Genomic DNA, 72,089 nt, shown 5'->3' on the forward strand with positions numbered 1-72,089 from the left:
CATGATATCCAGTCTTACAAATTTACTGTCTCTGTCCAGATCATCCGCTCTCAAAAATCCACCATCTCTCTCCCCACATCCATCACTCCTGGCGGCTCACCTCCAACTGCGCAACGCTACGCACTGTTAACAGCCAACTGCCCAACACTACAATAGCAAACAACAATGCAAAACAGTCACAGACTGCACACAGCACAGCCAGTGATTTTCATACAGAGCGCTACGTGGCGTTACCATTGAGAAAACCTAAACAGCCTACTTACAAGTTCTGAGAGTGATTTCGGACTGCTGAGGGCGCTCTGTTCACCTGTTGGGAGTGGGTGACCGCCGACCTCACAGAGAAATATCTAGTGCTGCAGGGGGAATGTACAGTACTGTCTGTCATCGCGGTATATGTACGAATAATGTAAGAGGGCTGGTTTTGTATGGCACAGGATAGGAATTGTAGGTTTACTACATCGACATGGTACACAGTGATACATTGCTGGGCTGATCAGTTTCACACTCTAATATTCAAGCTCTTGTCCTCAGTGGGATAGCAGTGTAATTGAGCAAGAGTCTTTCCATATTTGACGATATGTAGGGCACTTTGCCAGATCTAGTTGTCGGTGCGATATGGCGATCAGTATAAAATAGAATTTTGGTGCTGAAAGTCTCATTTGCAGAAAGAAAAAAGAAAGGCAGATGGTGCTTCCACACCAGCGGCATCTTGGGGGTAAATTCGATAAGAGTCAATCATAATCCCCCATTCATTCACAAGACATCCTTTGTGCTGGGATATAGGAGTCTATACATAGTGCTGAGAACGCTTGTGTATGTTGAAAGCTGGAAGGGTAACATGTGATGGACTTGGCGCCTCATTAGGACAACGAGGAAGAACGAATTCGCATTTTCCTTGTTGTTATATCGATATTGATGATGATTACAGTATATGAACCCACATGGGTGACATCTTTCCAAGCATTATGTCCACAGGTGCGGTATACATTATCACACATAGTGCCGGATGCCTGTCCTTCATAACACTTGTTTGAGAGAATCTTGGCAGGATGCAGCACCTTCCAGAAGCGCTGATTGTAAGACTTCGTCAGATAATTTCCTAGGACTGAGGAGAATCGAGACATACAGCCAGTGGGATTGTAGGCAGACCATAATTTTTTCGCGCGCTGTACAGATATAAAAGATAACTGCACTGTTTGTGTAAAATGTGTATAAATTGCAGTGTAAAGTTATTGTCGCTTATGTTGTGGCACGACCAGAGGAGGTGAGTATGTGTCCTGTCGTGAGGGACGTATAGGTTCAACACATCGATAACCATGAGGGTATGAGAGAGAATTTTTACGTGGAAAATTATGTGCACTATAGATACTGAGATTCGTTCCAGAACACAGCCATCAAGAGGAGATGTACATAGATTGGTGTCAGACTGTAGCAGCAATCATAATATTTAATTGTAGTTACACTGGTAAATATGTTCCTGACTTCCAATATTCTTGTGAGTCTTTTATGTATTTGATGATCTGTAGACAACTTATGCAGGTTTAACTGGAAGTGCAGTTTAGCGATCAGTGCAAAATAATTTTACCACTGAATGTCCCGTCTGCAGAAAACATTGGCAGACAGTGATCTCACAGGACCCACACCGCAGCTACGCATAATCGCGCCAGCAACGGTAAACACACATGCGAGTGGTCCAAAGGATAACTTGGCGCTTATTTAGATACATATGTGAGTTCCGTAAAACAGTCGAAGAACTTTCACATGCCGTCGGCAGCTGAGTGAGAGTACTGGCTCGTGCTGGCTTGCGTGCGGTGGTGGCTCACAATGTCGACATGCTCTGCAAATAGGTGTTCGCTCCCGTCCAGTCTCGTCAGCAATGGTGCCTCGGTGAATGTGTATTTTGAGAGGAATTTCTCAGGTACCAAGTATGAAAGGGATGGCACTGCCTTATGCTTGAGGGGCCCAAACGGTCATCTGTGCATCACTTTGTGGGGGTTGCCGGTCCATCGTGACTTCTGGGAGTGTGTGCGGTAGGCTCCTGTGCGACCTAGTGGATAGGGGACAGCGTGTGGTGTGTGTGCTGTGCACGTTGTTTGCGTGTCTGTTGAGTTTTTTGCAAGAATGTCTGTAGGCTGTGCTATGTGTTGTTTGGACAGTTTACTAGTTGATTTCGTGCCTGCATATCACTGTACTGCATTATTTAGGAGGAGTTTGCGTGTCTGTATGTTGTGTAGTGAAATTATTTCCGTAATTTACGAGTTGTTGTAGTGCGTTATTAAGGAGTAGTTTACAGGTCTGTAGGCTGTGTGGCATGACCCCAAGCATGTCAGAGCATGTGATTTTTATCAGTGTGATAAATAAGCTGTCTTTCAAAATCCATCCCTAAATAAATTGTTCCAAAATAAATAAAGTACACTGCTTCCTATCTCCAGCAGCCCAGCGCCGGCTGAGTCCTCCCCGGCCATTTCCTAGGACGAGGTGGCGGTCAGATGAGTTAGGTGAGTGGAGGTAGCCCAATTGTCCTATCTTCCCACTAAAATTCAAACTTCCCGCCAAAATCAGCCATCCTGAGTGACGTCATGACCGCCATCTTGAATGACGTCATCGTGACAGATGTTTTGGGGCACCCTGAGGGGTAGACTGGTCTTGCCCCAATACTTCTGTGGAAGCTGGTGGTGGCTTCATAATTCTGTTGGCTGTGTTTACATGGAATGGACTGGGTCCTCTGCTCGAACTGAACCGATCATTGGCTAGAAATGGTTACGTTTGGTTACTTGTTCCCAAAGAATGATGGAATTTTTATGGATGACAATGCGCTGTGTGACTGGACCACAATTGTTTGCGACTGTTTTGAAGAACATCTGGACAATTCTTGCGAATTATTTGGCCATACTTATGGCCCGACATGAATCCTACCGAACATTTATAGGACATAATCGAGAGGTCAGTTCATGCACAATATCTTGCACTGGCAACACTTTCGCAGTTACGGGTGGCTGTACATGTAGCACGGTTCAGTATTTCTGCAGGAGACTTCCAGCGACTTGTAGAGTCCAAGCCACGTCACGTTATTGCACTACGCCGAGAAAAAGGAGTCTGACACGATATTAAAAGGTACCCCATGGCTTTCTTTCACCTCAGTGTACTATGTACAGCATGTTGCATCTACCCCTAGAGTTTTTTAGCTGTCCAGCTCCCAAACTAAACGTGATAGAAATGTGATTTAATTTGATTTGTACACTGCTGGGTTAAATACATGAACTACATGATCGAAAACAGTAACGTCTTATTTAAAAATTGTATCTCGTTTCTGTGACTGTCTGTAAAATAATCCAGTAGACTATGTTTATAGCCTCGCAGACAGTGTGACGGTCCTTATGTGACCTGTCTCAATAAACATCCTTGTCACCTAATATTTTGTAAGTTGCAGGGGCATACACTTTAACTAAAACACCCTGTATATTTCGATGGCTTCTCTATATACAAAGTCCTGTAGTCATGAATAACAATTCGTCGTTGCAGATATCATTTGTTTCGGAAAACTGTACTTCACGGTTTCCATATGATATGACTTTGTGCCCCGAACGTATGAAAGGTTTGCCAGCAACTAATTTAGGAAATAGCGTGTACGTTAGTTGGTTTTTTGTAATACGTATAACAATACGAGCTTCAGTTTCACTGCAACATAGTCGGAGACGTCATCCGAGCCTTAACATATGACGCAGTTAATGAATTAAGTATACAGCGATACCTCAAAAAAATTCAATATGGCTATGTAGTTATCGAAATGAACGTACAACTACAAGAATTATATGTCCTCGTCAACGATAAAATCTATTCTTTTCAAACCATAAGGAACGCAGGAACGGCAATGGGTGTTTTATTTCGCAATTTCCAGTTGTATAGAAGGATTTGAACTAAGAGAAAACAGGATAATTGAATTCTCAATGAGTTCATCTTACTCTGTTCTCCCTGAACAGAAAACTGCTGTTTTCGAACAGGGGCAGTGATTTGCTACTGAAAACTGACTTTGTACAACACTTGCAGTTTCAATGTCACATGGAAGAACCTGAAAAACACTGGCTCAAAAAAAGGTATTTATAAAAAGATCTATACAAGAATCACTCGGCTGAAGTTTAACCATCACTTTTTCAGAAAAATGTTTGTACAGAGTTGGTAGAAGAGACGCTGCCAGTTGTGAATGTGGAAGCGTGGACAACATTAATCATATTGTTTTTTGGTGTCAACTGAGGAAAACCAAGAGACAATTTCCTGAGGCAGCTGTACAGTTGGGTGTCATGACAACGGTTAGCCTTCTTCTAGCAATGGAAGATGCAAAAATATTCAAACCAATCCCACTATTTCCCAACGATGTGGGTATCTGAGTCTAGCTGAACGGACTATCTTCTCGAGAGACAGTTAGTTGAGTACAGTTTTACGAAAAACCCAACAGCGATAAGCAAGTGTACCTCGAAGGGTTCAACGGATGCAATTGTGACTCCCTTCGACAAGAACCTACGACTTCTGAATATGGAACGTGTCATTGTCTCAGTTGTCTGAATGTATAGATACAAGTGAAATGTAGGATTTTTTTCCTGTCTTAAAACAGTGATAATCACTAATTTGAATTTTAACCTAGGAGAGAAAAATTGTGATTGTCGATGGCTGTGTGCCTTAAAAATCAAAGCCCAAATAAATAAATTAAAATTACACACAGAAACCGTCAAAATACGGATTTGAGTATTTTCTGGTATCTATAACGTAGGAACACTTGTCCAGTAGTTAAAGGAGTAGGATCTCACGGTGCGATGGAACTTATAACTTTCCGAAGGTCTTTGTGGTCACGACGAAGTCCCTTTTTGAGATCGCATGGTGTTTACCCTGAAAACTATCAGAAACCACCCAATGCGTAGCCACGTTGACTGCGTTTTCTGGTAGAAACAGATTGTGGCAGGGGCGCGTACAAGCATCCTCGACAGTCATCAACGTGGTGAAAGGGATCTAGGCGACATGCGTATCTTCTAGGGAAGGGAATCGTGGAGTAATTATTGGGGCAGTCGTCTGAGATGTCGGGTCGCGCATCGTAGTCCTTAGTGTCCGAGTTCCCTTTTGGGATACCATGTAACCCCCTGGCAGCCCACTCTGTGGTTACCCCTAAAACTTTCTGATACTTCTCATCCCTAGTCCGTAAGTTTATAACGGAATGGACGTTCTCAGACAGCATAAGATGAGCGGTAGAAGTAACGCGCAAGTATCCTCGAGGATTACTCTTTCAGCATGGTAAGAGAAATCACACCAACACGAGCAGTAATGTATTCATGTTACCGATGACTGAGATGTCGGGAGAACTTAGGTGTAACTGGGCTAAATCCTGGCGGGCCTAAGAGAACCGGGATTCGACCGGGTTACAGTTCGACGAGGCGCTTACTTTACGGCTACCGATGCCAAGTTAAATGGATGCAATGGCGCAATGTGACTTGGGTGACTTGGCTAACGCCCCATCCACGCTGAGTCGCCGAGGATGCTGTCCACCGGTGTTTATTTGGCGATCGAAGGCAAAGTGTTCTCCTCCAAACGGAGTGTCCATTCCCTTTTTCTAGGAGCAGTTTTTCCTTGCACAAGTATCAACTGGCCATTGGTGACACTGGTAGTAGACATTTGCGGAGACCGAACATCTGCTCAGAGTGCAATGAAGGTGTGTAGATTACGGTGCTGATGTGAACACCGGGTGAGTTTTGTAACTGAGGCAATAATGGTACAGCTGTGTCTAAAGTGCAGAATTTTTTCACCGAAGTCACGACTGAGTTAAAGGCACTTTTGGAGGAGCGTTTACCTTTGCATGATGTCCAATCTGATTTACAAAAGTGATTTCATTTAAACTGCTGTTTTTTGCATGTCCATTACCAAATCTATCATTTCATGTGCAACCTCTCTGTACATGACTGTAGTTTGTCCATCACCTCTTGTTTCTCCGAGTTGTTCTAAAATGCATACTACATCAAGAATAGAGTGAAAGAAACCTGCAGTTTTCATTTCATATCAGGAAAGAAATAAACTAGAATTTTCTAAGAGATTTTCAAAATTATTTCTGCAGTCTACGATTGTAATGATTGGATATTCAAAAATTTGTATACTACACGCCAAACCCAGCATTTACTAGAGTTTCTCATTCTCCGTGCTTTTATAGTTTACTACAAAAATAGCAACGCTGTAATGTGCCATGGAAGTCACTAAACTGAAACGAGCCCTACACGATTAGGTTTCCTGCACAAGATTCCTGAGAAGGTACTAGCTCAGTAGGAATGCTTTAGCGACTGGCTACTATTTTATACACTGACAGACGGACTATGTGCACAGATGTTCCGAAGAAGAAAAACATTGTTTCAACACGCGTCAGGCAAAACAGTTACCTCAGATAAGTACTTACAGACAATCAAAACAAAAAGTCATAAAAATAAAAACACAAAGAAGTCGGTGCTGTACGGTAGTTAATTGGGTAAAGAACTTTATTCGGTGGACATTAGTGTATACCACTGAACCAGATATACAGTACTTATTCTACAGAGACGACAACATTTGTACAATAATTACATTATTCTGGGAGAATTTCTTGCAGTCTTAAAATCTGTTAGGACTTTACATACACAATTTTGAACATCATAAATAATTTTTGTGGTAATATATTTTCACATTTTCTAAGAAATTAACTGTAAGGTGTGGCGCACAGCAGCATGCTCCAGAATATTTGCAGACGGTTGTCTTACTTCCTCAGGTAGTTGGCGCTGAAACAAACACAAACTGCGTCAGTTTCATTCATACCAATATAAAGTTTTAATAACTCAAGATTGAGAACATTCATAATCATAATCATTGTAGAGAGCTGTTCAGTAAAGATTTAAAAAGAAGCTGTTTCTTTCTTTAAGTCAACTCAGATTCAATATTTTGAACGTTATTTCACTGAAAAGAGTAACTTATATCTAATTTTGAAATAACAACTGTATATATTCCTTCTATGTATGTACTGAGTACAGTTCTATCTTGATGAGAAGAAATGAAAGAAAAAAAATTGTCTGCCAGAATAGAACTTTTATTGTAATTTTGATAAACGATTCTTATATTTTTTTCGAATGTGGAAGACCATTTAACTGAATACCATCTAATACGTGAGCAAAATTATTTCAAAGTACTCCTACAATTGGAATTTGGTAGCTAAAAATGTAATAATTAGTTCGATTTTATTTAGAGAACTCGCTATACTTCACTGTAATACACCCTGAGCTAGTGTCTCTTCCACATCTGAGACATCCAGATTTATTAAACAGTCACTTACAGCTCTAAAAACAGTTGATTTATTCCACAGCAAAAAATACAGTCCATCCTAAAATAAGAACTTTGTATGCTGAAACGTCACAGAGTTGAAGTTGCAACATATGACACCCACACAACTAGAACATGAGAAAGTGTCAGCTTGTTTGGCAAAATAATTGCAGAGTTATTAAGAAAAAGAGCAGACTGACACGTTTTATTTCAAGTAAACTGAAAAAATACGCTCATCATATCGCTATGCTGAAAATGGTGGAAGTTAAATACGATCAACGTAAGAACCTTGCATCACGCGAGAAGATAAAAATCGTTGATCATTTTATGACACACGTAAATCGTACAGGCAATAATATAAATCATATGACCAACAGTTATTGAATTCGATGGTTCACGTCATGAAGAACTGTAGAAGAGGTAATAGAAATACCCTACCTCCAATGCATAACTGCCACAAAACACTAATATCAATATCTGGTTTCCAGCTAAGCCAAAGCCAACATTCAAATCGTGTTTTCCACGTAACACCGAAAGAAAAGTGGTAAGACTTATTTGACAAAATAAAAAGTGTTATAGATTTATTTAATGTGGAAGAATCCGTGTTCCTTTTAAATATAAAAATTAAAAAAATTCATCGACTATTTGAGCAAGATACAAAAAATATCCGGATAAATATCCTATAGAAGAGAGTCATTTTGTCCTCTTGCTTTACTGTCCACTTCGAGCTTTTTCTGCTTCTTAGACTTTGTTGTCGACGCAACATTAGAGCTCAATCTCACAATATTTCTCCATGTTCGTCAAACATATAGTTAGTTTCTTTCCCCGGAATTCCGAAACTCACGCTGGGATTTATAGGGATCTAAAATCCTCAAATTCATTAAAAAGAAATAGTATGTTCAGCCTCAAATTATGTTTAACTACGTTATTAAATTTAAACGTCCTGTTGTGGTCACTTACACGCATAGCTTAAAAAAACGGTGAGCTGTGTAGTTTAGAATTAAGAATAGTTAGTTCGAGTAATTCCTGTTTGACTTTATAGGGCTCCTGACGAATGCGTCTCGTCCTATTTGCTAATTATTTGCATTTGTTGAACGGAGACGAAAAACTGTTTTAGATCTGGATGTGCACTACCTCTTCGTTACATTACCGGGAATGTTTACTTGAATAGAAAGCGAAATAGGTTCGGTAAATATAACTATTCCCCTTTTTTATGAGCAATTACATTCACACTTAATTGCAGTGTTATGTCTTGAATCATACAAGCAAAAATTAGAGAGAACCAACATCGGTACTTTCCAGTATATTATACTGTACTGCTCACGGACGGTATTACAGAGGAATTAATGCTTATTTGTGACATCTTGTGTTAAATTTGATTTCTAGCTTGTCACATATATCTAACTCTTTGAACCGCCGGAGTGACTCTCGCATAGGATTGCTCGCTGCGACAATCTGATTCTTTCATTGTAGCTGAATTTCTACACATTTTTGTGACTCACTAATACCACCTGTTTATTTCTCTCAAATTCCTTTTAAGACATAACTCCTTGCACATCGGACATTTCTTCCATGCTTATTGTTACGAATACAAAAATTATTACAGTTGACTGAAGTTGTTTTACTATCTCACTCTACTAGTGTTTTTACATAATGTTGCGGAACTTTGTAGTCATACTCAGAAATTAAAAAAAAAAAAAAAATTCGCTCTGCTGCAGAAATTTTTCCTTACTTTCCTCAGATCGCAGCAATCAGTAAAGACGACGTAGGGCGCTAAGAAAGCTTACATCATACGTGAGTGTAATTCGCAACATTCTCTTGCAACAGTGCAATAAGAATAAGAACGAGGTTTTACAAAAATAAACCGAGTGCCACCCAGTAATGACATGCACGGCTTCCACTTACGGAATTCCTCTTTAAGGAGGAATCAACAGATCAACTGACAGTGATTATAGAAACAGATGAGTCGTACTTAGGAGTTTTCTCCGTAAAGCACAGAAGTGAGGAGAGAATTGAAAGACGGAACTCAGACTCGGATAGGAGAAGAATGGGAAAGGAGATTGGCGTAAGTTTTACAAAGGAACCATTCCGGCATTTGCTTCAAACAATTTCTGCAAATAACGGCAATTCTAAATCTGGACAGCTATAGGATGTTTGAAACTCGCTCTTCCCGAATGTTAACTCCGTTACCTTAAAAAAGGGACCTTCGATCTGTCACAAAAGTCAATGGATAGAGGAATCTGAGAGCTGAACGATCCAGAAACGATTGCTTGGAAAATCATGAGGAAACTAATGAAGCAGACACCTCACTGCACGCATTCACCACAACCAATCAAGCACGAGGACAAAGTGACTCATTTTAAGTTTTCTACACGAATGCAACAGAATTTGAAAGAATGGAAGAGTGTAGTTTTCGTGCGAAACGTGTCATTGGATGTAAATGGTACAGAAATCTGACACAATAAGCGATTCTGGCACGCAGAAAATCTACTCTGGACACTTATTAGTGGACAGTAATATAAGATGTGTCAATAGTTGAACTCTGTTGGGTTTACTTTCAGTGAGGTGCCTGAAAGTCTATGGAGGAATGGCAGTCGATTCTTCCTCAACAGCCGCAGCCGTAGTTTGATGTTGTTGGCTGGAGTGAATCGACGTTTTAACTCGTCCCATAGGTATTCCATTGGGTTCAGGCAGGGACTTTGAGCAGGTCAGTCAATTTCAGGAATCTTACTGTCCACAAACCACTTCCTCACAGATTCTACTTTATGACACTCTGCGTTGTTATGCTGATACAATCATCGTCTCCGAACTGTTCCTATACTGCACGCAGTACAAAACGCCGTAAAATGTGTTCATAGCCTTCCTCATTTAGCGTTTTCTTAAGTAGAATAATGAGACCACACTCTAACCATGAAAAACACCCCCATCCCGCAACAGCCTCTCCGGCGTACCTCACTGTTGGCGCTGAACATTACGGCAGATAGTGTTCTCCAGGATGTCAAATCAAAACACTTCCACTGGCCTGCCGCAGGATACAGCATGACTCAATAGTCCACATTACTTGTTTCCAGTCACTTACTGTCCAGTGACGTCGCTTTTTACATCACCTCAAGCATCGCTAGCATTGACTACATAAATGTGTGGCTTACTAGCAGCTGCTAGACCATTGTACTCATTCTTGTTAACTCCATACGCACGGTCATATTACTATTTTGAATGCTGAGAGAACTTTGGAACTCACGAGTGATTCATTACGCTGAGTTCTTGCGATTTTTTACAACCAACTTCCGCGGTTTTTGGTGGTCCCTGGTCTTGGTTTAGCTGTGGCTGTTCTCTCTCGTTTCCACTTCACAGTCACATCCCCAACAGTCGACTTGGGCAGCTTGAGAAGTTTTGAAATAGCCCTGCTAGGTTTGTTACTAAGGTGTCATCCAACGACTAATTCACGTTTGAAGTCACTCAGCGCTTCTGACCGACCCATTCTGCTGTTACTAAATCTCATCTGACAACACAGTATTTCCCGCTTCCTTTTATAATGGTGTGATAGTTAGTGGTCAATTTCACATTATATAGGGGTGTCCGGATACTTCACATCAGATAGCGTGTACTGAAAAATTGCCTCTAGCCAGAGCTAAAGACTGACAGTCTGGGCTTCATTTGGCAACAGGATAGCGCCCCAACCCAAGTCCACCTCGACTTCCATGAGTCATTAAACACGACAGTGGGAAACTTATGGATGGTTCGTGGTGGGACAATGAGTAGAGATTCCCGTAAAGGCTTCAGCGCTCAAGTTACTTGTGACTTCTTTACAAAGGCAAAGAAGATTCTTATTGTTTGTGGCACTTTTGCCAGTACACCTGCTAGAACTACGAACTCTCACTGCCTTCGAGCAGATTGATACAAATGTATTACGCACATTGAGAGACAAACATGATTACAGTTTCAGTGTCTGTATACTAGGCACGAGGGAACACGTGGAACACTTTTAACAAAAACTCCAAAAACACAGCTAAGATTCATTAGCAAACTGCTCCAATCAGTGTCAATAACTCGCTAGTGTCACTTCTGCCTGATAGTGTGTGTTAAGAGTCTTTCTCACTCATGTTTGATAATCTGCTGAACGGATAACGAAAGGCTGATATCGAAGTTTGTTGGTAGGGAGGAAATTAGGATTTAATGTTCCATCAATGAAGAGGTCATAAGTTTACTGTCTACGATCGACGCGCAAGTGTAAACCGTAAACAGAGAAATAGTCGTCGTAAGTTGCACACTGAATGTATATGGAGGTTGGACAAAGATGTGGAAACACCGCGAGAAATGCATGCTTCAACATAAACGCAGATGCTAGCCAAACCTGCAAGTTGTACTGCAATATTTGACCACGAATAGCACCTGTACACTGACCTCAACACGTTGTAAATGTAATTCGTGATCAAAAGACTATTCAGTTTTGTTGTGAGTGCATTATGTCGGGGCTAAGTGAATTCGAATGTGGGCAGACAGTTGGTACTCGTATGCTGACTGCTTCCGTAACAAAGGAAGCAGAAGCTTTAGGTGTATCAAGAGGCATCGTATCGGAGACTGACACCGTATACTGGGAAAGTGGAGAGACACCATCCGCTTAGTCTTAATACGAACGAAAGTGTGTGTTGAATAATTGTGACAGACGGTAATTGAAGATGATCGTGACGAAAAATAAGACGATAGCTGCAAAAGTCACCGCAGAACTGAACGTTGCACTCGCGAAACCTATCGGCACCAAAACAACACCACGGGAGCTCCAGAAGCAGGGAATTGCACGGCGAACTGGAATTCCAAAACCACTTATCAGTGAAGGAAATGCCCGTAAAAGGAACACGAGATACCGAAGCCATAAAGCCTGGAATATGGAACAATGAAGAAAGTAATTTGGTCTGATGAGTCTTGTTTTACTCTCTTTCCAGCTTCTGTCAGAGTTTACATCCCAAGAGTGAAACACGGCGGGGATTCGGTGAAGATTTGGGTAACCACATCATGGTATTCCAAGGGTCCCCATGGTTACTGTGTGACGCCGCATTAATCCCAAGGATTATGTGACCATTTTGGCTGGTCAGGAAGATCCCATAATACAATGTTTGTTGTCTAATGGTGCTTTTGCTGCTGCGTTCCAAAATGACACATTTGTTCACATAGCTCGCATCTCCAACACTGGTTTTGTGAGCGCTGAGATGAACTTCCACATCTCCCATTGGCACCACAGTCACCAGATATCAATATTATTGATCCTTTGTGGTCCACTTTGGACAGAAGGGTGCGTGATCACTGTCCACATCCTTACCTTAACTTGCTCCAGTTTTGTTGTAAGAATGGTACAAGATTCCCTCGAAAACTATACAGGAACTGTATTCATCCATTCGGAAACGACTGGATGGTGTTTGGAAAGCAGACGGTTTAACTACACTGAATTAGGTATGGTAGAATGTTGTGCTTTTGAGGATTCCAAATTACTGTCCATCTCCTGTACCAATAATGAAACCACGACAGCCCGCCGCGCGGAGTGGCCGCGCGGTTTGAGGCGCCATGTCACGGATTGCTCGGCCCCTCCCGCCGGACGTTCGAGTCCTCCCTCAGGTATTGGTGTGTGTTGTTCTTAACATAAGTTAGTTTACGTAGTATGTAAGTCTAGAGACCGATGACCTCAGCAGTTTGGTCCCTTAGGAAGTCACACACATTTGAACAAGACAGCCCACAAACAAAAGGGGACAGTTGTGTTGTGGCATTATGATGGCAGACTGAGTACTTCACACAGCACGGAACAATGGAATACTGCCCACATCTCTGCCCTAGCTCCGTGCAAGAGGCGCGGCCCAAGTGAGACGCCGGTTACACCCACTGTAGCTAAAAAAAATGGCTCTCAGCTACTGAGGTCATTAGTCCCCTGGGACTTAGAACTACTTAAACCTAACTAACCTACGGATATCACACACATCAATGCCCGAGGCAGGATTCGAACCTGCGACCGTAGCGGTCGCGCGGTTCCAGACTGTAGCGGCTAGAACCGCTCGGCCACTCCGGCCGGCCCACTATAGCTGTAGTCGGCTTTTGCAGTAGCGAGGTGCGCATGTCTGAGTCGCTGTCGGTACCCTCTGCAGGTGGGGATACTAAATTTAGAGGCGAAGCACAAGCTCGAGTTGGGGAGGGACAGTGAAGGAAATCGGTCGTATGTTTTTAAAGGATCCATTCCAGCATTTGCCTCGAAGTACTTAGGGAAACGACGAAACACTAAATCTGGACAGGAATTTGAACTGATAGGCGTTTTAACAAGTGCTCTCTTACCACTTGGGAACGAGCTCGGGCTCCTCGCAGGTGAGGCTGGACTCGTCGAAGACCTTGCCCTCGCCGCAGGAGATGAGGCGCGGGTAGCCGTTGACGCACGTGATGAGGCGCCCGCAGTCTCCGGGGATGGGGAAACGGGGGTACGGCCAGAACTTGGCCGCCACCGTGTTGGACGGCACCTTGGTCGGGCACTTGAAGCCCACGACAGCTGCAACAAACGAGTCGTAACTCAGTTACGTCTGCTGACACGTCAGGTGGCAGTATATCACTTAGTTCGTCTCGGTAACAGTCGCAAAACATATATATTGTTGCTGTAATAAGGCATTTAAGCTCTAGCTGATCTTCAAGTGAACTGTACTTTCAACCTAGTTTTGAAATATGCTACCCTGTTATATCTGAGACTTAAATTATGCTTATTAACAAAAACAAAACAAAAATCTAGAACCACACACAGTGACACATACAGCACTCAAAAATATCTTTATAAGAAAAACTAGAGAAAAGAATATCGTTGCACAAAGGGCAAGCTAATGGAAACCAAACTATTTAACAACCACGGATTAAAAAAAGAACTTCAAAATTCATCAAGATGATTATTTCCTCGCAAGATTTCTTTAAGAAGTCCTTTATATACACTGTAAGACGAAAACGAAGACGCACCACGAAGGAATTACCCGAATGGGACTGAAATTGCAGGGCCCTTCTACCAACTCAAGAGTTTGACAATCTAAGGTGGAAATCGCACATAATTTGACACGTCATCCCTTAGGTGGACATCCAGCAATTCTGTCAATGCCAAGCCGAATAACTGCTTGCGTAAGGGCCAGAGGTGGACCAACGCGTTACTGACTTGCTCAATATGTGAAGCTCTTTCTCTTGAATAAATCATCCAATTTTTCTGAAATTGTTGTAATTTATTTGTCTGAACATGGTCATCAAATCTACCGATTTCAGTCCCATTCGGATAATTCCATCGTGGTGCGTCATTCTTTTTGTCTTATGGTGTGAATCACTAGTTAACAATGAAATATTGTTGTCTGTTGTATTTGTGGATACTGATTTCAGGCACAGCACGTAAAATGTTCAGCTACATGCAGTTTGAATTGAAAATCTCTGTGAGGTATGTTACGCAAAATGTAGCTGCATAAGCATCATAATAACGTTAGTATTGTTTTGTGATGTTTCGCAGTGCTACTTGCTACAAAAAGTTGTTTTATTTCATAATCTATAAGGCAGCTACCCCGCTATGGGATGGTCCTGAAAAAAAAAAAAAAAAAAGAAAACAGCACTAGACCAGGAAAATCTGGCCAAGGAAAACGCCTTACATTGGAGGGAAAAACTTACTATTCGATTTCTTGATGGAAAAAAAATCCTGCCTCCACACAACGCTTGAAATTATGAAACAATGTATTAAAACATTATCGAAAGATGAGGACACTTCGAAGTAAATCGGATCTGACATTCGGAAACTAACGAAAGACGGAATATTTTAAGATAAAATTAAAGACATTGGTAGATCAGCTTGGATATACTTTAAATATGTTATCAACAAGATTCTGAGTAACAAAGATCTTTGTTATTCAGAGAGTAACCCAAAAGTCTGCTAACATTTGAAAATGCACTGATTCACGGATTAATATAGGCAGAGGGGTAAAAACTGATACACATGCCTAAAATGACAAGAGGTTTTATTGAAACCAAAAACGAGTGCAAAAACTGGCCAACAGATGGCGGTGGACAGCAAAACGTCAGTGACGGTTCATGAGAATCGTGTGTAAAATGAGCTGTAATGAGAGAAGAAGTTAGATAATCCAGCAGTTCCGACATGTTGAGGTACCAGAAAAGGCACTGTTAGTGAAGCTTTGTTATCAAAATGGAGAATCCGCTACTGCAGCTTTATGATCCTATCGGCCTAAGGGGGGTATTCGAACGGGTAAAGGTCCAGTGACAAGTGTCGCTCTGAAGAAAATGATCACGAAGTCCGGAGCTATGGGTTCTTCAGACGATCGGCCCCGTAACGGGTGACCAGACACAAGTGCTACTGCTTCTCGGAGAGTTCAGGAAGAAGTGGAGACTCTAGGGGGTTCATCTCCGCATGGTGAAATCAGCGCTCGTGAAGTCGCTCGTCTCACTGTCAATCGACGCTCTGCTGTTTGGAGAGCACTAAGGCGTAACCTCCAATGCTATCCGTACAAAATCCAGCGTCATAATGAACTGTTATCCACCGATTTTGTGACGCGGAGAGCATTTGCAGTGTGGGCAGTTCAGAGAATGGGGGAATATGACGATTAGTTGTCTAACGTGTTGTAGACCGACAGTGCCCATTTCACAATCCGAGGGTGTGCCAACACCTACAACTGCAGAATTTGGGCTACCGAAAATCCTAGAACTGTCGTGGAAACTCCATTGGATAACGAGAAAGTCTCGGTGTGGCCTGATTTACCACGTAAGCCGGACCCTTTTTCTTAGAGGAAATGCGGGGTGTTGATTTTGAGACTGCCAGCATGACGGGTGCGAGGTACGTCGATATGTTACAGAATCGCATCATCCCTAGCCTAGCTGATAAACACCTGCTGGAAGGTATGACTTTTGTGCTGGATGGCGTTCTACCCCATATTGCTAGATGTGTGGAATAGCTCTTGCGATCAACGTTTGGTGAGGATCTCTTGCTGAGTCGCCACTTCCGTTATGCTTGGCCTCCCAGATCTCCAGAACTGTATTCGTGTGCTTATTGGTCATGGGGTTACCTGAAGCTGCATGTCTACCGCGATCGTTCGATCTCATCAGGGATGCTAAAGACTACATCTGACGTCAGTTTCTCACCATACCTACCGATACGCTGTACAATGCTGTTCACAACATTATCCCTCGACGACAAGTGTTGTTGATGATTAACAGCCGACATTTTGAGCATTTGTTATAACGAACATTGTCTTTGCTAAAAATCAATTGTTATGGTAATTATTGATTTTGTATCATATACGAAGCGCGATCTGTTAGTCATTTTGAGCACTTTCTTCGTTTCAGTAAAACCCCAAGTCATTTTAAGCATGTGGGTCAGTTTTTACGTCTCTACCTACATTATTCCGTGAAGTACTGAATTTTCCATGTTGAAGGACTTTGGCTCAGTCTGCACATCAGTTGCAAAGCACATGTTGGATGCTGGCCGATTTATGGTAACAACCAGTATTTATGTTTATAGTGAAAATTGATTAATTTAGGGTCAATGGGCAATTGAAAGGGAATCTGTCAAGATGACAGTGACTGAAATACTACTCATATTGTCACAAGGCAGAACCTAACATTACACTACGAATATAAAGATGTAACTTCTATGTATCCCATCTGAAGATGAGCCTGAAAAGGTTAGCGAAACTGTTTGTGGGAATAAACTGAACTAAACTCCGTCCGAACAGGCCATGAAGGCCCAACGGTACTGACAGGCCGCCGTGTCATCCTCAGCCCAGAGGCGTCACTGGATGCGGATATGGAGGGGCATGTGGTCTGCACACCGCTCTCCTGGCCGTAGGTCAGTTTACGAGACCGTAGCCGCTACTTCTCAGTCAAGTAGCTCCTCGGTTTGTGGGAATGAGCAAATACGAGGGTCACTCACTAATTAAAGAGACAAACTGGTCTCGAGAAAAAGCGTTTATTTTTACAAAACAATACTTTTTCCACTTTTGAACATAATCCCGTTGGAGAATTATGCACTTGTTCCAACAGCCTACAAGCTTTCTTATTCCGGCTGCAAAGAACTCTTTATCTTGATGCTTGAACCAATTTCCCACAAACTGTTGCACGTCCTCGTTGTCCTAGAACCTCTTCCCACGTAATGCCTCCTGCACCAAACAACTGGAAATCACTAGGCGCTAAATCAGGACTGTGAGGGGAATGACGCAGTTTCCCAGCCCATCTTGTCGTTGGTTTCACGGGTTAGTTGAGCAATATGAGGACTTGCGTTGTCTTGCTGCAGAATCACACCTCTCCTCTAAAATACACGACGTCTCTCTCTCATGGCTGGCTTCACCTTTTTAAAAATCAGATCCGAGTAGTACATGCTGTTCATTGTACACTGCTCTTCGAGATAATCACAAAAAACTCGACCTTCAGCATCCCAAAACACCGTCAACATGACTTTTCCTGCTGGTGCTTGGGTTTTGAATTTTTTCTTGACAGGACAGTTGTCTTTTTTTATTCTGGCTCATAACAGTGAACCCAAGTTTCATCACAAGTCAAAATTTTGTTGAAGTGCTCACCTTCTCTTTAATAACGTTCCTTTAGCTCTGTGCACTCTCTCAACCTTGTTTGCCTGTGTAGCCGCGTCAACTACTTTGGGACCCATCTTGCACATGTTTTGGGGTACTTGTTACAGATAATGTTATGAACTGTACAGATAATGTTATGAACTGTACAAGTACTAACTTGACCTTATTAACTATCATTTTCTCAGTCACATGGAGGTCGGCACGGATAATGTCATCAATTCGACCTTCAAGTGAGGGTGTTGAAACTGCAACTGGTTGGCCAGAACGGTGCTCGTCAGTCGCTGAGTCGCGACCATTTTTGAACTGCTCAAACCAGTTGTAAAAATTTTCACGATTCTCACAACTTTCACCATAAACTTTAGACAATCTACAGTATACATTCACTGGTTTCTCGTCTTCAGCAAGTAAAAAATTAATAACAGAACGTTGTTCAACTGGTGTGGACGTTTCAAGCTGATTGGCCATCTTGAAATGTATTTTTGAGGCTATAAACATAACAATGTTGATACATCAGCTGATCAGGGCTCATCCCAGTAATGCCAACTTAAAGCTATAAAAGTACCAAACTTGCCCTGCTAACAGTTTTTTTCCCCAGGCCAATTTGTCTCCTTAATTGACCCTCGTATATTAAAAAGTGACTGGTCACAGTTTTCTGTGTTAATAGGTTACTGTTGTCAGCATTTGGATCAGAAGAGGTGCAGGAGACTAAAAGAATGAGTGGAAGGTGTCTAACGTACCTTCAGGGTTGCACTGGTCGAGCAGCAGGTCGGGCCAGTTGCAGCTGTGGGTCTTGTCGTCGTAGACGAGGCCGGGCTCGCACGGCGTCTGGTGCGGCACGCCGAAGGCGCATTTGACGTAGGTGGTGCTGCACTGCGCGCTGTCGGGGTAGATTCCGAACTGGTACAGGCAGCCGGGCGTGCTGATCGGTGTGAGGTCGGCCTTGCGCGTGCCGCAGTCGACGGCCCAGTTGTAATTGCAGTGGTTGTGCGCGGCGCCCTTGCCGTCGTACAGCAGCCCGTTCTCGCACTGCTCCAGCGTCACGGTGCCGTTGGTGCAGAGGAAGAAGTGGTCGCACAGGTCGGGGTGCGGGTACGTCTGCACGCCCAGTGGCTCCGGGCACGCGGGCACGTGCAGCAGCACGCCCGCCTCCGCTGCAACAGGCAAAGAGCTTACAGTTCCACCTCCTGTCGACATCGCGTCGTGTTCGAGGCAAAGCTCTAGCTCTATTTCTCATCGAGTCGATGGAATCAGGACTTAGGTCTCCTTGCAGGAATAACCACACCGCACAAAATTTAGTCAGCCCCAGGAAATATCACGCCACTATAGTGTAACACACCCTCTAGGCTTGATAATGCTCCCAGTCTGCTGAGGAAGAGAGTTCAAAAGTTTCTTCAGGTATGCCATATCGAGCTGAAGCAACTCTTTGATGATTAGATCCCGTAGAGCTACCAAACTGTGGGGTTGTTGATTGTTACGTTTCATCCGCAGTTGCAAATAACGCTGGATATTTTACACTGATCAGCCAGAACATTATGACCACCTACCTAATAGCCGGTGTGTCCATCTTTGGCACGGATAACAGCGCAGACACGTCGTGGCATGGAAGAAATGAGGCATTGGTAGATCGCTGGAGGGAGTTGGCGCCACACCTGCCCACATAAGTCACCTAATTCCCGTAAATTTCGGGGAGGGGGGCGATGGGCTCTGACGCCAAGTTCAGTCACATCCAAAATGTATTCGACAGAATTCAGATCTGGCGAGTTGGGAGGACAACACATCAATTGGAACTCGCCATTGTGTTCCTCGAACCACTCCCTCACTCTTCTAGCCTTCTGACGTGACGCAGTATCTTGTTCAAAAATATCACTTCCATCGGGAAACATGATCATCATGAAGGGGTGTATGTGGTCTGCAACCACTCCTTGGCCGTCATTGTGCCTTACACGGGCTCCACTGGACCCATGAATGCCAACGTGAATATTCCCCAGAGCATAACGCCAGCTTGTCTTCGTTCCACAGTACAGGTGTGAAGGAGCTGTTGCCCTGGAAGACGACGCATTCGCGCCCTCTCGTCGGTATCATGAAGAATATATCGGGATTCATCAGATCATACAACGCTCATCCACTGCGCCAACGTCCAGTGCCGATCGTCACGTGCCCATTTTACTCGTAGTTGCCGATATCGTAGTGCTAACATCCGTGCATGCATGGGTCGTCGGCTGCGGAGGCCCATCGTTCGGAGTATTCGGAGCAATGTGCGTTCAGACACATTTGTACTCTTTGCAGCATTAAAATCTGATGTTAGAATTGCCACAGTTAGCCGCCTGTCCTGTTTTACCGGTCTGCCTAGCCTACAACGTTCGACATCTGTAATGAGGGGTGTCTGCGAAACCCTACGACGTCTGGTCGTGGTTTCATCTTGGTTTCGCCACGTGTTGAAGACACTCATCACAGCACTCCTCGAAACCCGACTAGTCGTGCAGTTTACGAAATGCTCGTGCCGAGCATTCGGGCCATCACAATATGCTCTCGGTCAAACTCAGATACATCGCGCACCTTCCCCATTCTACACGCTAACTGATACTACATGCAACTTGCGTGCTGTGCCTGACAAGCAGTCCTTCCTCGCCAGTTGACGCTGCTGTCGCCCGAACGGGTTTATATCGACAATAGTTCGTCGGTCATTATGTTCTGGCTGTCCAGTGTATGTTGTAGTACGGATTCACATTGGATGATTTGGCGGCCTGCAGAGGTGGTGCCTGAGTGTTCGTCCAACCCGAAACGTATGTATGCAGCCCTGTGAACATAACAGTTATCATCTTGGAAGACGGAAGCGTCTACCAATCATGAAAAATACAGGAGAAAGGGCTAAACGTGCGGCACCGAGAGTATTGAAATAAATGCCCAGGTTGTGTTCACCACATCCTAAACGAGTGGGCTGAAGTCATGGCACAAAAAACAGCCCCCAAACATCACAGAACCCTTTCAGGCCTGAACTACACCCTCCACTGGCTGCGCGTCTCATTTGGCCGTATGTGGAACCAACGTCGAGTATCATTTGAGAAGAGGCAATATCGCGATTCGTCGGCCCACACGACACGCCTCCACTTAGATACTGTCTAGTTTCTATGGTTTTTGTCCCAACGAAAGTATGCAGCTTTATGCACCACGGTGAGCAATGCGAGGCACCAGACTCCAGATGACTTTCTTATGCAGTTTCCTTTGCAATGTTTGCTCTGAAACTGGTTGAGATGGATCTTCATTAACTGAAAGCAGCAATTCCTGTCCGGTTGGAAACTGACTGTCATTGACAGGGCATGGAAATTTGGATATATGTGATAAGTTGTATGGGACCAAATTGCTGAGGTCATAGATCCCTAAGATTACTTAAGCTAACTTAAACTAACTTAAACTAACTTACACTAAGACAACAAACACACCCATGCCCGAGGGAGGACTAGAACCTCCGACGGGGGGAGCGGCGCGTAGTGACTGATGTTAGTAGAACACACTATTACATGACTATACTCCAATGCAAGGTTACGTTGTGGAGTGATACCCGTACACTTGCGAAAAATTTCGAACGATAGCAGCCACAAAAATTTGACATCATGATAGTCAGCATACTTACGTTGTAGACTACATATCTTTAAACCACTAAACTATTAGCGTACGACGGACTTAAAGAACGCCTTCACGAATTTCATACTCTGCTTCCCTGCAGGGGTGATCTCCCTTGCGCGTTACTCTGAGTTTTATTTAGACGCTGAGAAAATGCTACACTTAAGAATGTTACACGTATTGCGAATACTTGTCGTGTTTCTCTCCGCCAAGATCATAAAAAAAGCTAGAAATGTCAGTGTCACCATAATTCTCTCACGCAGAATACCTTCATTCACAGAATTAATGATGTTTACAGAACCGCGATGGGAAGTTGCTCTGTATCACTAATTGGTGTTTTAATACTGAGTAATGGATGTGTTATACAGTAATATGCCTCAGTACTCAAACATTGGAAGTGTATTTCCAGAGAATATTTATTCATCATTGTGCGAAATTTACAGGAGTTGGACAAAAAATGGAAACAGCGTGAAAAATGCATGCTTTAACACAAATATATATGCTAGCCAAGCCTGCAGGTTGGACTGTCGTGTTTGACCACGAGCGGCACCTGTGCCATGTCCTGAATACGTCGTAAGTATCAGTCATGGTCAGAACAATGTTCTGTGTAGTTGTGAAAGCATAAGTGAATTCGAAAGTGGGCGAATTGTTGGTGCTCGTATGATAGGTGGTACCGCAACCACGGTAGCCGAAGCGGGAGGTACTTCAAGGGGCAACGATCGACGACTTATACTGCACACAGGGAAATCGGAAAAACATCACTAGCTATGTCACCCCACGAACGAAAGTGTGTGTTGAGTGATCGTGACAGACGATCAATGAAGAGGATTGTGAAAACTAAGTGGACAACAGCTGCAAATGGAAATGCAGAATTTAATATCGCACCCGCGAACCTTGTCAGCACAAAAAAGACATAAAGCGAACTCCAGAAGCACGGAACTGCAAGGCGAACTGGAATTTCAAAACCATTTATTAGTGAGGCAAATGCCCCTAACAAGAAAACGTGGTGCCAAAGCCATAAAACCTGTAACATGGAGCAATGGAAGAAAGTCATTTGGCAGGATGAGGCTTGTTTTACACTGCTTCCAATATCTGGCAGAGTTTACGCCCCAAGGGTGAAACATACCGGGGATTCGGTGATGATTTGGACAGCCATATTGCGGTATTCGGTGGGCCACATGGTTACTCTGCTAGGTCGTATTACTGTAAATATTTATGTGACCATTTTGGCTGATCAGCTCGACCCCATAATGCAATGATTGTTCCGCAATGGTGATGCTGCGTTCCAAGATGATAGGCCCCCTGTTAACACATCTCACATCGTCCACAACTTGTTTTATGAGCACGACGACGAATTGCCGCATCTACCGGGCCACCACCGTCACTTGAGCCTTTGTGGTCTACTTGCTAGAGAAGGGTGCTTGATCGCAATCGTTACTTGAATTTGCCACTATTTTGCAGGAAGAATGGTATAAGATTCCCTTGAAAACCATACAGTACCTGTATTTGTGCATTACGAGACGACTGGAAGCTGTTTTTAATACCAACGGATTTTTCTACACCGTATTAGTGTTGTGTTTTGGTTCAAATGGCTCTGAGCACTATGGGACTTAACATCTGAGGTCATCAGTCCCCTAGAACTTAGAACTACTTAAACCTAACTAACCTAACGACATCACATTCATCCATGCCCGAGGCAGGATTCGAACCTGCAACCGTATCGGTCACGCGGTTCCGGACTGAAGTGCCTAGAACCGCTCGGCCACAGCGGCCGGCGCGTTTTTGGTGTTTCCATATTTTTGTCCATCCCTTCTACATACTATTGCACAACTAACATTTTCGAAGTTTGAATAACTTTACGTCGTGCAACAGCTTTCGTGTAATTTCTCTAGATGAAATCTCCTCTTGAATAATCTGCACTTATGAAGCGTCACTACCGTTCTAATCGAGTGGATTCGAAGAACATCATCCCTGATGTCATCTATAGCGGGATGGTTGACACAGACAGCCATAGAAAGTAGTACGCTGCAGTCTGCCAAAGCACGACAGAGTAGAGTAGTGGGTGTGCAGAGATGATCAGTTACGCGAATATTTAATGAGCCATCTTTAGCTCGATTGATTTGAACCGAAATTTTTGTAGCTTCTCCCATCCAGGAAGTGGCGAGGACATTAATAGCATGAAAAACTGTGGCGGTTAGCTTCGGTTTTTAGCATGTAGAAGGTAGCTAAGCGCTTTCTATACGGTGAACTCTCGACGACTGCGCAAGCGACGTCTCGCTTAAACACTGTCACTTTCTTCACGTTGCGAAATGAACAGTGACTTGGCCTGAGAGTTTGCCCACTGACTGCCATATATTTAGTCCCTGGCGAAAGAAAACAAGTGTTCTGCTAGTCACACTGTGTTATAAGGAAGTCAGCGTATCGCGATGCCGGCCGCGGTGGTCTAGCGGTTCAGGCGCTCAGTCCGGAACCGCGGGACTGCTACGGTCGCAGGTTCGAATCCTGCCTCGGGCATGGATGTGTGTGATGTCGTTAGGTTAGTTAGGTTTAAGTAGTTCTAAGTTCTAGGGGACTGATGACCACAGATGTTAAGTCCCATAGTGCTCAGAGCCATTTGAACCCCGTATCGCGATGCCCGTGGATAACGTAGATTTTGATGGTCACTGCCGCGAAACGCTATAAGGAAGAGCTTAGAAGAAGCTAATGTGTGAAGAAATACTCTTTCATTCAGTTTATTATTTACTCTTGTCATCATTTTTACAGTTTTCTCAAAGTCGTGGAGAGAGCCCACTTACGCTTACGCAGCTTTATGTTTCAGGGATACTAGTGATTTTTCCTTTCGTAGGAAGTTATTTAACATTTGTTGTGGTGCTATGTGTATGTAGATAGTCGTCGGAGCACGTATTAGAATACAAACGTGAATACCAATTGAAACATTCATTGTACTGTACTCTGGTGGAGTGATGTTCACTTGCCCATCCGAATTTAGATTCCTAGGATTTCTCTAAGCTACATCACATGAATGACAGTATGATTCTTCCAAGAGGACGACCGCTCATTTACTCTATCGTCCTTGTTCATCTAAGTTATGGTCTATTTTTAAAGAAGTCGACTTCGGGACATTTAACTATACTCTTGCATCCTATTTTCCTTACGAAGCTTTTGATAACTGACTGCAGCCACGTTAGAGGAATTCAGTTTCCTGGAACAAGACTTGAATCCGTGTCTTTGGTTTCGCAGTTACATCTACATCTATAGTCCGCAAACCCCCTCACGTTATTTGGGGTATCACTATGATCGCCCTCCTTTCCATTCGAGAATTTTTCACGGGGACAGCGACTGTTGTAAAGCCTTCTTACCAGCTCGAATTTCTCTCATTTTCCCGTCACGGTAATTTTGCGCATTGTGTATGTTACTTAACTGTTTCTGTTCAAGGAACGATCAAAAAGTTTCCGTTTGAGGGCGTTGCTGCGGCTTATGTGCAACGGAGCGCGACTTCGATACAGGTATTTCTTTACCTCTTCTACAGTTCTTCATGACGTGAACCATCGAATTCAATAACTGTTGGTCGTATGTTTCATATTATTGCCCGTACCATTTTCGTGTGTCATAAAATGATCAGCGATTTTTATCTTCTCGCGTGATGTAAGGTTCTTACGTTGATCGCATTTAACTTCTACCATTTTGAGCATAACGATACGATGAGCGTATTTTTTCAGTTTACTTAAAATAAAACGTGTCATTCTGCTCTTTTTCTTTGTAATTCTGCAATTATGCAGCGAAACAAGCTGACACTTTCTCATGTTCTAGTTGTGTGGATGTCATATGTTGCAATTTCAACCCTGTGACATTTCAGCATACAAAGTTCTTATTTTAGGATGGATTGTATTTTGTGCTGTGAAAGACCAATAAATCAACTGTTTTTATAGCTGTAAGTGACTATTTAATAAATCTGAATGTCTCAGATGCGGAAGAGACACTAGTTCAGGATGTATTACACAGACATGTTGACAAGGAATTAGCGTGGCACTCGTGATTTTCCCAAGTGCGCGCGATAAACGCGGTAACGTGAACTATGGCGACGTTATTACCAAAGGCGTCCAAACAGGACCAACGTGCTCCTATTCTTTTCTTGGCTGCCGTAGGACAAATACCGGAAGGCATCTATCGGAGAACGGATACTGTGTATGAGACAGCATTTCTATCGAGAACCGCTGTTGTGGACTGACGTACCAAATTCCGTGCTGGTCGCGGTTCGATACAAGACGCCGGTCGATCTGGGACGGCAGCCTGATCCATTACGAAGTGGAATACACTCGAGCGATGCGATTTTCGCCCTTTCGGTTCATTAAGAAAGGCCCTGAATGGTCGATGATTCCTGTTCAAATGTTTGTGAATTACCAAGGGACCAAACTGCTGAGGTTATTGGTCCCTATACTTACACACTACTTAAACTAACATATGCTAACAACAACACACACACCAGTGCCTTCACACTATCGCAACTATTAGGCTGTTACGATGACCATTTGCTTAGGGACTGAACTTTTTTTCTTTCTCTTCATTCGACGGCTTAGAAATAAAGCAGATTGGAAGAGTCTTATCGCAGTTTCAATACATTCTTTTTTCAGATTTTCTAGCTACTTATTCGTCGCTTTTTTCACTCTGACAATGATTTGTTAATGTGAAAAATGCGAAGCTGCAGTGTCCTTCGGGGTCCACGAAAACTATTGGGCCTCAAAACGTGGTTGGATATGTCAGTTCAAATGTCGTAAAAAGGCAAGGGCATACTACCTTCAACCTTCGAACTGATGACAGCTCTGTCCTTCTTACGACATTTTGAAAAATTGGTTTCAACGTTTTGATCGATAGGCTGGTATGTACGTTCATTCAGATATAGGCGAAACTTGAACATCACAATCTCTTGCATGTCGTTTTACACCCTTACTTCTTGCTTGATTGATGGTGGTCATTGCATCTGATGCGACGTCAATTGAAGCATTACCATTGGCGATACACCATAACCTTTCATCAGTGCTTTACAAGTACGGACAGAGTTTAAAGTCGTGTCAAAACGCTAGCTTGATACTTTTTTTTATTTTGCTTCTGGGCAAAACATTTTTTGAGATGATCAGGATAAATGAGTACCCTTTATCTACGCGTGTATAAAATTGCGATAAAATGCGCCTCAGAGTACTGATTCCATGATTCCATGACGGCTGTCTCCTACCAGATGATGAACTTCTGGTTTACAGTAGGATATTAAATTCGTTTCGAGGAATTCCACGAAACGGTGCCGCATGGGCATCGTCATCGAGCTTTGCCTGAGTGAAAGTTTTGCTGTGCTACGAAGGGTGCTGTGCACTCTTGTGTAGCAGTATTTATAAGAGATCGTCATGGTTGAACGTTTACAACTAGAAAGTGGAACATTTTCACCGTTCTTTTTTCCTCTGAACTCGAGATTTTGTTCAGATTACGAACAGAAGAGGCAGCTTCCTGTAAAACAGCTTTCTCTGCGAATTTAATTCTGTCGAGCAGTGACGTAGCACTTGGAAGTTAATTCCAACGGCTACACTTCCGTCTCTGCTGAGGAAAATGCTACAGCGATGTGAGTACCACGGAAGGCTCCAGTCAGTTGAGCACAAATTTCTCTGGGGTGTAACTAGTAGACGAGAGAGACAACCGCTAGCTGAAGCGGTGGTTCAAATGGCTCTGAGCACTATGGGACTTAACATCTATGGTCATCAGTCCCCTAGAACTTAGAACTACTTAAACCTAACTAACCTAAGGACAGCACACAACACCCAGCCATCACGAGGCAGAGAAAATCCCTGACCCCGCCGGGAATCGAACCCGGGAACCCGGGCGTGGGAAGCGAGAACGCTACCGCACGACCACGAGATGCGGGCACTGAAGCGGTGGAAGATGGTACAGTTCTACGTACGGAACGGAGAGGCGGGGAATGAGCTGTTTACTGTCTCGAGAAGAATGTCATGAATGTACGAATGCCTACAGAATACGCGTTAAGATGAGGACAAGGAGTTGTTATAAGTACAAATATATTAATTCAACTGTACATTAGAGATAATGACCTCCACTCCGAATCCAGAACTGTTTAAGCGCACACATCCGCGAGCAACCGATGTCTTTAAGAAAAAATGCTGTTTTCGTTAAGGTTCAATGCCCCTTCAACAGCTCCGTCGATGGTGAATTTATTCAGATTTCACTACAAAGACAGTGCTTCACCAAAGGTAGCACGTTGAAGGTGTATAAAAACCGAAGCGTCCCTAATAAAGGGCCAGCCACTGCAAGATTTGTACACTTATGAATAACTACCACGGAGCCTACAAGATAACAGCTACAGAAAAGGTCGAAGTCAGCAGTACTTCTGCTATGGCTGGAAAATGTACTCACAGTTCTATCAGCGACAGTAGCAATAGCAAGCTATACATTTTCCGCCGAGTAACAACGCAAAGCAGTCGGAAGTATTCGACAGTCAGTAATTATCGTAATAGGTGGATGCAGTTGTTCCTGTTTGGATATAGTTTCAGCCTTGCCTTGTGTAAGGAAAATATATTATGTCAAGTGAAGGCTAGACACACTGTACTCATTGCGGATAAAACCACTTCCAATGTTGAAAGAGGCATTAAATTTCATTAAATTCGCTATTGTGAATGTGTATGGCAGAAATTAATAAAACTTTCAAGTAGTACTAATCGATATAGAATATATTAAAGATTCGATATTTTTAATGCTGAGACACATTGTGATGAGACACCACAGACTGCTTTCGCGTATCAAAAGAACGGAAGTCATCAACGTCAAAGAGAGATAGAAAGAAATCTCCGGCAAGCTCAGATAAAAGTGTTTCAAAGTGCATGTCAAGAGGCTGCGCGAGATCAAAAGACGCTGTCAGAACGTGATGGAAAGAAAGAATAAAAGTTAGCGTGTAATGGTTCATTGACATCGAAGCCGTTAGTTAGGGTGTGCTGACTCTTTTGGGGAAAGACCGGGGAGGTAATCGGCCGAACTGAATGGACCCACACAGTATTCACCTGAAATGGTTAAAGAAATAATCAGTAGGATGCTGGGCAACTTAACTTTACCCTAATAAGTACCTAGTATCTTAAGCACCACGCCATTACGGTTGGTAACGGAAAAAGTGATTTACCTATATAGAAAAAAGGTGTACCAGTGATGTTATCTCAATTTGAAGGTGATTATAAAAGGCTTGAGCTGCTAAAAGACCACCAAAATCCAGAGTTACTATAGGGTATGTGGTTTGAATATAAGTTATAGGAAAGAGGAGGAGGAGGAGGGAGGAGGAGATTAGTGTATAACGTTCTGTCGGCAACGAGGTCTATAGAGACGGAACACAAGCTCAGATTGCCGGCCGGAGTGACCGAGCGGTTCTAGGCGCTACAGTCTGGAACCGCGCGACCGCTACGGTCGCAGGTTCGAATCCTGCCTCGGGCATGGATGTGTGTGATGTCCTTAGGTTAGTTAGGTTTAAGTAGTTCTAAGTTCTAGGGGACTGATGACCTCAGCAGTTAAGTCCCATAGTGCTCAGAGCCATTTGAACAAGCTCAGATCATGGAAGGAAGTACATAGGGAAAGAAACGTACACTCAGATATCCAGAAGAAATGTTCACATTCCCACAGTAACTACAGTAAATAAGGAAACTATTGAATGATTAGATAAACATCTCATTTGTGTCAATTACTGAGGAGAACTCGATTCAGAAGGAGCCTTCGGGAAACGCGTAATTCCAATCCCTGTGTGGCCATCCATATTTAGTTCTTGCGTAATTTCCTTAAATCACTTATGGAGATTATGAGGATGGTTTCTTTGAAGGACCCATCCTCATTGTGCTACGTCGCTCATGACTGTGTCGTGACGGGACGTAAACATTAAAAACAAAACTACAATGAAAGACTATGGACTGTTAGTCTGTGTTACTAAGTTTCGCTTTAGAGAAAATAACAATAATCTAGAGGCACTTATATTAGCACGGAAACAGGAAATATGATTAAGAGCAACTAGAATAGTTCTGTAATATTTATTCTTGGCGTTTGAGAAAACATCACACAAAATATATTGCGGTTAGATGTAACTGACGACCAGCCTCGGCTTCACACCAGTAGCGGTAATAGATTATATGCATAAACCTTCCACGTGAATCAATCTATCTATTAGTGAAAATCGTATTAAAATCTCTGCACTGGTTCCTGATAGATGCAAGTAGCTGTTCATTGGTTAAGCATGAGTGCGATTGAGAGAAGACGATAATTTTTAGACGTCTGAAAATTCGAAACAACAGAATTAAAAACCGAAATGATAAAACTTCAGAAAATGTTAAAGGGGGATCGCACAAAGATCAACCCTATTGCTCGAATTTTGCGCTGTAGTAGTGAGATAATTGGTGAAATAAAGCTTCAGAACTATGATAAAGTATTTAACTAGCTAGCGACACTGCAGCGCTGAAAAAGTAAGTAAATTGTAAAATGACCTAGAACGAATACCGAAGGGTCAGCTACATTAGTAACGCAGACACGAGTAACATATGCTAAATCTGTCAAATTGGCGTGGCACAATACATGATCTGAATAGTTGTTGCTGCCTATAAAGGAAAGCTCCATGAGACGGAAGGAGCAAGGAAAACGTGAAGTACAAATTATTGTTGGCGAAAAAAAGCTTCGTTCAACAAAAGAAATCTCATACCAACCGCTGCCTGTAGAAGAAAAGGACGGGAGCTTCCGAAATTATACACCTGATCTAGGACTCTCCAATGAAGCAAAACACCGGCGGTAGAAAGTTTGAGGAGAGTTTTAAATGTGATGCTACGCAAGAAATCTATAAATACTAGAAAAGAAGAGGTTTTAGATGTAAAAAATTCGGAAAGAAATGTATGGGGAAATCTAACAAGCAGAAATGAATTAAGTGAAGAAATAATTCCGTGGAGAAACTTTACCAACAGCAAAATCAGATGTGTAGGTGTTATAAGGTTTACAGGTTTGGTTAATCTGATAGCTATGAAGTAGTGTTGTTTAAGATAGTGTTCGTAGTAACTATGTTGCCCTGAACAGTTTTTATTAAGGTAGAAAGCAATAAAACCGTGGAGACACTTTACCAACAGCAAAATCAGATGTGTAGGTGTTCTAAGGGTTACAGGTTTGGTTAATCTGATAATTATGAAGTAGAATTGTTTAAGATAATGTTCGTAGTAACTATGTTGCCATGAACAGTTTTTATTAAGGTAGAAAGCAATAAAAGGTTGCACCAAACTAGTCGAAAGCTTTTCGAACGCTCGTCTTAATCAAGGAAAGGTCCTTGTTCCATGCTAGCATATATTTTTCATTAAGCTCTTACCTGATGAAGTGGGAAAAAATTAAGACAGTGTAATATTATTCGGGAAGAGCGGAATCTTCCCTCTCCATGATCATCAGAGAAAGGGCGTGGATTCTGAACAGCATTCCTGTTTAGTCTGAGAGTTTTCCCTCTCTTGACCTTACCTCTAGCTGATAACCAACATTATGGGCTCTCTAACTGCTTTGATCGTGTGTTATTTAAAAGTAGTGAGTAACTGTTTCGTCACGTGTGACACATTTTCAAAGGTTCTGAAAGTCTATTGCGTGAAATGACGGTAGGGAATGTTTTTGGAAATTTGTGGTAAGGTCTTATGGGACCAAACTGCTGAGGTCATTGGTCCCTAAGCTTACACACTACTTAATCTAACTTAAACTAACTTACACTAAGAACAACACACACACCCATGCTCGAGGGAGGACTCGAACCTCCGACGGGGGGAGCCGCGTGGACCGTGACAAGATGCCTGAGACCGCGTGGGGTCACGTCATTCAGATTAACTGGTTTCTTAAATGTGCCATAACATTTTGTTTATAATACAGGCTGCAATGGTGATGTAGCAATTTTATCTCATTTTACTGTGTTTTTAAATAATTTAACAAAGAATTTAAATAAAATCTCGGATGGCGTTTCATCAAAGTTCGGTGCCGCTGTGCTTCGTGGACATTGAATTGGAAATATGAATGTTCAGCCATATCAGTAACTATCTAGATGTGACACCAGCTAGAAGAGATGAAAAGTATCGTCTACATCTACGTTTATACTCCGTAAGACGTTTTGTGGCGTGTAACGAAGGGAGCATCGGGGATGGAACGCGAGAGGAAAGATTATGCGTCTGTATAAACCAGAATTTCTCATTTTACAGTTGAGGGTATTACGGGAGAGGTATGTAGCAGTAAGTAATATGTTTCTTGATGTATACTGAGGCCTTCTCTCGGAATTTTAATAGTCAAGTACTGCAAGATCTTCATTTTTCTTTCTAGTATCATCCTTAATTTTAGTCCACTGAATACTTCTACGATCGTTCCGCACAGTGGCGAATGTCACGGCTCATCTCTAAGAGTTGTCTATCTTATCTATTAGTCTAATTCGGTAAAGGGTTTGGACTGGCGAGCTAAAGTCAGGAGTCAGCCCAATGAAATTTCCGGTGCTCATCTCCGTGTATAAATTACATCTCCTTAGGATTCCTCCAGTGGATCTGGTTTCTCTACAGCCTGATTTACATTTGTTGTGCATGACTATGGTGACGGAAGAACCATTCGTCACGTGATTATTCTCGATTAAAAGTAATCGATCGTCATTCTGCTGCCGCAGTCGGAGACGAAACGTCAGGGAATACTTTCGTATGGGATGTTTGAATAATGTGTCACACTTGTACAGTAGGTGGTATTGGTCGCATCTAGAAGGAAAGTTTACATGTTTATATGTCTGGAAACCAGTACCTGTTGATATAGGGCCATTTTACTTGTTACAAGTAATGTATAGTATTCGGTGGTGTAGGTCGTAGTAAATTACCATAATACGCACTTGCTTGCAGATGCAATTCCTCGAGCACTCATAGAGGTGAGGCATTAGGATCGCTTCAGTATCTGTGCATTGGCAGGAATTGTTGGTGGCAGACTCATGGGGCCACATGCTGTAACAAACAAATTAACAGGCACTGCACGATGAATTACCAGCGCCATTCAAGAACGCTACCTTTGTAGAAAGACAACTAGTGTCGTTTATACAAGACGGAACACAATCTGATTTTCTATGGATTGTGCGACGTAGCTCACCACATACACTCCTGGGAATGGAAAAAAGAACACATTGACACCGGTGTGTCAGACCCACCATACTTGCTCCGGACACTGCGAGAGGGCTGTACAAGCAATGATCACACGCACGGCACAGCGGACACACCAGGATCCGCGGTGTTGGCCGTCGAATGGCGCTAGCTGCGCAGCATTTGTGCACCGCCGCCGTCAGTGTCAGCCAGTTTGCCGTGGCATACGGAGCTCCATCGCAGTCTTTAACACTGGTAGCATGCCGCGACAGCGTGGACGTGATCCGTATGTGCAGTTGACGGACTTTGAGCGAGGGCGTATAGTGGGCATGCGGGAGGCCGGGTGGACGTACCGCCGAATTGCTCAACACGTGGGGCGTGAGGTCTCCACAGTACATCGATGTTGTCGCCAGTGGTCGGCGGAAGGTGCACGTGCCCGTCGACCTGGGACCGGACCGCAGCGACGCACGGATGCACGCCAAGACCGTAGGATCCTACGCAGTGCCGTAGGGGACCGCACCGCCACTTCCCAGCAAATTAGGGACACTGTTGCTCCTGGGGTATCGGCGAGGACCATTCGCAACCGTCTCCATGAAGCTGGGCTACGGTCCCGCACACCGTTAGGCCGTCTTCCGCTCACGCCCCAACATCGTGCAGCCCGCCTCCAGTGGTGTCGCGACAGGCGTGAATGGAGGGACGAATGGAGACGTGTCGTCTTCAGCGATGAGAGTCGCTTCTGCCTTGGTGCCAATGATGGTCGTATGCGTGTTTGGCGCCGTGCAGGTGAGCGCCACAATCAGGACTGCATACGACCGAGGCACACAGGGCCAACACCCGGCATCATGGTGTGGGGAGCGATCTCCTACACTGGCCGTACACCACTGGTGATCGTCGAGGGGACACTGAATAGTGCACGGTACATCCAAACCGTCATCGAACCCATCGTTCTACCATTCCTAGACCGGCAAGGGAACTTGCTGTTCCAACAGGACAAAGCACGTCCGCATGTATCCCGTGCCACCCAACGTGCTCTAGAAGGTGTAAGTCAACTACCCTGGCCAGCAAGATCTCCGGATCTGTCCCATGTTTGGGACTGGATGAAGCGTCGTCTCACGCGGTCTGCACGTCCAGCACGAACGCTGGTCCAACTGAGGCGCCAGGTGGAAATGGCATGGCAAGCCGTTCCACAGGACTACATCCAGCATCTCTACGATCGTCTCCATGGGAGAATAGCAGCCTGCATTGCTGCGAAAGGTGGATATACACTGTACTAGTGCCGACATTGTGCATGCTCTGTTGCCTGTGTCTATGTGCCTGTGGTTCTGTCAGTGTGATCATGTGATGTATCTGACCCCAGGAATGTGTCAATAAAGTTTCCCCTTCCTGGGACAATGAATTCACGGTGTTCTTATTTCAATTTCTAGGAGTGTAGTTTCGAGGGCGATAGATTGATCGAGGGTGCCTCCCAATATACCGAACCTGAGTAAGTTGGGTTTATGGCGTGTGGAGAGGGGGGGGGGGGGGGGAGGGATTTTAAGACAACAGACGATGTGCGTAAGGGTGAGGATGTGACCAATGCATGCCACGCAATCCGAATAGAGTCAGGTGTATTTGAAAGAGTGCGTGATTCGCCGGGAATAAGGGCTGATGTATGTGCCAAGATGCGTTGTAGCAACATGCAGCGCTGTCTATAGTGTCTAATTTTACGTAACAGAGATGAAAATGAGAGGACCGATTGGCCCATACCTCAACAGGTATTTGTTTCTTGACATATCATTACAGAAACTTTTCCTCTAGTTTGTACCAATAAAACTTCCTGCAGCACTTGTTTCTAAACAATCTGTATCTCGAGCTATATTGTATAGTATCGATTCTTTTCGAATGCTATCGGCAGACTTATGTACAGTAGAAGTGCTGACGACCATCTGATTATGTGAGGGTGCAATGTATTTAAATCCAAGCACGTGCAAGCAGTGGAAGTATTGCGCAGGAAGCCGTGTGTGTGTGTGTGGTGTGACACGCGTTGCGTTCTAACCTGCCCCACCAACCGGCTGCAGCGCGCGTGGTAACGAGCCGGTTGGGCTGCATTACCGGCCGTAAGCTGGCCACGGGCAAATGTCATGGCAGGGACTGGACTGGCCGATGGTGCAACCAGATCTAGTTGCAGCCGCCGCCGCCGCGAGTGAAAGGCATACGAGTAAGCCGGCCTGCTCCAGATTTCTCCGCGCCACTTGCTGGACCCCGCCTACAAGTATACGTATGCTAACGCGATCACCGAATTACCCCAAACTTGCCTTTCGCACTATAATTGGTGGTATAACGGCGTAACTTCAGTAATAGGCAAATATTTAATACTGTGTTCATGAGTCCCTCAACCGAGCACTAGACCAACCAGCCATGACAAAAAAAAAAAAAAAAAAAAAAAAAAAAAGGCTCTGAGCACTATTGGACTTAACTGCTGAGGTCATCAGTCCCCTAGAACTTAGAACTACTTAAACCTAACTAACCTAAGGACATCACATACAGCCATGCCCGAGGCAGGTTTCGAACCTGCGACCGTAGCGGTCGCGCGGTTCCAGACTGTAGCGCCTAGAACCGCTCGGCCACTCCGGCCGGCCAGCCATGACATTACTGCAATTGGACTCTCGTGGCCGTTGTCGGAAACAACGCGGACGTTACAGTAAAGAGGTACAGTAGTGACTAAGGAAAACGCATCGCACTTTCAATGCTTGTACTATCATGTGCTACAGCATGTCCTCGTGAAATATCGTCAGTAGGGCAGTACGGTGTTATCCATAATCATGAGAGTGGAAAACGGAGAAAGATGTCGCAAAAGTGTGAAAGGTGAAAAAGAGCTTATATTCAAAGTTGTACAGTTTTGCCAGGAACAAGAAAAGGAGAATTAGATTATGATACCTCTATAGAAAGCAATCTTAGGAGCGATAAAAATGGTAGTGTAGTCAAAAAGAACAGGAAAATACATTCTGACAAACTTCAACAAAACTCCTAATTTCTCCAGATGACTTCGATAAAGCAGTTATACGAAAAAAACTTTTTGGAGTATTATGACCAGATGGAGACAATACCGATGTTGAGAAAGATGCTTATATTTTAAGAAAATGAGATATATTTTCAGGAGGGAAGAGGAACACATAGGAAAATTTTTAAAGAGATTGGATTTCATTTCAAAAACGTAAAAGTACGAAAACCATATTAACGGAACATTCCGACATTGTAACAAAGCGTGCAGAGCACCTGAGAGCAATCAGAAATAACGAAAAGGGGCCAAATAAACCAGTGGCATTCACGAATGAACGTGGCTACATACGAGTTATAACAGGAAAAAGTGCTGGCAGCATGAATTTCCGGGTACAATGACTAATAGCAGTGCAGACCAAAGATCTATTGTTCTGTATTCTTGAGAAGAAATGGGTTTCATAGAGGAAGCAGACTTAATTAATGATTCCAAATCAAAGTCCCTAAATTATTATGATGATGGGGATAACTGTCACAAATGGTTAGGAGAGAAACTGATTCCTAACATTACAGCTGGTAGTATTGCTGTTTTTGATGACGTACCCTATCATGTTGTTCAGGCAAGTAAAGGCCCCTGCTACTGTAGTTCGCAAGGTGGACATAACTGAATAGCTCGTTCAGAACACAATAAGTTTTGAACCGAACTTAACAAGAAATGACCTTTTACAAATTGTGCGTTATAACAAGCCAAAAACCTGTTTTTGAGGTAGATGCAGTTTTATAGTATAACGGATATAGGTCTACCGTTTTGAGGCTCCCTCTATACCACTGTGGTTTGAACGCTATAGACCTAACATGAATATAATGCAACAAAAAATTTCAGAAAAATTGTTTCTACCATTAATTTAGTTACCATAAAACAAATAACCACTGAGTATTCACCTAAGTTTGCCCAACATGGTTGGTTAAAAGCTTGCGAACATATAAAAGGAACAGAGAATGAAGATTGGCGGGGGAATGGGTTAGTGGAAGAAGCAACAGAGAATATAATATTCAATGTTGGTCTGGAGAGTGAAGATGAATATTCAGAACATGACGATGACAGTGATATGGATACTGACATAACGGTTGAAACTGGAGCAGATTCCAGTGAAACACATACAGCAGATGAAGAGCTTGCCTTCTACGCTTGTGTGGACGCTATCCACTTCATAACTCTTAATCACAAATGTTAGTGCAGTTTCCTTCCTTCCCTCCGAAAACCCGATTACGCTATGACTCACGACATGCCGACCGAAGCACTTTCATTCCCAGCTAATAAAGTGGCTTGCGAAGTACATGTTTAGATTTACAAGGTTGACGAGTACATTATTTTGTTGGCATAAAGCTCTTCATAAATAACAAATCAGACATGTTGTGTTGTGTTTGATTTCTTAAATAGGGTAAAATAGAACAGTGTGCCGTAAGTCTTTCGACAATTTATCGCCAACGGAAGTTTAACCAAAGTTTCTACATCTACATCTACATAGATAATCCGCAAGCCACCGTACGGTGCGTGGCGGAGGGTACCCTGTACCACTACTACTCATATCCTTTCCTGTCTATTTGCCTCCGTATGAGTCTTAATTTCTCGTATCTTATCTTCATGGTCCTTACGCGCAATGTATATTGGAGGCAGTAGAATCGTTCTGCAGTCAGCTTCAAATGCCGTCTCTCTCAAAAAGAGCCTTTCCTCCAGGGATACCCATCTGAGTTCCCGAAGCATCTCCGTAACACTTACGTATTATTCGAAGCTATCGGTAACAAATCTAGCAGCCCGTCTCTGAATTGCTTCGGTGTCTTCCTTCAAACCGATCTGGTACGGATCCTAAACACTCGAGCAGTACTCAAGAACAGGTCGCACCAGCATCCTATACGCGGACTCTGTAACAGGTGACTCACTCTTTCCTAAAATTCTCCCAATATATCGAAGTCGACCATTCGCCTTTCCTACCGCAGTCCTCACATGCTAGTTCCTCCTCATATCGCTTTGCAACGCTAGCCCCAGACTTTTAAACGACTCGACTGTGACAAGCAGCTAGTAATACCGAATTTGAACAGTACAGATTTGTCCTTCCTATTCATCCGCGTTAACTTACATTTTTCCGCATTTTGACCTTATGGTGAGCTTCTTTTGGTTACAAAATTGATGAAATGGGCGGCTGGGTACATATGTAGAATTACTTCTCTTCAGACAACCCGCATGACGGATGTCCCAGATCTGGAACCAGAGATGAAAACATCGAGAGAGTGCACAATACGGTACAGGAAGATCAGTGATTGAAGGTGCATAAAGTAGTTGACACCAGAGGCGTATTACAAGAAACAGTGTTGTATGTTTTCACAAGGAAAATTAGCTAAGGGAAATATATGTTAAATGCTGATCTAAAGAAAACAGAAAATTGAATTCAACAGCAAGTTTTGGGCCGTTTTAAAATGAACCTAACAGGCTGTGTGCAGCGAATTGTTAACGTGGGTGACACTTTGGTCCTGTACTACAGGCTAGAAATGAATAAGTAAAAAAGGAGTGGGTGGAAACCGTTGGCACTGCACTGAAAAAGGAATCAGTTACATTATGGTCGATGTTTTTGCAATCCAAAACAGATTATTCTTATTGATTAATTTTTGAAAGGAGAAACAACTACTGGCGAATATCTTATGTATTCTCGACCAACTTCATGATACAACACCTCAGAAAAAGCCTACAACGCAAAAGCAAATAGTCTTTCGTCAGGATGGTGGATGGCGGTTTGGTAAGGAAAAACGTAGGGATTACGAGTCAGTGGAAGAAAGTCAGCTGACCAGATTTGGCACACACTGTCTTCCTATTATGCTCACACTAAAGACATTTGTCATCGAAAAATGTTTTAGAGTCCAATAAAGGTATTATGGTAGCTTTAACTAGATGTTCTGCAAGTCTTTAGGTACCACACTTGATGATAAAATAATTATTCATCCATGAACATAACTGAAGAAAGAGGCAGATGTTTGTTCTTTATTTATGAGTGTTTAGGCTAAACACTTTACGGTGGCTTGCGGAATACAGTTGTGGGTGTGAATATGAAGCTGGGCGATGTCAGCTGTTAGGCCGATGTACAGTATGGTGCAGCCTTCTTTCACACTCTTTATTCATATCACTTTCCATTTCTGTTTTATAATAAAGTATGTGTTAATGTGAAATCCTCTCATAAACTTTCATGTAATGTGAGCATGATCCAGAAGGGCTCTATATCGGAATTTTCTGCGTTGTCCTTCTGATGTTTGATGAAGTAAGTTCGTAATCAAACAATTCCCATCGGAAACGTTCCAGGAGCATCTTCATTGCCCCTGTAGAGTCCTGGCGTGAATTTTCATGAAGACAAAAACGCATGACAGTCATGTTACGTGGGCTGAATAGCTTCAGGCGAAATCTCTCATCAGACCCTAACACTTGGAGGAAGACACTTTTTTGTCTCTCTCGTGCTTACTGTGTACACAAAACTGAAAAGAGCCACGTGACGCGTTCGAAGAGCATACTAGAAACACTTCCAAACACATCTCTTCAATGAAACTTCCTGGCAGATTAAAACTGCGTGCCGGACCGAGACTCGAACTCGGGACCTTTGCCTTTCGCGGGCAAGTGCTCTACCAACTGAGCAACCCAAGCGCGACTCACGCCCCGTCCTCACAACTTTACGTCTGCCAGTACCTCGTCTCCTACCTTCCAAACTTTACAGAAGCTCTCCTGCAAACCTTGCAGAACTAGCACTCCTGAAAGAAAGGATATTGCGGAGACATGGCTTAGCCACAGCCTGGGGGATTTTTCTAGAATGAAATCTCTTCAATGTTTCATCGGATTTTCACCGTCGTTTTCATTTCGCGATCAGTCGGACCTTACTTTCCCAAAGGCCCTCGTATCTGTCTAGTATCGAGAATTGTTACTGAATGACAAGAACAATGGAACACTTCAGAACTCGTTAGGGCTGACATTACGCACGGTACAGCCTACCTAAGATTTGGAACAGTATTTACAGAATGAAATTTGGTCATGAGTGGTGTCCGTCACATCTTTATGGAATTACCATCAAGAAAACCACATTTTGTAACTGTGATAGTGTAATGGTCGGAGATGTAAATCATACCTTTATCTCAGAAAGTAAATATGTAGTTGCGAGGGAAAGACTCACGCAGCAACTGAAAATAGTACATGCTTGGTTCCCACAAGACATCAGTTCAGCTTTCAAGAGGTCAATCCGGAAGTTCTTCCCATACTTACAGAGTTTCAGTCATATAAGAATTTTCCTATGTAAATTAGTTTTCATATCAATTTTGTTATTTTAATTATGTGTGAGATGTCACCCGGTAAAGTTTGAAAAGTACTGCTTAATAACTTGTTAACATTCGTCGTGTATTTGCGCTGCGTCATTATATGCTGCCTCATTGAAACATATATTTTTTTTGCACTTAGACGTAAGAGATTTCACGTAATTTGTTTGAAACTTAATGCGAATATCATTTTTAATCTCTAATATCAATGTCAAAATAAGGTGAGTGTAATTTCTTATGTGTCTGAACTGAATAATGAGATGGGATGACAAAAAAAATTAACATTCTTCCGATGTACTTTTCCGACATCACTTTATTAGCTAGTACTTCAGTACAGTATATAATTCCTTTCGTACATATTCAGCTTCATTTGTGTCTTTTTATGTTTATAATTCCACAGATAGAAGATTTTGATCTGAAGATCACGTCTTTTCGTGACGGCAGCCAATTTTCTGAGCCGTATCTGTAGACGTGGGAGCCCTGATGTTGTAACGTGCTTTGAATACGAGCTTATTTTGGTTCACGAAACTGCTTGCAACTGGCAATCATAGTCTTATGCAGACCACTTAAATTAATAGCTGCAGTTACAGAGCGCTTCGAAATTATGACATAGCTGACGTTCCGTGACCATGCTACAGCAATATGAGGCGGCTGTAATTTTCAGACAGAGGAAATCATCCATTCTCAACAGCCGGTTAAGTGTACTCGAAAACAAGGTTTTCTCTGGATGCTCTTCCGAAACTTCATGCATCACTCCGCACACATTATCAAAAAAATTCCTTACTTTGTTCAAGGAGACTCTATAATAACAATCGTCTTTGGTAGAAGCAAGGAAAAGTAATTCTGACGCATATTTTCAGCCACAGAACGATAATATTTTTGCTGAAGCAGGTCAGACCTCATGGCCGGGAATTAAAGTTACAGATTCACATCAGCTGGAGCTATAGTAGCCAGATCTACATTCTCTTATATATAAATTCACTCATTTACCCTGGCCAAGACAGCTCGTGCTCATACGAATCTCGTTCGGTAAAAATGATTAGTGGCCTATGAACCAAAATGGCCTGTATAAACGTGGAAAATATCAGAACATGCAGTGTGACCAGCACATCTGGACTCATGCCAAACAAAGACTCATGCTAGACGAGATACACTACATCTTTCCCATCCGTGAAGCTAACAGAATACGAAATATAGGTATTATGAAAATATGCAACGTAATCAGCCATACTGATAGCGAGAAAGACGCCACTGGCAGTAAGCAAGACTAGTCTCTCAGAATTGAAAGACAGACAGACAGACATACGAGGTAGCTGTCGCCCATTGGTGGACGTTTCTGGCTTGGAGGTCACCCCAATTCCCGTATAATCGCATAATCTCTAGTAAGCTAACCAATAAAAAGTAGAAGAGGGACATTCAAACCGCTGTGGAAGTGGATGTCACAGTCGATATCACTGCAAGCTCAAAATTACACTGAGGCGACAAAACTCCACGTTCTACTGATCATGAGCACGCATACAGGTAGGACACTCATAGAAGGAAACAAAGAGATTGATCTCTCTCGAGCAGTTTGAGAATACTTCAGTATATCTCTGTCACCTCGTTACCTGTATTAGACAATATGGATGATTCATACGTAAAACAGTGCCAACTGATCAAATATAGTACGTGTATTCTGATAATAACAACATAAAAAAGTGATATATATATATTTATAGTGACTGGGCCAAATATCTCACGAAATAAGCGTCGAACGAAAAAACTACAAAGAACGAAACTCTTCTAGCTTGAAGGGGGAAACCAGATGGCGCTATGGTTGGCCCACTAGATGGCGCTGCCATAAGTCAAACTGATATCAACTGCGTTTTTTTTAAATAGGAACCCCCATTTTTATTACATATTCGTGTAGTACGTAAATAAATATGGATGTTTTAGTTGGACCACTTTTTTCGCTTTGTGATAGATGGCGCTATACAAACGTATAAGTAAGTGGTATCACGTAACATTCCGCCAGTGCGGATTGTATTTGCTTCGTGATACATTACCCGTGTTAAAGTGGACCGTTTACCAATTGCGGAAAAGGTCGATATCGTGTTGATGTATGGCTATTGTGATCAAAATGCCCAACGGGCGTGTGCTATGTATGCTGCTCGGTATCTTGGACGACATCATCCAAGTGTGTGGGCCGTTCGACGGATAGTTACGTTATTTAAGGAAACAGGAAGTGCTCAGCCACATATGAAACGTTAACCACGACTTGCAACAAATGATGATGTCCAAGTATGTGTTTTAGCTGCTGTAGCGGCTAATACGCGCATCAGTAGCAGACAAATTGCGCGAGAATGGAAATCTCAAAAACGTCGGTGTTGAGAATGCTACATCAACATCGATTGCACCCGTACCATATTCCTATGCACCAAGAATTGCATGGCGACGACTTTGAACGTCGTGTACAGTTCTGCCACTGGGCTCAAGAGAAATTACGGGACGATGACAGATTTTTTGCACTTGTTCTATTTAGCGACGAAGCGTCATTCACCAACAGCGAAAACGTAAACCGGCATAATATGCACTATTGGTCAACGGAAAATCCACGATGGCTGCGACAAGTGGAACATCAGCGACCTTGGACAGGGTTAATGTATGGTGCGACATTATGGGAGGAAGGATAATCGGCCCCCATTTTATCGATGGCAATCTAAATGGTGCAATGTATGCTGATTTCCTACGTAATGTTCTACCGATGTTACTACAAGATGTTTCACTGCATGACAGAATAACGATGTACTTCCAACGTGATGGATGTCCGGTACATAGCTCGCTTGCGGTTGAAGCGGTATTGAATAGCATATTTCATGACAGGTGGATTGGTCGTCGAAGCACCATACCCTGGCCCGCACGTTCACCGGATCTGACGTCCCAGGATTTCTTTCTGTGGGGAAAGTTGAAGGAATTTTGCTATCGTGATCCACCGACAACGCCTGACAACATGCGTCAGCGCATTGTCAATGTATGTGTGAACATTACGGAAGGCGAACTACTCGCTGTTGAGAGGAATGTCGTTAAGCGTATTGCCAAATGCATTGAGGTTGACGGACATCATTTTGAGCATTTATTGCATTAATGTGGTATTTACAGGTAATCACGCTGTAACAGCATGCATTCTCAGAAATGATAAGTTCACAAAGGTACATGTATCACATTGGAACAACCGAAATAGAATGTTCAAACGTACCTACGTTCTGTATTCTAATTTTAAAAACCTACCTGTTACCACCTGTTCGTCTAAAATTGTGAGCCATATGTTTCTGACTATTACAGCGCCATCTGTCACAATGCGAAAAAAGTGGTCCAACTAAAACATTCATATTTCTTTACGTACTACACGAATACGTAATAAACAACGGGGGTTCCTATTTTACAAAAACGAGACGGTATCCATTTGACCTATGGCAGCGCCATGTAGCGGGCCAACAATGGCGGCATCTGGTTTCCCCCTTCAAGCTAGACAAGTTTCGTTCTTTGTAATTTTTTCGTTCGACGACGCTTATTTCGTGAGATATTTGGCCCGCTCACGATCAATGGACCACCCTATATATATATATATATATATATATATATATATATATATATATAATGGTAACTGTCAGTTGAAAATGGCTCAAAGAACACATATTGATGACGTTATGAGAAGTAGAATACTAGGGCGACTGCAGGCTGGTCAAACAGAGCAGGTCGTAGCACGGGCCCTCCCTGTGCTATGCAACGATTCCAGCAGACAGGAGACATGTCCAGGCGCTACTGTACAGTACGGAACGGCCACAGTGTACAACACCACAAGATGACCGACATTTCACCATCAGTGCCCGCAGACGGCCACGTTGTACGCAGGTAGCCTTGCTCGGGACCTTACCGCAGCCACTGGAATAGTTGTGTCCAGTCACACAGTCTACAGACGACTGAACAGACATGGTTTATTCGTCCTGAGACCTGCAAGGTGCATTCCACTGACCCCTGGCCATATGAGAGCCCGTAAAGCCTGGTGTCAAGAACACAGTACATGGTTATTCGAACAGTGGTCCCAGGTTATGTTCACGGACGAGTCCAGATATAGTCTGAACAGTGATTCTCGCCGGGTTTTCATCTGGCGTGAACCAGGAACCAGATGCCAACCCCTTAATGTCCTTGAAAGGAACCTGTATGGAGGTCGTGGTTTGATGGTGTGGGGTAGGATTATGATTGGTGCACGTACACCCCTGCATGACTTTGACAGAGGAACTGTAACAGTCCAGGTGTATCGTGACGTCATTTTGTGCCAGTATGTCCGCCTTTTCAGGGGTACAGTGGGTCCGACCTTCCGCCTGATGGATGATAACGGGTCGCAGGTTCGAATCCTGCCTCGGGCATGGATGTGTGTGATGTCCTTAGGTTAGTTAGGTTTAAGTGGTTCTACGTTCTAGGGGACTGATGACCTCAGAAGTTAAGTCCCATAGTGATCAGAGCCATTTGAACCATTTTTTGATGATAACGCACGGCCCCACCGAGCTGCCATCGTGGAGGAGTACCTTGAAACAGAAGATATCGGGCGAATGGAGTGGCCCCATCGGGCACATCTGGGATGCTATATATATATATATATATATATATATATATATATATATATATATATATATAGAGAGAGAGAGAGAGAGAGAGAGAGAGAGAGAGAGAGGAGAGAGCACCCTCAAAACTAAATACCATTATTGACATCATCATGATCAAAACGTTTGTGACAAAGTGGCTGGTAGTCATGACATATGTGGTAGTGCTAATGTTATTCGCTGTCATTTGTTGCAATATTTGAGTATCCCTAACCAAAAATACTTGTTTGACCTACTGGGACAGTGCGCAGACGTCTGGACAGAAAAAACGTAAGGTAACATGTGGGAGTGATTAACAGAAGAAAGCTCTAGAACGACCTATGGTTTCTTTATATGTCCATAAACACTGCCGAAGCATAGCCCAACAATATGCTCTTACATTTTTTTCGTTATTTCCTTCTATACTGGGTCAGTCACTGCATCACTCTTCACATTCGCGGATCATGGATAGTTTTCCTGGTTTGGAGATGGGTCGGAGTGGCTCAACCTACATATGATGGATACCATTCGCCATGAATATAAGAAGTCACATTGTTTCTATTAAAATAGGAGAGTAAGACCTGCCATCTTTACTAGATAAACTCATAGGAATAGTTTTGTTTGTGCCATTTGCGCAAAGCAAGCAATTTTACTGTTGATAAGTGGTTCAAATCTGTTGGAAGTCACTTCGGCGTCTGGATGTACCCAGTTGATGCGTGGGGGAGTTCAGCTCTGAAAGTGATTCACAAGTCGCTACAGTGGAGATTTACAGCAAAAAGATGCTGCTAGTCATTTTCGGGGTGACAAATATGGTGATTCACAGATCGGGTCTATCAACACTGGCCTTCGTTACCTTGGGGTAGGTTGCAGGTTCAAATCCAGTCCTAGACGTCGGTCTCAGTTTCTGCTGTGTGTCTGTTCTTAGTATCTGCATTTACAGAGGTAACCAAGTATATATCGTCTGGTGATATACCCATTCAATGCTCGGGTTTTGAAGCAACAGTTTGTGCAAAAAATCGACTCAACGTATCGGCGAATGGTAAGCACCTGTTTCATTCATATTCGCAGGATAAAGTGAACTGCGGTGAAAGGTTTGTCGATTTCTCTCCAGACGTTGAGAATTGTCTCTTTTTGTGACTGACGTCGCTTCTGAAAATTAATCCAGTCATTTTACAATTGGGCTACTTCTAATTGAGGTTTGAGCTTTGGTCAACTGAAAGGTCAATGACATAAAGTGTTTTAGCACCATATAATACTGATAGGTCTTTTGCAGTAATGTTTGTGAAATCTGAAAATAATAGATGGAAGCTGGTTCACCACATCAACAGAACTTCGGGTGGTGAAATGTGGAAGATGTCAAGGATATGAGCAATAATTTCAGTTTCGAATCAAAATTGGAGATTATGAATATCACAATGATGATAGAAAGGTAATGGATGAAGTGTTTCCTGTGCTAAAACAACTTCATTATGCATCCTTATGTCTCCAGAGTATGACCAGTGTTCATGACTAATTTAGTATGTATCGATATTTCCTTTTTCTGCTGTGTATCTTTCTATAATGTCGTTGCAAGTTCTCAAGAAAGTGGTATTTATTTATTTCGAGTCAAAAACATTACAACAATATTTACAATATATACAATATAACAAATCAGGTCAAATCATAAAAGAACAAACTAAACGGTATTAGCCCAAAATTGTGCAACGGCAGCAGCATTGTCTGAAACATCAACAAGCTCTTGTGTGGAACATGATACAGGACATCTAGGACAGTTAATTAAATGTTTGGTTGTCTGTTCTTCTCCGCAGTCACACAAGGTGGAAGATTCCTTCATGAAGCCCCATTTAAACAGATTGTCCTTAGTTCGTCCGACGCCACTCCTGAGCCGATTTAGAGACTTCCACACTGTCCAGACTTGATTTCCACCAGGAGGAAGGGTCTCAGAAGGAGTCATCCAATCATTACTGTCAGATTTTGCTGTCCACTGAGATAGTCTGGCTGCTCCAGTCCGACCGGTGAGGGGTGTAGTAGTTCTCATGAAGCTCCTCCTAGATTTGAGTCTACTAATTGGTGGCTGGTATCCATGTAGCAGGTGATCGGTGTTATGATCTGCTTTATGTCTCTCAAGTTTGGCTGCGACTTCACGCCTTATGTCTGGAGGAGCAATACCTGCTAGTTTATGGAGTTTATCAATAGGTGTAGCTTTGAGGCATCCCGTTACTGTCCTGCAGGTTTCGTTCAGGGCCACATCAACCTGCTTTGCATGAGATGACTTGTACCATACAGGACATGCGTATTCAGCTGCGGAATAGCACAAGGCCAAGGCTGATGTTCTTAGTAGTTTGGGATCTGCACCCCAAACGCTGCCAGTGAGCTTCCGCAGGATGTTGTTACGAGCAGCAACTTTCTGCTTAGTGTTAGTGCAGTGTTTTCTGTAGGTCAACGTTCGATCTAAGGTGACACCCAGATATTTGGGGTAGAAACAATGTTCAAGCTCTTGATCTTCCCAAACCACTGTAAGTTTTCTATAGGCCTCTCGATTGCGTAGGTGGAAAGCACAAACTTGAGTTTTAGCAGGGTTCGGTCTTAAGTTATTGACTCTGTAGTACTCAGATAGGTCCTTGAGAGCAACAGTAAGCTGGTTTTCTACTGTGTCAAAATCTCTGGCTTGTGTGACTAAGGCAAGATCATCTGCATAGATGAAACTCTTTGTAAGAGAAGGTTGAGGCTGGTCATTTGTAAATATGTTGAACAATATGGGGGAAAGGACACTACCCTGAGGCAAGCCATTCCTTTGACTTCTCCATCTACTCTTTCTTCCTTGGAACTCCACATAGAATCGCCGGTTTTCCAAAAGTGTCTGCACAGTTCTGGTGAAATTAATGTCTCTAGTGGTATAAGCTCGACTTATCTGTTGATATAATGAGCAAGCAGGAATACGTCTGCGTTAAACTGGTCATCCACTACGACTAAGTTGATCAACCATGATGTCACTTATTACAGTACGAGGAAACAGTTCAAGGTTGAAAAATAGTCGCATAATAACACGCCACCACAAATACAGGGTGGGCAAAATAAATAAAACTGACCTGAAAAATATTTGTACGTCTGAAGTGGCCCTTCTTAATGAGCAGGAGAGCTTCTCATGAAAGAAAATGTTGTTGTGCGTAAGTTCAAGCGTCCAGACGAACTTTCACGTGCTGAGTTCAGCCGGCGGTTTCTGAGTGTAGTAAGGACTTTGGAATCTTCAGGTTTCATTTCTTCTGATGAGGCTTGGTTCAGCTCGTGTTAAGTGAACTCACAGAACATGCTTCATTATGCATCAGAGAATCCCTGTCAGTACACTGAAGAGGCGTTGCACAATTTCAAGATCGGTATTTGTTGTCCACATTGCAAAACATTTCTTTCACCAATCTGTTAATGCTAAGCGGTACGTCCAGAAAATGTTTAAACAATGTGTGAGTCAGCTCACAGAAGATGAACGACTACATGGATATTTTCAGCAAGACAGAGGGACAGCACACACCGAGTTAACAAGCTTGTCATCAGTGCATGAGGCGTTCGGTGAGGAGAGGACAGTCAACAGAGGCAGTGCTGGACACTTCAATCGCCTCATCTCTCCCCCTGTGATTTTTACCTGTGGAGCAAATTGAAGGCTTAGCTGTACTCAAACAACTCTCACCCATTGGTAGAGCCAGAGCAGAGCACTGAAAACGCTGTTGCTTCTGTCCCTCAGATAAAGCTGCTACCTTTATCTTACAGTTTGATAAATCGAGCATTGTGCTGCATCGACGTCAACGATGGCCATTTCTAGTACCTCCTGTGATGTTCGTTAACAAGGGTCAATCGGGCGTCAGTCTTTAAATATTTTCGGGCGAATTTTATTTTGCTCATTCTCTGGTTCCATAGTAACGCAAGCGGTCTTGTTTCTTTTGTATCAATGCAATATACCAAATCCATCAATAAAAGTCGCTTCACCAAACGTCGTAAGTAGCTACTTGCAACACAGTATTTCATTTACCCTACTTTGTGTTCGTTCGCTTTTCCTGCTAGTCTACAATAACAGGAATCTCACAACTCGAGTAGTTCGGTGAAGCATTATATAAGTAGACGATTAGGGCTGCACTTCACTTGGAACCTGGAGAGAACTCTAGGTCATCGTACCATTCGAGACTAGGCCCTAAACGTATATGCTGATGCGTATATTTCGGTTCCCAACGTCATACAACCTAGAATGAAATATCAGGTGAAGTTAGCAAATGTTTCATTTATAATAGGTCTATTGCAGATGCACCTATAGACGGTAATTTAAAGAATAATTTCACTTAAGAGTGAAACTAGAGATTAGTATATCATCATGCACTCTGTCTTCAGGCCACAAGTGTCCCATCTGGACCATCCGACCGCCGTGTCACCCTCAGGTGAGGATGCGGATAGGAGGGGCGTGTGGTCAGCACACCGCTCTCCCGGTCGTTATGATGGTTTCCTTTGACCGGAGCCGCTACTATTCGGTCGAGTAGCTCCTCAATTGGCATCACGAGGCTGAGTGCACCCCGAAAAATGGCAACAGCGCATGGCAGTCTGGATGGTCACCCATCCAAATGCCGGCCACGCCCGACAGCGCTTAACTTCGGTGATCTCACGGGAACCGGTGTATCCACTGCGGCACGGCCGTTGCCTAGAGATTAGTATAGTTGCTCTAAAACTCCAAGCACACTTTAGTTGGAGGAAACCTCTATTTGTTCTGCTGAGAAATAAGGGCCATGGTTTCCAGCGCCTTCTTGCTTATACCTACAGGGGATAGGCAAAATGATGCGAACAGTGGTAGTAATGGGATGATAGTGTTTGACACTCAGCAACGCAGGTCAGGTACGTGTCGCACTGGACTGTGCGTGTTCAGTACGGACTAGGCATCAGTGAGGTTGTTTACGAGTAGTGCATACTTCGTATCTGCATTCAGAGGCCGAGGTAGACGTGCAATGAAAAACCTAACAGAGTTCCAAAAAGCGCAGATTATGGGCGCCCGATTACCTGGAGCATGAGTAACAAAGGCAGCCAACTTATTGAATGTTTCAAGAGCAACTGTTTCGACAGTCATGAGAGCCTATACAAAACATGGAAAGACATCATCGTGTAAACGTAATAGTGAGCGCAAATCAAAACTAAATGACAGATATCGTCGTACGCTAACACGAATTGTGTCAAAATAACACGAAACCACGGCGTCTTAAGTGACTGGAGAGCTCAATAGCACCTTCGGGACCCCATATCTATTGACACATTGCCGGCCGCGGTGGCCGTGCGGTTCTAGGCGCTCCAGTCCGGAGCCGCGCTGCTGCTACGGTCGCAGGTTCGAATCCTGCCTCGGGCATGGGTGTGTGTGATGTCCTTAGGTTAGTTAGGTTTAAGTAGTTCTAAGTTCTAGGGGACTGATGACCACAGCAGTTGAGTCCCATAGTGCTCAGAGCCATTTTTTTTATTGACACATTCCTCCGAGTACTCCACAATGCAAATTTTCATGGACGAGTTGCTATACCGAAACCATTGGTGATGACAACCAATGCAAAAGAGCGTAAAACATGGTGTCAGGAGCATAAATCCTGGACGACTGATCAGTGGAAACATGTCGTATGATCCGACGAGTTAACGTTTTCTTTATTTCCAACATCGGGCGGGGTTTACGTCTGGAGAATGCCAAAAGCAGCCTCCAATCCTGATTGCTTGATTCCAATGGCTAAGCATGGAGGTGGAAGTGTAGTGGTGTGAGCAGCCATATCGTGGTATTCTTCTGGTCCCATCATTACTCAACGATTATGTGCACATTTTAGGTGATCAGGAGCACCCAATGATTCAAATGTTATTCCCCAACAATGATGCCATATTTCAGGACGATAAAGCACCCATTCACGCAGCTAGGACATTACAATCGTGGCATGCGGGGCATGCAACCTAAGTACAGCGTCCTCCCTGGGCAGGACAATCCTCGTACGTGAACGTTATCGAACCCTTGTGGCAATATTGGACGCAGAGTCCGGAGCAGATTTCCGCCTCCCTCATCACTACAAGAGTTAGATGAGGTTCTGATCGAAGAGTGGCGTAACATTCCATTGGAAACTATACAATCATTATATGCCAGTATTGCAAGAAGAATCGTAGCTGTATTACGGGCAATTGACGGTCCAACCCCTTATTAATAAACTGTCCCGAAGTAAGTACAGGTGTTAACATTTTTTGCCCATTTCCTGTATATAGGGTTCAGGAAACGGATAATTTGTGTTTCCAGGTGTTAAATATTCTGATTTAGTTGCTCGAATGTCAATATTTTGCGATATATGCGCAGTCGATTCCCATAGACAGCAAATTAGTGCTATGGAAGAAGCGAGTTCGTGACACACTGCCTAAATGGCGTTAACTGTCTATTATCTAACGCGTCGCTGAGATAACGAATTTTCTCAGGAATAACAAAGAGGAAGAGAAGAGGTGAGACAGATTTTGCCATGGAACTACTGAAAGGCTCATCACTGATTTACAAATTACTCAACGTACATGGCACGGTACCTCAATTTGAGGATGGTCGTCAAGAGAACTGACATGGTGTGATCCTAAGACACGTTTACTGCTTAGGCAGTACGCACACTGCATATATATTAAACTAGATAAGAAGCTAAAAAAGCAAACAGTCTCCTCGATCAATGAGAAATAAAACGTTTCTCGCATTCATCGTTAGAAACTTAATTGGGCACCCTAGGTATGACTACTGGAGCAATTTACCGAACTACTATCACAAAGTTCAGTTTTTAATGTTTGTTTCACGTAGAGGCAACTGTTTTCTCCAGACGTACGTGTAAGGCTAGTACACATCTTAATCGCTGTTCACATGTAGCACCATTTGAGGAATCTAGGGCAGTATGTTCAATATTCTAGTTTAGTTCAGGTAGTATACCCAACTGGTCAAGCCATATCGTTGTGCAGCGCCTGCATAAAATGCAGGTGTTAGGGCCACTGACGTTCTTTACCTGTCTGCTCCCGCTCGATAAACACGCACTGGATGGCAAATATAAAACTGGTGCTTTCTGTCTAAAGGACTTGGGAGAAGTCAACGAACTTTCGCTAGGGTTTTCGACAAGCTTTCTCATGCCCCCTCGGAGCGATTTATTCCAGCATTCAACTGCGACATTTACAGACACAACTAAAGGGGATTTGAATATGCCATGTAATTGATTTTTATACTTTCAAGACACTTTTAAAAATCTGCAAATGTGCATTTTTCAATTATACTAATGCTCAGTTCTTTTCAGCATTTGTCAAGACAGAGTACCGTCACTGCTCTGTAGTCATTCAGCAGTTCAGTCCAGAAAGTCTAGTATGTGTGTGTGTGTGTGTGTGTGTGTGTGTGTGTGTGTGTGTGTGGACTCTATGGATGTTTGTATCGAGATCTTTGGTGGTGTTTGTGTTTGCTGATGTCGCTGAATTCTGTTTACGTCATTCGCAGAGGGTTGACATGAAGATGGTCCTTAAGGTTCTCGAGCATCTTGCCGCAAGCTGCTGCTCTTTGTGAAGTGTTTTTCAGTTGTGAACAGGCTGTAGCTGCCGACTTGGATTTCCTTTTGAGTCGCAGAAATATTAAGCAACGAAACGCAGAAAAATCTTGGCAGGTGACTTAAGAAGACATTAGATATTCGGCCGTAAACAGCATATTTTTATCGTTTCGGCGTGTTCGTTATGTTTTTATATTGTAGTTTTGGCAGATGATGGTGCAAGGACGTGTAACCATCCGCAAGATCATATTCCATTCCTTATGATCATATTTTAACACAGAATTCGAAGGACTGCTAGCATTAATAAATATGTCACCTAGGTCATCAATTTGTTATTTTAACTGTTCTGAGATCTAGTTACAGAAATTCCTTTGGCTGCCCTGCGAAGTCTAGAGTAGTCGTGCAACCAACATTCATCTCAGTGTCATTTGGCATTTCTCGAAACTCTATTTCATTCTTGCTTGGTGCTCTGAACCTGTAGCTTCCACAAGTCTGCATGTCCATACGTATAAACCCGTGCTTCATTCGCGACGTGTGGTTTGCGGATAAGGCAACTGAAGTACTCCAGCACTAATGATGGTGACAAAATTTCTGACACCTTCCCCCTTGAGTTTCATATTCTAGTGAGACGTCATTATGCATTTCTTTGCGTCATGCAGTTCGTTTCATATTAACACCAGGCTTAATAGTAAAACTCATACAGAAATAACAGAGCCAGATACTAGACCTTGGGAAGATGTTTTTTAAAATATTGGTAATAATTTTTCTTTGAATGACTTTTTTTCTAGATTACCTGAATTTTGCCAGCCTTAAGAGGTCACTAGGATATCTTCGACTTTGAGTCTATTCATAATGTGACGATCAGAGGGGTTGAACGTAGAACCTAAGATGAGAACATAATGTCGGAGTGGCCTTAAACTCCTACTGACGGCGTAGTAATGTGAGTAGTACTTTGAATGGTTTGTAGAATGTTCAGACCATTGACAGCGAAAATTACGAATACTCTTATTACTAGGTCGATAGTTGTGTACTATAGTCATTTACACTAGTGTCTCTTCCACTCATGTGACATATTATCGTCGCTAACTTACATAAGGTTAGTTTCTTTGTTTGTTACTTTTTTCTACCTATACACACCGCAAGCCACTTTACATGCAAATAGTGTTGATGTGTGGAAAGGGAGTGTGTGTGGTGTGTGTATGTGTGTGTGTGAGCGTGTGTGTGTGTGTGTGTGTGTGTGTGTGTGTGTGTGTGTGTGTGTGTGTGTGTGTGTGTGAGTGAGTGAGTGAGTGAGAGAGAGAGAGAGAGAGAGAGAGAGAGAGAGAGGAAAGGGGTGGAAGAGAATGTGGCATTGTAAAACGTCCAATTTACCTAAAAATTACTGTTATTTTGAAATCAGGTGGTAATATCTTTAGATATTAAAGCACCAGTACAGTACAAGAATTTTGAACACACACACATACACGCAAACACACACGCGCACACACAGTTTGTGGACGGTAACAAGAAGGTATGAACGAGTCAGTGTTACAGTAAAAAACTGTCACTAAAATGCAGCATACTTTGTTAAAATGTAATGTGCTTGACCACAGCTGTCGTATGTGATTCATCCAGTCAAACCTTATCTCAGAACTGGTTTGTGAGTAAATTTCCTAATTAGCAATAATTAAGAGCGTAAAATTTCACATATGCATTACCTAATTTGAAAATAAAGAGAAATATTTGTCTAATGAAATAAACACGCAACGCAGAGCCAGGAATTTTTACTGTGAGAAGTTGAAGTAAAGCGTGTTGTAGGTAGTTGGAGGAAGAACGTTTGTTCAGTTGGTTAAGGATGGAGGCAAAATTACCCTTGACCCCAGTATTCACCTGAGACAATTTAGGAAAATCGCGGAGAAGCTTCGTCCGGATGGTAGGACAGAGATTTGAGTGTTAGTCGCCTACTGAGGCGGTGCAATGGGTTAGAACACTGGACTTCCATTCGGGAGGAGCTTTGCTTAAATACACGTCCAGCTAACCAAATACGGGTTTCCCTATAAAACTCAAGTAGAATGCTGCGAACATTCCATTGATAATGGTGACAGCACATTATCTGAAAGAATCTTGTCGATTCCTTATCTTTCTTTCTCCGTTTTGAGTAGCAATCCTCTCGAACGGGAATTCCAATGTCTTACCCGCTGCACCATCTCGATGACGTTCAGCAGCTATCTACTTCCTGCCGACATGGGCGAACTTTAGTTCTCAGTTATTGTGTTGTAGCCTATGCCACCCTCTAGAGCTGCATTTGTGCCGGCTGAGCTACAAGTCTTGTTCGACCACTGTAGGCAATTACAACGCTACCAAGGCCACAACAGTAACGAAGATGATCTGAAAGTCCAAGTATAACAATATCGAATGTCGGGATTCCTTATCTCAATACTGTCGTTAGGAACACAAACGCATCAGCGAGGCTAAGGGAGACTGTGTGCAACACTGCTGGTGCGAGCGTCTGGGCCAGCCAGTTGTCAAGACGCTGCAGTCAGCAAACGCAACCGTGCTCCACGGACTCGGGCGCCTGGATCGGTGCTCTGGAACTTACACAAGCATCGAAAGTGACCTAGTTCTGCTGCCTGTTCTCGGCTACACGCTGTCACTTTTCGTACAAAACCGCCCGCCACGGAACGATTACTTTTCAATTCGGACACAAAAAAGGACCAGCGCAGACCGTTTTACGTGCTACTTTCACGTACGTCCCTGATCTGTACACTTTGTGTTCCGAAGCAAAAATGTTACTCGTGCAATTCACGAAATATCGCTTGTCATACGTATCCTACGTTAAACAAAAGTCACAAATAAAATATTTATGGAATAAACATTCCTTTAAGAACTTTTAAATGTGCAGTGGAAACAAAACCGGATTGCTGTTCTCTTCCTGACCAGGAAAAATATTAGCCTGCGATCATTTTTTGGTGCAGATTGGATAGTGATCGCTTCTCGTTGCTGAGAAGGATTTCTCCTAAAACTTCTTCGCGCCAAGGTTGTGAAAGTCTAACAATCCGACTGTGAAAGTTCGAGAACTGCTCGCGCTTGCTGCCGCTTGCTCCGAGGTACAGATCTATCGACTCGCGCGTCATCAAATTCAAGCGACAACCTGGAACATCATTTACAATTCAGGTAATTCGACAAGATTACCAAATAAGTAATACCATTAGCCTGACGTCGGATTAAGCTGTCCTGTGATTCTCTAGAAACTACAGATTATCTCCGGTCCGAGGGAGATTCATTTACGAAGCAAGAAAGTACCCAAATATCGTCCAGAGGATGGTGCTGTTGTTCTTAAAATCTGGTGGAGACAATGCAGACATACACATTTAGCAGTTTCATTTTTGTGTCTTAGAGAGGAAAAATACGTAGTGGCGGGTGACCCGTCATACTTTCGTGCGCCGGGGTGCAGCGACTAATGCGATTTGAGGAACGGACAAATATTTGTGGAGCGAGAGAGCGGCTTACCAGAGCCAAGGACGAGCGCGACAGCGGCGGCGAAGACTGCGGCGGCGTTCATGGCTGAGGCAGCGGGCAGACTGAGCCTCCCGCGGCCGCCGCGACACACATTTCTACGCGGCCGGCCGCCGCTGCTGCCCTCTGGCGGCCTGTCACCAAGCCCGCACCCTTCACTGCCACCGCAGTCTCTAGGCCAGAAGGTAACCGCACCAGTTACATGTCTCCGATCTCATTCCCCTGTTCTCCATGCGTACCGCCCGAGAAACTTACTGCTCGCCTACTGCAGTTCAACGGCACGAGTAATTATTTCGTGCCCGCTGCGTACACTCCATTTAAAAAGAAACGTAATAGAATGTTAGTAAACGGACAAAAAGATCCGTCGTCGTTTTACTAGTTCATTGGTGATGAATTACTGGAATCTGTCACAGTCATTATGTCTCGACGAGTGTTTTCGTGGAACGATTTAAAGTGGAACGACCGCGTAAATAGAGCCATGCGATTCCCGGCGGGGTCAGGGATTTTCTCTGCCTCGTGATGACTGGGTGTTGTGTGCTGTCCTTAGGTTAGTTAGGTTTAAGTAGTTCTAAGTTCTAGGGGACTGATGACCATAGATGTTAAGTCCCATAGTGCTCAGAGCCATTTGTAAATAGAGCCATGGAAGAATCATAAGAAGGCTGTTTAAACATTTTTCTGTCAACCAGTTCTTGTGTATTGTTTGTTGGTTTGGGGTCCTTTTTCGGCTGGCTTGTCGAAAGAGAAAGAAAAGACCCAAGAAGAGATCCAAGATTCGTCACGGGGTTGTTTAGTCACTGCGAGAGCCTTGTATTGTATTGTATGTTAACTGGGGGCCTATAAACGACGGAGAGGCTCCGTCCCCGCCGCAGCAGCAGTGGTATGCAACCCCACGACGTCTACCGCAGTCCACTTCACCCCTACGCCGCCCCACACCGGTTATTGTGCGGTTCGGCCCCCAGTGGACCCCCCCAGGGAACGTCTCACACCAGACGAGTGTAACCCCTATGTTTGCGTGGTAGAGTAATGGTGGTTCAAAATGGTTCAAATGGCTCTGAGCACTATGGGACTTAACATCTATGGTCATCAGTCCCCTAGAACTTAGAACTACTTAAACCTACCTAACCTAAGGACAGCACACAACACCCAGTCATCACGAGGCAGAGAAAATCCCTGACCCCGCCGGGAATCGAACCCGGGAACCCGGGCGTGGGAAGCGAGAACGCTACCGCACGACCACGAGCTGCGGACAGTAATGGTGGTGTGCGCGTACGTGGAGAACTTATTTGCGCAGCAATCGCCGACATAGCGTAGCTGAGGCGGAATAAGGGGAATCAGCCCGCATTCGCCGTGGCAGATGGAAAACCGTCTAAAAACCATCCACAGACTGGCCGGTTCACCGGACCTCGACACAAGCCCGCCGGGCGGATTCGTGCCGGGGACCAGGCCCTCCTTCCCGACCAGAAAGCCGTGCGTTAAACCGCACGGTCAACCGGGCGGGCGTGAGAGCCTTACAGAAATGCTCAGCTGTATTCCAGTGGGTGATGCTAGAAGAAAGGTATTATGATTGTAAAGAGCCTTACTGCCAAGCTTGTGGCTGCTGTAGTGCCTGAGGCAGGCAACCCCACCAAAGCGATGTCAGAGGGGTTGTCTGCCCACAGGCGCTAGAGCAGCCGCGAGGCACCAGTCAGCTGAGGAGTGGGCGTCGAAGCCTCTGACAGGCACATTTGTAACGTGCTCAACAAACTGCATGGGTGACACTGGGGGCGTTACCAAACTGGGCGAGGGGGTAGGGAAGGGGGTCTTAGAGTGATCCCTTGCTGTTTTATTCACGCAACTGTCAATTTAGCACCCCCTCTCTGATGACGCCACAGGAGGGCTGACAATTGATTAACACACTTGGCTGCCTCGGATCAGGTTCAGATTTCGTCGACCGGTTATGAACGGTACCTAGTGATTCCACACTGCATGCCAGAACAAAAACTGCGGTCGCACTACACTTCATAGCGGTCAGGTCATGTTCATTGGGGTTCCAGCCCCATAGTAGGGTTGAATCATCCGAGGGGTGTTAATGGTGTTGAATCTTGTCCTGTTGTCCATCGCACTGCGAACTGTCATTTTCGTCCGCATAATATATGGGAATCGGAAGGAGTGGTTTCATTGACGCTCTTTACGCCACCTCCTAAGGGCTTTTCGTGTCAGTTCTGAGAAGCGATGTGTCTGAAATGTTTTCCTCGGCGACCCATAAGAAAACTGAGTGATTTCAACGCAGTGTGCCGCGGCTCTGGAGTCCATCGCAGATGCGTCAAAATAAGGGATGCAATGTGGATGCCAATGTGACATCATTAAGCCACCTTGAACCTCACATAAACGTATGAACTGTGGCCGTTTTTTCCAATGGGACGACACTTTACTGTTTGAAGCTTTGCGCGACCCCGAGGGTGACGTTTCAGGGCCCCACCGCTTTTGCACTATTACAGAAAAAGTATGGAGGCGCCTTTGAGCCAAATGTCAAACTTATGTGCCTCTGTGGGAGACATCTACGAGCTTTCGAAACAGTGCTACATTTCTTTGCGCAGTGTAGACTGAGCGGTAGTTAAGTTACACAAAGACGGAGGAAGGAAAACGTCGTACTTTATCTGATAAATCATACGTCTGAACTGATCAGAGAAATCACACCAAGTGGACTCGATGGATATTTGAAGCACACTCCTTTCGGTAAGCAATCGAAATGTCTCATTACTGTGGCAATTTACTCGATGAGGTAGAACTATGAACCAAATTTAAGTTTCTTGGCAGGGGCCTTTGGAGTTCACCACTATGACATTATTTATCATCGTTGTCATTGTCGTCTTCATCATCGTCGTCGTCGTTGCCTCCATCACAGGCTTGCCTGCTCCATACGTCGTTTGAATAGAGTATATGGTAGAAAACATCATATTAGGTGCATTGTGCTGCCACCTACTGCCAGGTACTACATATCAGCGACCTCGGTAGTCATTCGACATCATGAGAGAGCAGAATGGGGCGCTCCGCAGAACTCACGGACATCGAATGTGGTCACGTGATTGGGTGTCACATGTGTAATACGTCTGTACGCGAAATATCCACACTCCTAAACATCCCTAGGTGCACTGTTTCCGATATGATAGTGAAGTGGAAACTTGAAGAGACACGTACAGCACAAAAGCGAAAGGCCGACCTCGTCAGTTGACTGACAGAGCCCGCCGACAGTTGAAGAAGGTCGTAATGTGTAATAGGCATATCTGTCCAGACAATCACACTGGAATTCCATCCTGCATCAGGATCCACTCCAAGTACTATGACAGCTAGGCGGAAGGTGAGAAAACTTGGATTTCATGGTGAAGCGGCTGCACATAAGCCACACATCACGCCGGTAAATGCTAAAAGACGCCTCGCTCGGTGTAAGGAGCGTAAACATTGGACGATTGAACAGTGGAAAAACGGTATGTGGAGTGACGAATCACGGTACACAATGTGGCGATCCGATGGCAGAGTGTGGTTATGGCGAATTTCCGGTGAACGTCATCTGCCAGCGTGTATAATGCCAATAGTAAAATTCGGAGGCTGTGGTGTTATAGTTTGGTCGTGTTTTTCATGGAGGGGTGTTACATCCCTTGTTGTTTTGCGTGGCACTAGCACAGCATAAGCCTACATTGATGTTTTAAGCACCTTCTTGCTTCCCACTGTTAAAGAGCAATTCTGGGATGATGACTGCATCTTTCAACACGATCCAGCTCCTGTTCATAATGCACGGCCTTTGGCGGAGCGGTTACACGACAATAACATCCCTGTAATGGACTGGCTTGCACAGAGTCCTGACCTGAATCCTATAGAACACCTTTGGGATGTTGTGAATCGCTGACTTCGTGCCAGGCCTCACCGACCGACGTCTATACCTTTCCTCAGTGCAGCACTCCGTTAAGAATGCGCTGCCATTCCCCAAGTAACCTTCCAGCACTTGATTGAACGTGTGTCTGCGAGAGTGGAAGCTGTCATCAAGGCTAAGGGTGGGCAAACATCATATTGAATTCCAGTATTAGCTATGGAGGGCGGCACGAACTTGTAAGTCATTTTCAACAGGTGTCCGGATACTTTTGATCACATAGAGTGCGTGATCACCACGGACGGCAAAGTATGCTCTGCAACGTGCCCCAATACTGGTCACAAGGTTGGTAAGCGGTTCCTGTGTTATGGCGTCCTATTCCTCCACCAGCGCGGTTGACAAATGCTCCACGGTCGTTTCTGCATTTGGACGTTCTGCAATACGTCTCCCGAACGCATCTCACATATGACTTGGGATATAAGTTGGGGAGACGGGCAGGCCAGTCAGTTCGCCCGATATTCTCTCGGTCCAAGAGCCCCTCCACCTGCGCAGTTTGATGTGGTCGCGCATTCTCATCCATAAAAATGAAGTCAGGGGCGAATACGTCCCTGAAAAGACGCCAATGGGAAAGGAGTACTTTGTCACAATAACGTTGAGTGGTGAGTGTATCGTGGTCAAAGTTCTGGAGGTCGGTATTCCAATGCTACATTATGCCTCCTCACACCTTTACACACGGACTGCCAAAACGATCATGCTGGAAAATGCTGGACGTACCCTCATGTAACGAGAGATGGGAACACGTAATGCACGTAGGGACGTTGTCGAACATAATGGTTTTTCTGGCGCAGCTATTATGGTGTGGGGAGGACAATTCTGAACTGGAGTACTGTCCTCCACATCTTTGAACACGACACACTCACCAGTCAACCTTATTGTGCCACTGTGCTCCTTCCTCAAGTGCGTCTTTTTTTAGATGTGTATTGGCCTCCGAATTCATTTTTATGGATGAGAACGCGCGACCGCAGCAAACTGCACAGAAAGAGGAGCTCTTGGACGAGAGGATATTTGGCTGATGGACTGGCGTGCCCCGTTTCCCCAACTTGAATCCCATCGTAAAAGTGTGGGATGCGTTGAGGAGACATGCACCGACGACTAGCCAGCAGCTGTCAACTCGCTGGTGAACGGAATGCTCTACCACCAAAAAATCCTTACCCACTTTGTGGCCACTAAGGTAACACGTTACACAGCATAAATTGCCGTCCAAGGTGATCACATACTGTATTAAGACCATTGTCCCGTCTTTCGTAATGGCGCCGGCCTTTGTGGCCCAACGGTTCTAGGCGCTTCAGTCCGGAACCGCGCTGCTGCTACGGTCGCAGGTCCGAATCCTGCCTCGAGCATGGATGTGTGTGATGTCCTTAGGTTAGTTAGGTTTAAGTAGTTTTAATCTAGGGGACTGATGACCTCAGATGTTAAGTCCCATAGTGCTATGAGCCATTTGAACCTTTTTTTTTCGTAATGGGTAGGGGACTATCACAAATCTCGGTGACTTCAGTGTAATTATTATTTTTAAATGAGAGTGTCATTTATGTTACTCTCATGGAGTATTCTTTTCAGTTACCTTGTACTATACTGTAGCAGTTCTGTTTGTGTATTGTCCAAGTTCTATCCAGCCATCTTACTTGGTAGTGACACATCATGCGAAAGAGATTTTCGTCCCTAAGTTCTGGATACCAGTGTTCTTATTGAACACCCTGTTTAATAAGTGTTTATCGACTGCGTGGCATCATCGCACTGTCACGGCAGGTGATTGGTGGAATGTTCGTTTATCGTGCATAAAATATTCCGCTAATGAAATGATTTACCGTCATAGTTTTCTTAAAGTCGACATGACCATAAAGCGGAAGTGTATATTTATTTATTTCGAAAATTTGTATGCCGAAGATATCGCTTGATGGAAAGTAAATACGTGGTGCAAGTCACCCAGCTTTATTCTTAAGAACGATTATCTTCCTTACATGAAGAAAGAAGTAAACGAGTCTCGTTTTCTAGAAATTGTCAGGCCGGCCGCTGTGGCAGAGCGGTTCTAGGCGCTTCAGTCCGGAACCACGTGACCGGTACGGTCGCAGTTTCGAATCCTGCCTCGGCCATGGATGTGTGTGATGCACTTACGCTAGTTAGGTTTAAGTAGTTCTAAGTTCTAGCGGACTGATGACCTCAGATTGTTAAGTCCCATAGTGCTCAGAGCCATTTGAACCATTTGAACAAATTGTCACTTACAGAGCAACTAACTAAAGGTAGGTAAATGGAATATACTCACGTGAAAGAAGAATGGAGAGAACGATTGGACCTCTGGCTTCGCTCCACGTATAGCTTGTGCAAGATTTACAAAATCGGAGGCAGTACCAGTGAGGGTCCAGTGTTCCTGGTAATGTCGGAAAATGCGACACAGACTATAAGATCAAAAGTCTCCAGCTCTCTCGCTGGATGCATTCTTTGTACATATGTGTGCAGGCGCAGTGCGTAAACACCAGAGGAGTGTCCAGAATAAGATTTTCACTCTGCAGCGGAGTGTGCGCTGATATGAAACTTCCTGGCAGATTAAAACTGTGTGCCCGACCGAGACTCGAACTCGGGACCTTTGCCTTTCGCGGGCAAGTGCTCTACCATCTGGATGGCCACACAGAGATTTGAATTACGCGTTTCCCGAAGGCTCCTTCTGAAGCGCGTTCTCCTCAGTAATTGACACAAATGAGATGTTTATCTAATCGTTCAATAGTTTCCTTATTTACTGTAGTTACTGTGGGAATATGAACATTTCTTCTGGATATCTGAGTGTACGTTTCTTTCTCTATGTACTTCCTTCCATAATCTGAGCTTGTTCAAATGGCTCTGAGCACTATGGGACTTAACATCTGAGGTAGTTAGTCCCCTAGACTTACAACTACTTAAACCTAACTAACCTAAGGACATCACACACATCCATGCCCGAGGCAGAATTCGAACCAGCGACGTTCCGGACTGAAGCGCCTAGAACCGCTCGACCACAGCGGCCGGCTAACAGAAGTCTCTTGTGTGATTCATCATAGCGCCTCTCATGTCAACAACGTAATGAACATTGGATGAGGGTTCAAAGAAACTAGCGCACTCAAATTACGGAGGTAAACCTCATCGCTCTTCTTTGGAATGAAACAGAGATTGATTACGTGACAAATTTTTGTGGTGGTTTGTAAAAACTCCTAAACTGCGATGACTCATAGCCACAGCAGTAGTAAATGCAATAACTTCAGTCCTAGGCGTAAAAATTTGGGACGAGTTTGACTAATGTGTGTCCAGTCGTAGAGCCCATTGAACATTTGTGAAATGCAAATGAAAACTTTTATCCTGACTGTCAAAATTAAGAAATAGATTCGCATTCTGCGACCACGCATTGACGTCAGAAGTCTGCGACACTTGAAAATTTTTGCAGGACCGGGACTCGAAGCAAGATTCCCCGCTTATCGCGAGCGGTCACCTCACTTTTTTATGTCTTTACTTTTTTAAGTCTTTACTTTTTTATTTTATTCTTTTTTTTTTGGTACTTGAACCCGGATTTCCTCACTTATCGCGATCGGTTACTTCACCACTATTTTTAAACACACAAACACTAGTGCTGTTTTATTTTTCTCGGTTTCCTGACACGCGCATTACCGGTTTCTTCTCCTTTTCTTTTTTTAAACTGAAACAGCAAACAGCTGAAGAACTGAACACCCGCCACACGTAGGTTTTCCCGCTTATATATAACAAGGTACACAATCGGCGAACATCTTGCCAAAGATAGAAATGGGAAATGATGAGGGTCATATACCCTGACAGTGCACTTCGACTCCTCTGTCAGATTAAGACTATACCCGCTGACCACCGTAACCAACAGGCTGCCTGCTAATCGTGAGATTTAGCGTATTAGGAAAATTGTCCCAATAACGGGGCAATTGCAAGGCTCCCAATGTATAGTAGCCATGTACAACCGAAACGTCAAAAAGTCATCTTCCTCACACCACCAAAAACAAAATGAACAAAATGAGCAAATAAACACATCACGGAATTAGTCTTCGACTTCGGAAAGAAGGAGAATTCTGGCCACAGGATAATGTCCGCGGTATAAGCAGTGACAGAAGTCCTGGTGAGTCCTTAGGAAAGCAAGCTGATTCCGCAGTCAGGGCCACTTCTCCACGTGACCACTGCAGGTAAATCTATGCGGAAGCATGTCCAAGGATCCTCATCGACAACATGGTGCCGTGTCTCAGAGACCAATTCGGTGTAGACGTTCATTAGTAGGTAATAAGCTATTAATGACTTTGTACCAAAAGGAAACCACTTCCATTGTGTGAATCAGAACCACTTCGGCTATCCAAGCAAGCCTCGAGAACGCATCCAACTCGTAAGTCACGTAGTCACAACTCTTACAATTCGTGATTCCCGCACAGCGAGACAAATACATCGTCTTTGTACCCGTCGAGACATGGCTACATCATTGATGGTTACAATGTCGAAGGATATTGTATTGTGAAGAAACAGACACTGTAGAAACATAGACATTGTAATCATCAAGGATGTAATTGTAAAACTTACCTCAAGTATGTACACTAAGCCAGTACATTATAACCACTGCTCATAGCGAGACTGATTGCCAACTGGTGGCGTTTGGGCTACTTGACGCAGAAAGGTAAGTATGTGAGCGGAGCAAAACGGAATGGAATCGAATGGGAAAGTTATACGTACAGTGAGAATGTACTTAATTCATTAGATAACAAATTACAGGCTACTGGCATTTTTGTGACCTGTCAAAAGCCTTTGACTGTGTGTATCACAGCATTCTCTTAAGCACTCCTGCGAACTGGTTTGAGCCTTATCTAATTAACAGGAAACAAAGGGCCTCATTGCGAAATACCTGTGAAGTAAGCAGTCAGCTTTCATCTTATTGGGAATTAAATACATGTGGTGTTCCTCAAGGTTCCATCATGGTTCTATTTCTTTTACTTGTGTACATTAATGACCTCTCGTCTGTTAAATTGCCAGATACTAAATTTGTTTTGTTTGCAAATGATAAAAACATTGGAATAAGTAGCAAGTCAAGTACAGATTTAGAAATGATTGCTAATCAAACTTTCACTGACATTAATAAGTGGTTTAAAGCTAATTCACTGTCAGTAAACTTTGAAAAGAACCACTAAATGCAGTTCAGAACCTGTAAGAGATTTCCTTCCAGCATGTGTATAGTATACGAAGACATGCAGATCGAAGAGGTTGACAGTGTTAAATTACTGGGATTACAACTCGATAATTAAATCAGTTGGGAAGACCATACCACAGAATTGCTGAAACGCCTGAACAATTCTGTATTTGCAGTGAGAATGATGTCAGATGTAGGAGATATAAATACAAAACAATTTACGTACTTTGCTTACTTTCATTCTATTATGTCGTATGGGACCATATTTTGGGGTAACTCGTCCAACCGAGCAAAAGATTTTAGCGTGCAAAAGGGTGTAATAAGACTCATTTGTGGTGTAAATTCAAGAACATCATGCAGATACTTGTTCGAGAAACTTTGTATTCTAACCACTGATTCTCAGTATATTTATTCCTTAATTAATTTTGTTGCAATTAATATATCCAACCAGTAGCTCAGTTCATAGTTTCAATACTAGGAATGGAAACAATCTACATAAAGACCTAAAATCACTTACCTTGGTCCAAAAAGGGGTCCAACATTAATTAAAATACATTTTCAATAAACCGCCAGTAACCATTAAAAACTTGGTTTCAGTTAAAGCACAGTTTAAACAAAGTTTGAAAGACTTTTTGATAGACAACTCCTTCTCCTCTATTGATGAATATCTTAACAGGGAGTCTTAGACCAGCCCAAGTAAAAATGTCTGTTAGGTTAAATTTTGACAGCACTTTGTCCCAATAGTCAAGGTTAGGTATTTTGTGTATGATTAATTTATTAGAAGTGCATAATTACTTTTCATTCTGACAGTGTATTAATTCCGTAAATATTAGCAGTTCCAGATTAGTGTAATGTACTCACCTATTTTGACAATATCTTGACAAATAATCAGGACTGTTAGTATTAAATTCAAATGTTTTATGTTTTTATGTTATACTTTCTGACTTGTTCCACACCCACGAGAATCATCTCATTTTTGGGTCTATGGAATGAAAACTGAATCCAGTCTGATCTAATCTGATCTAAAAGTCCTGCGACGATTGAGAATGGGAAAATGGACTGACATAAGCGATAGTGACAAAAGGCAGACTGTATGGCCCGGCGACTAGGGACGAGCACCTCGGAAACGACGAAGCTGATGGGTTGTTCGCGTGCTACTGACGTAAAAACGTACGGAAAGTGGTTGCAGGGCGGTGAAATCATGATTAGGTGCTGGGTGTCAACGCTTCGCCCCAGAGCGAGGAGGCTGGAGACTTGTCCGCTCTATACAGCAGTATAGGCAGCGATCTGCGACAGAGATGTTGACAGAGTACGATTCTAGTGCCGGAGCGAGTGTTTTGGGGCTCTGAGCACTACGGGACTTAACATCTGTGGTCATCAGTCCCCTAGAACTTACAACTACTTAAACCTAACTTATCTAAGGACATCACACACATCCATGCCCGAGGCAGGATTCGAACCTGCGACCGTAACGGTGACGCGGTTCCAGACCAGAAACGCACGGCCACACCGGCCGGCGAGTGTTTTGGAGTACACCCTGTGCGCACGTTGTTAAACATGGAGTTTCTCAGCGGATGACCCTTGCGTGTTCCCATATTAACTCAATGTCATCGTCAATTACAACTGAAGTCGCCACGCGCATTTCTTGTTGCAACATATCGATGGACCGGTCCGGATACACCACTATCCAGGCGAATGGCTACTCGAAGTAAGCACGGCGCCATGGAAGCAAGCCGTTGGGAGGAGTATTATGCTATGGGGTATATTCACCTGGGCTTTCATGAAACCTGTGGTAGTATTCAAACGCACAGTAGCGGCTATGTACTGCGTGAACATTGTTGCGGACACCAGCGTCGCGTCACTTTCGATGTGTTCGCCGGCGACGATGGCATCTACCGTAACGATAAATGACCGTGCCACAAGATCAGAATCGTGCTACAGTGGTTAAGGAACAATGCACTAACTCGTGTTGCTTTCCCGGCCACCAAATTCGAACCCGATGGAATACATCTCAGATGTTATCGGGTACAGGTCCACGCCCACAAACCACCGTCCCATAACTTATGGGAATTCCGTGACCTGTGCGTAGACATCCGGTGCCACATACCTCCGGAACCTACCAAATACTTGTTGAGTCCATGCAGAATCGCGACTGTATTTCCTTCCAAAGGGGCACCGTCACCTATTAAGTGGGAAGTCAGAATGTTTTGCCTCGTCTGCGTATGTACATGCATATAATATCGGACAGTTCTTCTCAATATAAAAGTGTTTGTAGTTAATATTCACCACAAGTGTGTACCTTTATTCATTAAGATATAATCTATTGAAATTAGATAACTGATTTTGAAATACTTTTTTGTACAGAATCTGCAGTGTACCAGATCTCGGTGGAATACTTTTCCACAAAAGTGAAAGCTTTAGTATCTCGTCGTAGCAAAAGGATGTCATACAGGCTACTAGTTATTACTCGGAAGGCGAACTGGTCACATGGCCAGGGTGGCAGTGCCGATGCGTTTACGAAAAAATGGTTCAAAAGGCTCTGAGCACTATGGGACTTAACATCTATGGTAATCAGTCCCCTAGAACTTAGAACTACTTAAACCTAACTAACCTAAGGACATCACACAGCACCCAGTCATCACGAGGCAGAGAAAATCCCTGACCCCGCCGGGAATCGAACTTTCTTTTTTTAATCTCGTTTTGTACCCTTTTGTTCGTTGCATCTGTTCGGGGCGAACGTCGTAAGACAGCCGTTTTTTAAGTTCATTGTTGATCGATTAGCTCAGTTTTTTTATTACAGAGGGCTGCTAACCCTCTGACCGAACACGCTGAGCAACCGTGCCGGCATAACTCGGGAACCCGAGCGCGAGAAGCGAGAACGCTACCGCACGACCACGAGCTGCGGACGATGCGTTTGCGCCCGAGTAGCAGTTTGGTTGGTGGTAAGTTTCTGTGGTACCAAACTGCTGAGGTCATCGGCCCCTAGACTTACACACTACTGAACCAAACTTAAACTGTTTACTATCAAAAAACAGTCTTGATCACAATTTATTTATTACGGTGATCGGTTTGGACCACTACTGTGGTCTTTTGCTGGAGAATCACTACTAGTGGTCGAAACCGGTCACCGTAATAAATAAATTGTGATTAAGACTGTTTTTGATAGTAAATATTTGTAGCACATTGATCACTGTCACTCCCATAATGTATTCAAAAGTAAACTTAAACTAACTTACGCTAAGGACAAGACACACACCCATGCCCGAGGGAGGACTCGAACTTGCGAGGGAGGATAGCCGCGCGAACCGTGGCAAGGCGCCCTTGACTGCGCATCTACTCCACGCGGCAACACATAGGAGATGCTGCAGTAGTGTACATCCCAGTTCTCTTTTGCACGTCGTGTGCTGTCGTGTTACACTTATGTGCGCACCACAGAATGAAATTCCCTTTCGGAAAAAGAACAGAAACAGAACAAAAAGTATATCTTACGGTGGCTGCTCACGACACTACTCTTGCAGTACCCGTAAAACTACTTTCCCTAGTAACATCGCTGTTTTCCACAGCTTTATCTGTTGATTCATCAGCTAGTGTTTCAGCCGCAGATGAAAATACCGACTCTTTGTTCGAAGCTATGCCGACTGATTTTATTATATTTTCCGTTTCCTCGTCTGTCACAGTGTCTCTCCTCCAGTAGTAATCACACGCATTTTTTTACATGAAACGCAGCCTTGTAGCCCTCTAATCTGCCAAGAGTAAGCGCTAATACCATAGCAGTAAAAGCAAACGGGCTGCGTGGTTTAGCAGTAAGTGGTTTTGGCTTGAAACTCCGAGGTCCCGGATTTGATTCCCGGCGACCAACTCAAATTTTTCTATGATTCAAAGATGTGGAAGGAGGGCCAACTCAAAAGATGTTTGCATATAAAAGCAGTGAAATTGACGCACAGGTCGCCGAAGTAGCGTTACGTCAGAACGCTTGCACCAGGCCAACTGCCACGCGACCTTTATTTATTACCAGCAAAAGCATCAGCTGTTGTTTTTTCGGGTTACAGAGCCAGATGCTAGACTTTTATAGCTACGGATCTTATTCTTTGCAAGATTCCAGAGGCGTTCAATAGGATTTGGGGCTAAATGGCCTAGCAGTAGTAGGAAGGAAATTATTTTATTGCAAAATTTTGTCGAGAGAAGATTTCTTGTCCTAAGCTGGCGCCGAAAGACTAATTTTAATTTTTTCAGTCCATTTCTACACGATAGTCTGTAGTCTTCCGTCATAATCATAAAGGGGAAGTGAACACGAAAAGTAAACTTTGCGTTCACAGGAATGAGACGTGGTCTGGAACTGTTGTTTGACAATACTTTTCGCACACTGAATCTTGTAACATACATTCGCAGTGTAGTGTTTATGAATCCACAGGCCGCTTTATTTTTGATGCCTCATTTTTTCATAAGTATGTTTTCTCGCCTGCGCGTAATGAATGGTTTATTGTGGCACACCTTTTAAAATCAAAGCACACGAATGGAACAGTTTTTCTCGGTGCTTCTTTGCAAGCCTGGAAGTCTAGTTTTGTGCTACAAAAACTGTGAAGTTTTTACAGAAATGATATTTACTTGTATTGTTCAAAATGTCGCAGTAATTACTACCTAATAACAAATACAGGTAGGCCTATATCTAGATCATCAGTGAAAAATTTACTGTGTGCTTTTTGCTTATTCTGCTTTACGGCAGATACCTGAGTTATGCTCCACTCGTGTTGCTGCTTCTGTAATTTGCTCAGCACTGTCTAACTTATCTTTTGATTGTCAATATTTGTTTGCTCCTGTCGTTGCCTTCTCTGCTGGCACTATCACACCCATATCGTTCTCACTGTTAATAAAATTAATAATCTTAACAGCAAGGTATGACTGCTTCCCTCGAAGATATTTTCTACGCGCACTTTTTGCGCTCACATTGTGAGGTAACAACGCACGCTACTTTGAACAGCAACGTGAATGTATGTAGTCACGTGATCAAGTCAGTTTTCGCTACGGCCGGATAACCAGTTCGCCTTGTGGAGGAATACGCAATTGGCTGCTTTGGAAAAAAGAGCAGTACGTGTTACGAGGTTTTCGGCCATATAATGTAAGTAAGTCTGTGATCGCAGTACCTACAGCGTTCGTATCCTCGCAATGGACTATTCTTAAATTCGGAGATAAAACGTTTGATCGATGAACAAGGAGCAGAAATATACGTCTTAATAACAGAATTAGCAGCGCATACCGATTGTCGTGTATCACCTGGTTCGCCCACGTGAGGTCAGGGTATTGGCATGAACTCCACAGGCACTTAACGCGTTAGGAAGCCGCCCAGAACAGTAAGTGTACACTGATCAGTCAGGACATAACGACCACCGAACTACTATCGATATCAGCCCGTCCACTCGATAGCAGCGTCACCTGACGAAGAATGACTGTTAGTCAGACACACGCACGGTTCATGTAGTATCAGTGAGCATGCTGTCCGTGGAGAGCTCCTGTGGCCGAGCGGTTCTAGGCGCTTCAGTCTGGAACCACGCGGCTGCTACGGTCGCAGGTTCGAATCCTGCCTCGGGCATGGATGTGCGTGATGTCCTTAGGTTAGTTAGGTTTACGTAGTTCTAAGTCTAGGGGACTGATGACCTCAGATGTTAAGTCCCATAGTGCTTAGAGCCATTTGAACCATTTTTTGTCCGTGTAGAATGGGAAATCTATCCGAATTTGACCGTGGGCAGACTGTCATGGTTCGGCACGAGCAGACTGTACGACTTCTCGGGTGTTCGAGGAGTACTGTGGTGTGTGTCTTCAAGACGTGGCGAAACCAAAGTGAAACCACGTCCACACGTCGTCGAAAGTTATGTCGGTTTCAAATGAGGTAAAGACAAGTAAAATGATAACTATGTGCAGACTGACTGAAGCAGCTAGCTTCATAGTCAGTAATCTACTGGGAGGAAATGAATAGCCTTCTGAACAGCGCAAACACCGATGACTTCAAAGGAAGGCTTTGATATATGAATACAGGGCTGTGTGACTTATCAGCAGACTCTGAAATTAATTTTTCTCTTATATGAAGTCTTCACGGGTTGTCAGCCGAGTAGCATCGTCGTCTCGTAGCAACGTTTCGATGCAATGCTTCTCCTTCATCTTCAGGCGAAGTGTCGGGATATCGTCGTTCGCGGGTCCTCCGACGTCAAAGATCGCGAGAATTCTCGAGAAACATAAAGTGAAGACCGTTTTCCGCGCAGCAGCAAAAATCAAAGACCTTCTCGGTTCAACCAAGGATCCACTAGGTCTGACGACACCAGGTGTGCACAGGATCGGATGCGATTGTGGGATGCAGTATGTAGGACAGACGCAGCGTTGCATCTCACAGAGCCGTAGTGAACACATTAGGCATGTACGCTTGTGTCAGACCAACAAATCTGCTGTGGCGGAACATAGTATTGACGAGAAGCACACCTTCGATTTAGAGGACAGAAAGAAAATATGCTGTACAAACGGTTTCTGGGACTCAGTAATCAAAGAGTCCATAGAAATACGGTTACACGACAACCTAATCAACCGCGACAGTGGCTACCACCTCAGCACAGCCTGGGAGCCTGCAATCAGGAAAATCAGAGAAGAACGTTCCGTTCCACCAAGGGCAGCCGACGGAGCAGACAGAGATGGACGCCGGGACTCGAACCCCGCGCACGTGTCCCCCCCACCACCTGCCGATCCAGTCGCATCGAGCGATTCCGCGGGCGCGTGATTGGCCGGCCGCGGAAGGCGGGGAGCGGTCCAGCGGAGATATAATCCCGCGACCGACGATATCCCGACGAGGGCCACTCTACAAGTTGTACACACAAGGGTTTCCCGGGAGCATAGTTCAGCTGATCAAGAGCTATCTCACGAATAGTACTTTCTCCGTCAAAGTAGAAACTACCACCTCCACCAGAAGGCGTATTCGTGCTGGGGTGCCACAGGGATCGGTCCTGGGGCCCGTATTGTACAGTTTGTACACTGCGGACACTCCAACGGTCCCCCTGGTGCACACCGCACAGTACGCTGACGATACAGCCTTCTACACGAGAAACGCGAACAAGGACCTGGTCATCCGTAGGCTACAAAAGGTTTTAGATGACACAGAAACTTGGGCCCGTCGCTGGCGCATCACCATCAACTCTGAGAAGACGCAGGCAATGCAGATTACCCGCAGGCTCGGAATGCGCGATCCTCCTCAACGTCCCCCCCTCCACCTTCACCTAAATGGAACCCAACTCCCCTGGCGCAGAACCGCCAAGTACCTTGGCGTAACCTTGGACTCTCGTCTTACGTGGAAACCCCACATAGACGAGGTCCACAAGAAGGCCTGCGCCAGAATGTCCTTCCTATATCCTATCCTGAACACAACCAGCTC

At 43.8% G+C, this 72,089-nt stretch overlaps 1 protein-coding gene and 1 pseudogene across 1 annotated transcript; both read right to left on the minus strand.

Annotated features, from left to right (window-relative positions):
* Positions 1-6,471: 6,471 nt before the first annotated feature.
* Positions 6,472-55,721, minus strand: LOC126183823 (protein obstructor-E). The gene is made up of 4 exons (XM_049926076.1): positions 55,620-55,721; positions 18,635-19,048; positions 13,633-13,840; positions 6,472-6,782 (listed from the first exon to the last, which is right to left on the minus strand). Exons 1-4 carry the CDS (start codon positions 55,669-55,671, stop codon positions 6,761-6,763), a joined length of 696 nt encoding a protein of 231 aa, XP_049782033.1. The 5' UTR covers positions 55,672-55,721; the 3' UTR covers positions 6,472-6,760.
* On the minus strand, positions 49,154-49,271 carry LOC126185664 (5S ribosomal RNA; annotated as a pseudogene).
* Positions 55,722-72,089: the final 16,368 nt, after the last annotated feature.

This window comes from Schistocerca cancellata, chromosome 4 (genome assembly GCF_023864275.1).
Source record: "Schistocerca cancellata isolate TAMUIC-IGC-003103 chromosome 4, iqSchCanc2.1, whole genome shotgun sequence".
In the NCBI taxonomy this organism is placed as follows: Eukaryota; Metazoa; Arthropoda; class Insecta; order Orthoptera; family Acrididae; genus Schistocerca; species Schistocerca cancellata.

Excerpts from the sequence above, each read along its gene's own strand:
- LOC126183823 (XM_049926076.1), bottom strand. The coding sequence starts at position 55,671 with ATGAACGCCGCCGCAGTCTTCGCCGCCGCTGTCGCGCTCGTCCTTGGC. Across the intron at positions 19,049-55,619 it reads CGCGCTCGTCCTTGGCTCTG|CGGAGGCGGGCGTGCTGCTG; the intron begins GTAAGCCGCTCT and ends TGCCTGTTGCAG. Across the intron at positions 6,783-13,632 it reads CCCGAGCTCGTTCCCAAGTG|CGCCAACTACCTGAGGAAGT; the intron begins GTAAGAGAGCAC and ends TGTTTGTTTCAG.